At 42.1% G+C, this 72,089-nt stretch overlaps 2 protein-coding genes across 6 annotated transcripts; one reads left to right on the top strand and one right to left on the bottom strand.

The window, feature by feature from the left end:
- The first annotated feature begins 12,050 nt into the window (after window positions 1-12,050).
- Window positions 12,051-30,172, top strand: LOC139917466 (atlastin-2-like). Of its 4 annotated transcripts, none has more exons than XR_011784918.2 (15): window positions 12,051-12,187; window positions 17,814-17,998; window positions 18,900-19,112; window positions 21,691-21,822; window positions 21,964-22,068; window positions 22,180-22,230; window positions 22,327-22,383; window positions 22,957-23,049; window positions 23,440-23,578; window positions 23,920-24,047; window positions 24,347-24,403; window positions 24,568-24,639; window positions 25,029-25,460; window positions 26,881-27,284; window positions 27,703-27,833. XR_011784918.2 is itself a non-coding variant. In XM_071906588.2 (14 exons), the coding sequence occupies exons 1-14, from the start codon at window positions 12,115-12,117 to the stop codon at window positions 27,820-27,822; spliced, it is 1,857 nt and encodes a 618-aa protein (XP_071762689.2). In that variant the 5' UTR covers window positions 12,051-12,114; the 3' UTR covers window positions 27,823-30,172. The 4 variants fall into 4 exon arrangements, 2 of the variants coding, with proteins under 2 accessions (XP_071762689.2, XP_071762687.2); XR_011784917.2 differs by having other exon boundaries at window positions 26,881-27,463; window positions 27,703-27,748; XM_071906588.2 differs by lacking the exon at window positions 26,881-27,284 and having other exon boundaries at window positions 27,703-30,172.
- A 1,051-nt stretch (window positions 30,173-31,223) lies between these two features.
- LOC139917465 (equilibrative nucleoside transporter 1-like) lies at window positions 31,224-58,421 on the bottom strand. 2 transcript variants are annotated; one of them, XM_071906585.2, is made up of 13 exons: window positions 58,379-58,421; window positions 44,522-44,607; window positions 44,053-44,134; window positions 43,235-43,416; window positions 41,056-41,195; window positions 39,640-39,774; window positions 39,444-39,541; window positions 38,798-38,879; window positions 38,165-38,250; window positions 37,031-37,139; window positions 36,400-36,485; window positions 33,729-33,928; window positions 31,224-33,460 (listed from the first exon to the last, which is right to left on the bottom strand). In XM_071906585.2, the coding sequence occupies exons 2-13, from the start codon at window positions 44,548-44,550 to the stop codon at window positions 33,349-33,351; spliced, it is 1,341 nt and encodes a 446-aa protein (XP_071762686.1). In that variant the 5' UTR covers window positions 44,551-44,607; window positions 58,379-58,421; the 3' UTR covers window positions 31,224-33,348. The 2 variants fall into 2 exon arrangements, with proteins under 2 accessions (XP_071762686.1, XP_078144930.1); XM_078288804.1 differs by lacking the exon at window positions 58,379-58,421 and adding an exon at window positions 45,241-45,359.
- Window positions 58,422-72,089: the final 13,668 nt, after the last annotated feature.

Raw genomic sequence — 72,089 nt, forward strand, 5'->3', positions numbered from 1 at the left:
AAAATAAATAAACTAAAAAAAATGCATGGTCATCAAGTTAAAAACAAGTTTTGCAGATACAAGGTTTTCACCCAGCAACAGGACTTTGTATGTATATATAAGCGTATAATGTCTGTGTATGCGTGTGTGTTCGCACAAATACACATTATTATATATTTATACGCATAAATTATAATGTAACACATATATGATTGTGTGTGTGTGTGTGTGTGTGTGTGTGTGTGCACTTTTATAAGGGAGGATGTAATCTTAAATATTCTACAGTATTTCTTACATTACCACAACCAGAACCTCAGTGTCTCCGCGGAGAGAACCGAGCGGCAGACGCCTTTTCCCCCATTCCCTCTCTCTCTCTCTCACACTCTCTCTCTCTCTCTCTCTCTCTCTCTCGCTCTCACACACGCACACACACTCTCTCTCTCTCTCTCTCTCTCTCTCTCTCTCTCTCTCTCTTCCTCACTCACTCTCCCGGCTCTTTGAATAATTAGTGATGTGTGTCAATATTGCGGCCCATAGTAACCATATGGTGGGTGCAGGCAGACAGGCCATTGTTGGGAGCTGTGAAATATTGTGTATCCCTGCGAGGGCTGGAGCCAGCAGAGGCAGGAAGTGTTGTCGGGACTGACAGGGACATTGTGTGCCTGAATGGGCAAGTCCTCGGTGGCAGGGAGCACCGCGGACCCAGACAGAAAGTCTTGACCCTGGCGAGAAAGGCTGATTAGGCATGGTGCTGCAGGCCTCTCCTTCATCCACCCCCCTTCCCCCCCAACACCCCCCCCCCCCCCCCCCAACACCCCCCCTGACACCCCCTGGAAGACATTAGGGCCCGAGCAGAATACAACAAGGCCACTTAACTCAGCGAAGCCTTTTCACTGCACACATAAAAACACTCATATATTCATGTCAGCGATGGAGAGGAGAGGGACAGCGGCTTTCTTCTTCTGGGCTCAAGAGCCGAAGGTTGCAGAGCCAGTGTGTGTGAACTCAGGAGCTAAGAGTGTGTCCGATTTGTGGGAATGACAGTATACTTAGGAGCTGTGAAACCTGTGCTACTTAATTAGAATAGAATAGAATAGAATAGAATAGAATAGAATAGAATAGAATAGAATGATTTTTTCAGATGTTAGACGACTTTGCCCAAGATGCCTGATTTATGGAAATGACAGTATAATTAGGGGCTGTGAACCTGTGCTCCTTAATTAGAATAGAATAGAATAGAATAGAAGAATAGAATGGTATTTCAGATGTTATACCAATTTCATCAGTGGTCCCAACTCACCTATTACACTTGTTAAAATGCGTCAAATCTAAATTACAAAATTAGTAGCTTGTTTGTGTTGTGCAGCGGACAGATTGGAAATGAAGCTAAGCTTTTGTTTTACAGTCCTCATACTGCCACAGTATAATCAGACAAACACATTAGTTCAGATGTAATAGAAGGAGGCCAACATTATCCTGTCACATTAACAAGCTGTGGGATACAGGAAAGCTGAGCAGCTACTGTATCCCGACAGTACACGATGCTTTAAAATACAATATAATTCCCCGACAAATATCTGACTCTTAGCTCTGCAAACATTTAAATTCAGGAAATCCTTCAAAATGTTGGAGAGAGACATTTAAATGTAATACTCCTTTGACAAATATCTGAGCCTACATCTGGCGACCATTTCATTTCAACAATTCCTTCACAAATATTGAATATTTGAACTTTTTACACAGAAAAAAAAAATCCCCCATCACCCAGGACGACTGAATAAATCAAGGCAGTAATAAAAAACAATAGGAGGATTCCATTTTTACAGATGTGTGATACCTACTCTTTCAAAATTATGACAGGCATTAAAGTCAAATAAACTGTTCAATATCATTTCAGATATTTTGTTGTATTTTAAGACCTTTGCCTTTAAAATAGTAACATTATAGGGGATGCAACCATTTATATTTGTTTGGAATAAAAGAAAAACTCCTCTCATGTTCAGTTAATTGTTAAGTTAATTCTGCCCTGCAGCACAAGCTGGGTAACTTCAACCAGAGGAGCGAGTTGGTCTGGTTCAGTTTGGCGTCACCTGCCTCTGAGTCTACTGTTCCTCTCTGCTCCGTAACTACCTGATCAAACACACTTCCATCCGCGTCTCCTCTCCTTCTTGTCTCTCCATTCTCTGCTCTTTCATCCCGTCCTCCTTTCCCCTCTCTGCCAATTATCTCTCCCTCAGTCTGTCACTCTTTGTAGTCTAATAAAGGCGTTCTAAATTGATGCCCATCCCGCCTTTATCCCCCTGATAAAGCACAACAATTAAGGCCCATGTCTCTTTGCTTAGGCCTTTGATGGCTCACAAAGCTGCACCACTCAGAGCCAGAGAGAGGGAGCGGTGGAGCCAGACACAAGCTACCAGGCAGCTCTCTCTCTTTCTCTCTCTCTCACACACACACACACACACACACAAACATACATACATAAACAAACATATGCAAGGATAACGTAAGTCTGCACACATACCCACAGAGAAATGTTTGCACCGCGACACATGTATACCCCTAAACATACAGTACCAACACACACACACACACACACACACACACACATCCACACAGACATGCACACACACATGCTGTACAGTAAGCTGGCACGCATACACAGATGTAGGCTCAATTAAATGCAGGATACATACACATAGACATACGGTACATGTCATACAAACACACACATGGACAGCACATATCTACAGTAGACATACATACATAAGCACATACACACTCGAGTATAAACACACAGACACAGACACACACACACACACACACACACACACTGAGAGGCGCAGTCAAGCCCTTGTTTCAGCTCCATCAGGGCGTCCAAAGTCAGTGTTTGAACCATCACAATGATTTATAAGTCTACTGACCTGCCATCCCCACCAGTCATCATATACACACACACACACACACACACACACACACACACACACACCACATACAACACATACCAATGAATACATACGTACACACAAATATGTACACACCCACACGCATACAGATACACACACGGCTCTCCTCTCTTGTTCTCTCTCTATGCAGCTTCTCAGTGTGTACACACACCATTCGGTCAACAGGTTCTCAGTGCGTGATGCGTTCAAACACCCAACACACACCATGAAAAAAGGACATCGCTCCAGCTGATCCAAGTATTTGACTCATAACTCTGCAAACATTTAAATCCAGCACATCCTTCAACATGTCAGAAGTTTAAATGTAATAGAAGTGTAAATATTTGTCCCTTCACCCCGCAAATATGTTTAAGATAACAGGACATTCCACCTAAAGCTACAGTACACACATACATACACACTCATAGGCACATACACACTCTGCTGGCCTCACTAATGTCCTCCCTTCGGGTAACTGTCAAGTGACATGTCGAACAGGAGAAAAAACTAATTACGTCACGGCAATAATGATGTGAGCCCATATACAGTAACTATATAGTAATCCTAGGATTGCCTTGAGCAGAGCTGTGAATGTGAATAAATGAACAACTTTAAAGTTGTACTTTCTCCTAATGGGAAAGCAAAAGTTTCTGTTTTTGAAGAAAAGAGAAAATTGTTTGGAAATGTTTGATAACAATCTTGCAACAGCCAAACGTGGTAAACAATCATATTTGCTTGGTGTATTGCAAATTTGCTCGATGAGAATTAAGGCATAGATAATTACCAGGTAAAAACTAAAACATTCAGCTCAAAAAAAACAACATTTAAAAAACACAGCGTGATACCTGCAGGAATGTTCAACATGTTCCCTCTTTGTTTATTGAATTGTGTTTCCTATATGCCATGACACCAGGGGGTAAGCTTCTCTCAAATGTAAATTTGAATAGTCACTGGAAGTAAATGGAAAGGTGTGAAGGAAGGCAGAAGACAGAAAGTCATTAAAATCCATATTTGGTCTCTGAGGGATTGAACTACACAAGAGTAGCTGTGTTGTTATGGTAGACAAATGAAATCGAATCTGCACCCTGTTATTATGCAGCATCTTTTCACCAGAATGGGAGATGAGAAGAACTGAACAGAAACTTTTCTACTCACACTGCCACAAAATGATGCTAGAAAAAATGATATTTCTCAAAATTATTCAAATTTAGGACAAAAATAAGAACAACTGGAATTTTTTTTTTTAACTTATTCTAACCTATTCTGATGCTGCCACCACCTTCGCCTAAACAGGTCATTCTCCTATTTCATTATGGCCGCATTAAGGACTGAGATCTCCACATTAAAGCTGCAACTTAACCATTAATACAAATGTATTTTGTCCCAGTAATTGACTGAATCTTTAACAAAGATTTTTGACACCGTTTTCATTAGATATTTACCCATAATGTCTCTGTAATTTTTAATTTGCATTTCTAGAATACACCCTATTCACCAAAACTTCTTAGCTTGGAAACTACTGTGTATTATTGCAAAAGGCTCAAGGCAGTGCTTTTTGGGGTTGTTTTTTTTGTTTGTTTTTTTCAATTTTCATGATGCAAATGAGCTGTATTTACAGTAACACTGCATGGAATATCACTGACGGGATAATTCATGGGACTCATGAACTCTCAATAACTCTTCAAACAAGTGAATTTGTGCCAAACTTGCAGTTCCAGGTTTGGGAAATGTATGAGATAGATCTCATACTGAGACATAATAAATTAGCTTTGTTTTGTTCTGGTGAATTGTACCTTTAAACTGTCACTTCTAGTTGGCTAACATAAAGGGAAAAGATAAAGGGATGAGGATAAGAGCAAGGTAGCCTTATTGTTCTGGTGTGAACAAAGACTATAGTCAACAGGCCCTCTCTCTCTCTCTCTCTCTCTCTCTCTCTCTCTCGCTCTCTCTCTCTCTCTCTCTCTCTCTCTCTCTCTCTCTCTCTCCCTCTCTCTCTCTGTCGCTCTCTCTGAACACCAACTCAGCAGTATAGTTACCTAGGGAGGCAGGGCCTTGTAAGTGAGTAATGTTGCTGGAACAAAAGCCCTGACAGCAGAAGTGTGGAGAGAGTGATGAGCCCCCCTGCCGGCCTGCGAGCTAGCCTGGCCTCGGAGTCTCCTCTCTGGCTTTCCCTTTCAGCCTCTCGCCCCTGAGGGCTCGGAGCCCCGGAGGCTCCAGAGTCCCAGAGAGGCCTGGGTCCTTATTTTTTACAACGGTAATCTCTTGCACAAATATTGTACTTGTGACGAAATCCAAGGCAAAGTCATTCATGAAAAATTTATCTTGATGTCCAAATGATCAGTCTCTTGTAATTTTCTTGCTTTTCATTTAAAGTCAGACAAAAATCTCTGCCTATCAAAGTAAGGATATTAAGAATATTATTTTCATTATTTCATTAAATTTGGTCAAATCATCTTAGGATGTAATCATGAATAAATAAAAAAATTATACTTTTCCATAAAGTAGAACCCTGAAAAATCAGCCACGAAGATCTGAAGGACTTCCACACAAACAAACTAAACTGAAACCAATGAAGCTGCGTACAGTAGTAACATTTTCACACTGCTGAACCAAACTGAAGTGAATAAAACCATGCTGGACAAAAAAACAGAAACTGAACTAAACTAAACTGAGAGTGTGTGAGAAGAGTATTAAAATGCCCCTGCTGAGGCATTTCAGTGTGCTAATATGAAGAGCATGCCCTACTGGGATAAAAAGGGGTTATTACGAGTAAACAGGTACCTGACCTGCCCAGGTAAATGAAGATTAAGTAAAAATCACATGACAGCATGGTTCAGAGAGATAAATATGCGCTTCAACACATTGTTGTACAAACACTGAATGATGTGTCATTCATGTGTATTCATGTGTCATGTGTATGGTTGTGTTTGCAGTCAGTAGAGCACAGTGCGCCCAGTAGTCTCTGCAAGTACATTTTCATGGAAAAAAAACTTGCCCGGTGAGCAGTTCTGCTGTACGCACCCACAGCACTGAGAAAACAGTTTTTCAGAGTCATAAAGAACTTTTATATCACACTTATCTACTACCTACAAATTAAAGTAGCTTGGTGAAAATGTCTCATCTTCCCTGCGTAGTTCCCATCACTTGGGCCCTTCTGGCAAAATGTTTTTACCACCAGCAGCCTCAATATTACCCTGGATTGGAGGAGTTCAACTTTGGCCTGGTTAGTGTTTGGTGGTTTCACTTGGGAGACCTGGGTTTAAATCCTGTTTCTGTTAGCTGGTTGGCTGTACGAGGACTAGGATGTGAGGTGACACAACACGACCAACTTCTCCTGACTCCCCCCTCCTCTGGTTGCCAGGGTAAATGTCATGGCGACCATGGGATCGGTTGCAGGCTCAGAGGGACGTCTGGCTGTGATGGGGCGCGTGACATGATACACAACAATCAGACACCATGACAACGCAGCAACAATGCTGTTGATGCAGCCCCTCAACCAAACTGTATGGAGAGTTGGAGAGAGGGGGACAATAAACCTATTGGTGAGTGGAGGAAACACATGAATAGCGAGGTATTGGGATCAAAGGCTTTCTGTGTCCTGTTCTGGACGAAGCTGTATTTTAATATCTGCAGAAGAAGAACAAGAGTGTAATGGGCAAAGTTTATTAGCCCAAAGGATTCTTGCTCTTTCTCTCTGTCTCATTGTCTGTTTTTGTCTCTGTCTCTCAATCTCTATCTCTTTCTCTCTCATGCATACACATTAGGTAGATAGACTTTTAAAAACAGAAATTAAATAAAGCATATTTAAGTTTCTAAATGTGTATTCATGTCAGATTCATCATGTCATATAACAGATTCTAATTATTTTGAGAAATGAATAGTTGTAATCTCTCTGCAGGGCCTACAGCAATCCTTCAAACACAAGAGTATGACATAAAAACACAACATATAGCATTTCATTCCTCATTAGTCTGGATTTATCAACACGATCTGACGTGCTGCCTGTTGTACAATTAGTCATACAGTTGATTACAATGTCCTGTTATTTTTTCATCTAGTCAAACTCTCAAAACAAAGCAAAAGAAAATATCTCAACAAGATAAATTAGGCCTGATGAAGACAAAACACAAAAAGAGACAGAACACAGAAATATCAATGTAAATATGCCACTTTTGTCAAATGGTTAGATACTGAAAAATTTACGGAACTGAAATATCTTCGCCCATCAAGTAGCTTTGAGCAACTCTGCTCTGCCTCTCATTTCAGATTGACTGGCTGTACAAAACTCAACCTGGCCTTTGCTGCCACCATGTGGTTTGCATTGGAAAGTCAGTACAAGCCCTCAATAATCCAATTCGTTTATCATCTATGAAAGGGTTTTCTGTCTCTTCCCATAATGTGCAGTGGCTTGAACATACCCTACTTTATTGATACACATTACCAATTTGGCCTCATGTGTAGAAGTTTTGACTGAATCCTATAGCAGAAGATGAATATTTACTTACAGTAGCCTATATATAGGCTATATTAAAAAAAATCTTTCTGTTTTCTTCAGATTTTCTCTAATATTTCGATTTTCCCTGTGAAATAACCTGAATAGTTTGCGTTGAAGACATGTCCACAGACACCTCTAACAATAACAGCCTGATTAATGTATTCACAACTTTAAAAAAACAAACATACATATATTTACAGTATATAGACTTATATATTGATGAGTTCAGGAAATCAGATGGAGGCTGTAAATGAGGGCGTTTTGGCGTTATCTTCTTAACTGATATACACACAACTGTATTGTCTTGCTGGTGGCTTTGCTCTGCACCTATCTGGTGAGATGGTCTGCGCTGGAGGCTTATCTGCTTTTGCAATCAAAGGGGTCAAGTAGCATTCTATCACTTAGCTTTTGAGTATTGTTACATGTTTAGTAGCCTATGATTAATATGTTTTAGTTTAACTGCTGTAACTTGGTTTGACCATAAGAATCAATTTACATGATTAGATTTCCTGGTCTACCATCGTCAGAATATTTGGACACATTTCAATAAATTTAGGCCTCCATCCAGACGTCCTCAATTATTCTCTCAACAAACTTAAAGAGCCGGGCCGCCTTTTGTGCGCCTTCCCGTTACTTTTAATGAAAAAAGGCGCTCCCAGTTGGGTAAAAAACGCTATGTGTGAACGCAGCCTAACCGTCTTTTTTTTTTTTTTTTTTTTTTTTTAGAGGGGGGTGGCGGCGCTCAGCCACTTCTATATATAGCCTACCACAACACTGTTTAGCTACATTCCGTCATAATCAGGAATGGAATCAAGGATTTAAAAAAAAAAAAGGCTGCTGATTTTGATGTTTGATGTTTGTTTGTTAAATAAAGCTTTCATTGCAACAGTATTTTTTTTTCTGATGTCGCTATATGTCACTTTGCATTTGTTTGCAGAAAAGCAATCGTGTATTTAGGCCTACTTACAGACGAAAACTTGCCTCTATGCACGATGCAGACAATAAATGTAGTTTTACATTGATGGCACTAGAGGGAGCCCTCTACCCAAATCTGCACCAGTGTCAAATATTGAAACTCACTTGTGGTTGTGACATTAGGGCAAAAAGTGGCACAGGCATTCAAGTAATAACGTGAGTGATGATGGCAAGGAAAAATAAGGCATTAAATAGACGCAAGGCAAGGAAATAGTTTCTCAGAAAAAAAACTCAACAAGGTGTCCACTTCTTCCACAGTTGGATTAACTTCAGTGCTGTTCCTCTCAGGAGGTTATGGTGATGCAGACATGCACTGCACATCCAAACACACACACACACACACACACACACACTGAAGTGTAGACCCCCTGGATTGGGGGTTCTGTCACTGTTGTGACCCTCTCTAAATTTATCGGGGCCTGTCGCTGTGCCCACGTGTCTCTCATATTTCTGCTGGCCGCTGAGACAGGCTAAGAATAGAACAGCACTGACACAGATTAACACAGAGATACTGTACCAGATCTCTCTCTCTCTCTCTCACAATCTTTAAAAAACAATTATCTCTTCTGTCACTCTTACAACCCCTTCCTTCTCAATGTCTCTGTTCCCCTTTTCCTATAGTGTATTGGGGGGGGGGGGGGGGGGGGGGGGTAGAGCTCATGTACAGTATGTTCCTGGATCCTGGAGAGCAAACACAGTGGAGGAGTTTGGGATCTGATCTTTTATGATCCTACTCACCGGGCCATTTGTTAAACTTTAACGGGGCTGGTGGGCAGGTAAATTGCTGTTAGCTCACATTTCTATATCAGGTTTTCCATGCAGTACCTCTTCATCCCCCTTCAAACTGGACTTCTGGGCCCTGATCCTATTGCCTCATATTCCCAGCATGCCCTTTGCTGGTAAGTCATGATGTATCTGAAAGGCTTTCAAACAATGTTAAATTGCCTGCAAATTACCCTATGCAAAAATAACAGAAGTCTGTCTCTAGCATAAAGTCCAACCAATGTTGTTAAATGGAGGACTTCATCTGATTGGTACTGTACCGATATTCAGCTTTACCTGGAAAACAAAACATGTCCCATGCTAAAAAAAGAAAGACAAGGAAACCTGTACTCTGGAGTACCTAACTGGACAGTCCACAGTCCAAACTTTCACTTGGTAGAAGCAGGATATCTTGACACGAAGCATTATGAGTATATGGCGAGTGGCATGAAAAAGACAGGAGAGTCCTTCAGAGAGTCCTAAATGTCACATCTAATCCCAGGATGGAGCAGGATCCCCTGGACATGTGGGGATGTCCCGCAGTGTGTGTGAGTGAGAGGGTGTTGATCCAGCGACTCCCAGACACCCAATCATGGTTCATCAACTCGGTGCAGTAAATCTGATTGGCCTATGTGAGGGGTCATTTAGGGCCGGCTCTGAATCCCTCCTCTATCTGCCGGGCCTCTCTCTCTGTTTGTGTTCCCTTACAGAATCTCTCTCTCTCTCTCTCTCTCTCTCTCTCTCTCTCTCTCTTTGTGTGTGTGCTTGTGTTTGTGTGTCCAGGTCAAGTCAGATGATTTTCCCCAAACGACAGCTCTTTTAGGCAGCCCACCTTGAATGAACATTAGGATTAGGTAACTGCTAATGCAAACACATTTCACTGCTACAGCAAAGGCAAACAGGCCCGACTGAGGCGACCAACTAAAGCATATTTGTTGAAAACAAATAATAAAAACAGGTTAAGTCCTGCTGATACTTTAAGCTGTGAGTTGGGTCAAAAATGTGGCACAGGCTTGTTTCTGGTGAGTCTCCATATGACAAGAGTAGCAACACTGTAAAATAAGCCACATAAATATGCTATATTAAACCTGTAAGCAGGGCAGAACTCTAAACCTCCAGAGTATAAAAATGTTTAAAACCTCTTGGCCTAAAAGTGATACCAAGAGAGGTGGTTCACTTTCTGCTTGCTCTCGCTCTGTTGCATTTGCCTCTCATCATTTAATTGGAAATCAGATTACACAAGCATATCTTTACACTAAAACAGAGGAACAACACCAGGACATATTTAGCTCTAAGTAGTCTATTGATGTGTATTGCACCACGGTTTTAAGCCCACTTCTCCCCGGCCAAGGGGAATATAACACAGGATTACAAGGATTCAAGAAAAGCTGCCCTCCTATTTGTGTATTTCTGTCAGCAGATAGTCTTTCCACAACGGCGGTACTGGATGCTGGATGAGAGCAGCTGGGTAAACAGCAGAAGTGAGCGGACCCTCAGAGGTGAAGAGCTTTATGACTTTTTGTTTAGCAGGCATCATCATGCTGTTAGGTCCAATGAGAGCAGATAAAAAACCATAAAATTAGTAGGTGAAGAACAACATATCTCTGTGTTACAGATACCTGGCTACAGATAGGAGACACGTGCTATCTTTACAGCAGAGTGGGCCGTCCCTCATTAAAGCAAAAGTTGCTCTCATCAAAAAAAAAACTTCAGGTATCTCAGAAAGACACAGCTACTTAGAAGAAGCCAATAAAGCTTTTTATTATTAGTTTTATTATTAAGTATTTCTGTAGTTTTTAAAGAGGTTCATACACACAGCTGATTAATATGGTTAATCATAGAAGACCTAATTCTGACTTTTCATTGTGATCCCCCCATTTAAGAGACTAGAAAAAGCAACTATGCAAATCTTAAAGCTAGATTTTAAATGTTGCTTATGTCAGCTAAATTCCTTTCTAGGTGGATGAATAGAATATATATCAATAGAATAGAATAGAATTGAACAGAACTCCAATACCCAGAATAGACAAAATACAGCAAAGTGAGTGTACAGACAGTCCAGACATATTGAGGAAATGAATCCAATTTCCTCCGACATTCTCATATCACATTCTTGGGAGGATAGCTTATGCTGTCTGAGATGATACAGATGATGACGATAATGATGATGATGATGATGATGATGATGATGATGATTTTAGTGGATGGGGTGATGATGACTTTAAAGATAAATATAATGAATGACATGTGATAATGATAGAAACAGTGGCAGTAATAATGACAGGGAAAGATGGTTATGCTTAAGTCACACAATGAAAGTCGCAGCTTTCTGTGTAGGCTACAAATGTATGTGACACCATATTATTAGACTGTCAATCATCCTCTTCTCCGGTGATGTAGTGGTAAATAGGAAGGTGGGTAAACTATGACATCCAGGTGATCATCTAAAGGCGCCATAACCACCAGTCTAAAAAAAAAACCCCATTATATTTTCATAAAAGCATTATTATTATCATTAGGCTGTATATCTTAAATGAGTTTAATTATACTATGATAAATACCTTGAATTTACGCCATAAATATTTATCTCTACTAAAAAAGGTGGATAAACTCCGCAATAAAGGGGTAGGTTAACTGAGGTTAGGTAGGTTTATCACCTGCTTATCACACATGTTAAAGACTGTGAGTCCACTGTCCAGCATACAAACTAAGTCCCCAAACAGATATAAGAGTTGTACATTTATCCCTATGCTCAAAAGTCTAAATGCTCTAGTTGTTTTTGCCAAGGGAAAAGCTTCTCTGAGTTGATTCTATAATATAAAAAAAATATTTTGCATTCCGGTGCAGTGTACTTGACCCAGCAGCAGGCTCGACTCGCTCGGGCAGTGTGAACTTGACGGGAAGGCAAGAGGAGAAAAAAGGTTCTTTGACGTCAGCCACGTTCGATTTTAGTAGACCAAGATGGCGGAGGTGAGCGGGTTGAGGAACAGAAATCACTTCGAACCAAACTGCAAAAGCCGCGTCGCTGACGAAGGTAACTCTGTTGTTTGTGACAAATGTATTACAGTGAGACGAATACGAGTTCAGGGCAGCGGTAAAAACGAATTTACGGTGTTTTGTTGTCACCTTTCTTTTGTCAGTGACAAAGTCGCTTTTCCGTTAGCCAGGAACCAATGTTTTTAGTTGGGGACCCTGCGGCACGGCTGTTGGTTGAGTGAAGGCTGTGTTTTATGGCTACGCTCGTTAGCGGTCAAAAGCTAACCAGCTAATCAGTCCCAGCCCGGCCGTCACTTTCACCTGGCCCGCAGAGTAACACCGGACCGCCCGTTGTGTCCCGTCTGCCCTGCCTTGCGGGGTAGCACAACGAGCCGTATGGGATTCAAGCGCCTCGCTTCTGAACTTTGGAACACTCAGCTCAACCACTTTCCTCTAACGGGTTTTCTTGAAATTATGAACCTCTCATTAGTCTTAACTCAACACGTAGCTAAACCCTCTCAACCCACTAATGACTCGGTTATTTTTAAATACACTATTATTAGTCCGTTCCGTTTGCCAGGATACTTAACCACTTGAAGCTAATTTCGAGGCTAATTTTGTCCTCGGGATACAACTAAAGCAGTCCGTATGAACCTTTGTGTATTTCATTGGCAGAAAATGAGACAAGTGAGTTAACGCCATGTCATGGCAAGACAAAATGGAAAGACGTGGACTGTTTGTTTTGTACACAAGTAAACCCAAACCATAGCTCACGAAGGCACACATTTGTGTCTCCTTGACTGATGCTGCAAAGACCACATGGCCACCTGATGCTTATTTTTCTTGCAGTCAGGTGCACGTTGGCTGAGCTACATTGCAGTCTTACAATAAAATAAATTTAGACGGATAGCACATTGCCAGATGTCATTATTTGGTCCAACCTGTGCTCCCAGTTCACTCACTTTGCAGTTTTAGTGTTTTGTTTTGGCTATAACGTTAATGTTGGACGTTTCATAGATAGATTAACGAATATGGTTAATGGTTATGGCTGAATTGTGTTAGTTAGCTTTTCAGAGTAACAGCAAGCAATATGGCCTTAGCCAGGGGTCTCAAGATTGTGTTTTTTTTAATAACAGGGCTAAGGTTTTCATACTAGAGACCACCAAATAGATGCATTTTGGTTCAGGGACCCCTCCTGACAAAATGTTATCCAAGGATGCAGTATGTTGTGCTAACTGGGGTGGCAAGTGGGGAAAATGAAGGCTGTGATATCCTATATCTCAATAGAATATTTTTATTATGCTAAAAGAGCAAATGAAATATTATGTAGCCTATTACTTTGAAAACTGCTGGGCTATTTTGTAACTTTTGGCAGTGGTAAGGAAATTGTAAATACTCAATATCAGGTGCCTATAATTCACGGGCCTCATCACAGATCTAATCAAGATTCCCTTATCATGATAACCTTATGTCTACTTTCATACAGACCAGCTGCCTCTGTGGCAATAGCTACAGTAAGATACACTCAGTTCGGCTGTCCTTAATCTGCACTTTGTCCTTGGAACGCAGACTTGGATCTCTGCTTGCTGCAACTGAACGTTTGCCCTGCTTGACTTGGGTCCAGAGAGGCCGAGTCAAGTTGTCCGTTGGTGTGCATGCAAGTCAGTGTGCCTGCATCTCAATAGGCTACAGCGGATTCCTCATTCTCTTTCAGAAACTGTGTCTCTGTCTGCAGTCTTGTCTGACATAGCATGGGTAGAAGTAGCCTAGTCACATATCCCTACCATTTGCTCTTAATTAGACATCCAAATGATTTTTTCCCAGTCATTTAAAATGCATAGCCTGCATGCCAGGAGGCTGGGAGAGGGTGTTGAAACCCTGCTTGGCACTGATCATCGGCATTGCAACAGTGGAGGGGAGGTTTTGATGAGAGAGAGGATTTTGCATGAATTGTCAGGGTTTTCCCTGCTTAGTAAAATCTAAGCAGGGTTCCCACGGGCCTTGAAAAGCCTTGAAAATAAATGGATGGCCTTGAAAGTACTTGATTATTGATTAAAGTATAGCACCCAACTCTTGGCATCCTGAGGAAAACCCATGATGGAGATTTGTGTTGATATAGCAGCAGGTTTAAAATGATTTCACCATGATTTTTTGACTTGACAAGATCATGAGCAAAAAAAATTAGGCCTCTATGATGTCTGATGTTGACCAAAGTCATATCTTAAAACATGCCAATTTCCAGCCCTTGATTTTCACTAAACACTAAGCAACCTTGGCAGTCATTGAAAAATCCTTTGATGGTCAAGTTAGTGTGGGAACCCTGTCTAAGGCCGCCATTGTTTTATTTGACACAATTGAAAATGTGAAATATCACAACCCACAAGATGAAAAATATAACATACCTTACTTGCAGAATATTTGTAATGAAGTTCATGTAGTATCTAGCCTATTCCTTGCATAACACTTCTAAATGGATTCAAGTAGCCTCATCTTTACTCCTAAAGGTTACCGTTTGCTCCATTCCCACACAAACCCAACCCTGTGATGTTGCCAACTAAGCCTTTTGAAAAGCCAGGAAAAATGCCCCTTCAAACTATGCAACCTCCCATATTTAGACAGCTGGTTAAGTAAGTGGACCAGGCCCTTATCAAGGTCTACCTCAGATATAGTGCATGAGTCTGGGGAGGGGAGAGCTGTTTTGGGAGTGGAAGCAGTGCTGAGATGTAGGTTAGCTAGCTTAGACACTCTCTATTCTTGCCATGCATAGTTAAAGATAGTCATAACTGGAGGGATGCAAGACTCGGTACACTGTACAGATAGGAGTACAGTGTGTGTATGATGTGCTGTATAAACTTGTATCATCCCCTGGTGACCCCGTTGTAGTGTGTGTGTGTGTGTGTGTTGGGGTGCACATGCGTGCATCGGGGGGGACAACATGTAGGCCAGTTAACATCTGCTCGGTGCTTCCATAAGATAAGAAATAACTTAGCTAATTTTAGTTCTGTCCCCATTTTCTGCAAGCTGAGGACTGGGATAGTGCATTTGCCTCTTTATAATCAAGCAGCATCTAGCATACTAGCCTCCTTGCATGCTTATTGTATCTCACACATGCACACCCACACACACACTGCTGCAATACGGCCTCCTTGCTGTCCCAGCAGAATAGTTTCTTTGTGTGGATCCCCACTGTGGCTGCAGTGCCACTTCATCATGCTGAGAGCTGCTCTGGACATGATAGGAACCTGCACTGCCACAGACTGAGGAGATGTGCAGGACTAATTTGTGTGCAGAGCAGACTAGTGTAACTAGCCCATGCATGCAGTGGTCTCCCCAAAAACTAGCACAGCGTTGCTGCTCCACCTTGGCAATTTGCAGCACTACCAGTTTATTGCACTATTCCATTTATTGTTGTCCATTTAAACAAGAGTATCTTATGATATCATCAAAGGAGCCCCCACGCCATATTGAAATAAAGTCTTGGAGAAACCTCTGGTATGCTTTTGGAAGAGCTTTGATCTCTTCCTGTCTTGTTTGCCAGCTCAGTGTGAGAAACCTAATTTGTGTGCTGAGCAGGCTAGTAGAACTAGTATATAGCGCTACCTGGGGCCATGCATGGAGGGTTAGTTTGTAATAAACAAGTTTATAGGCTATGTCTGTCTTCCTAGCTCCATAATGAGAATTTGTCCCGCTATAGACTGAGAAATGAAGGTATATCTTCACAATTTCGGGGGCATCAGCATCCAATGGTTAAGGCACAGCTCTGTGGGAGTTTGTTTTGACGGCTTCTGTGTTCCCTTTCACCTTCTGTTCGCCCCCTCTCATTTAAACACACACAGAGTTGGAGACGGTGGGTTCAGATGTCTAAACTAGTAGATACACAGCCAGGATATTGCTGCGTTTAAACAAAAAAAAAAACACATAACCTGCATTGCCTAGCTTCATTTTCAAGTGATGAACAACATTTGTGTGGCTACTGGAGGGTAAATAATCGTTTTGTAGCCCCATCCAACCTAGCTGTGTCCCATGCTGAGCTATTGCTGGAAGCATGTTCATGACAGTTGGTGTTTGTTGTATTCCCTCCTGATATGTGTTCAGGATTTATTTCCTCAAAAGCTGTTGGAACTGGCACAGAGGAAGATGGCATTACAGCAAAATTTAGCGGACCCTGTTTTGGCTTTCTTGCTGTTGGATATCTTCACAAAGGTCCGTCTGTGGACCAAAGAATTGACCATGCACAACAGGGGCTCATTAAAATCTTGATAACAGCACTGATTTAAAAAAAAAAAATTTGATAGTCAGGTGCTCTTTTGGCCCCAACCTCTTCCTCTTTCTTCAGATGGGTAATGGCTAAACTTTTGGTCTTTCTGTTCACCTTCCAGTTTTATTCTTTAGTGAATTAGAGCCACACAATGTGAGATGAAGAGGCAGCCCCACCTTGAAAATGGCAGACATGTACATTGTCTCTCTTTGTCATATGGCAGCTTAATGGGAAGGGATGGGTGCTGTTCATTTGGTGAAAGTGTGGTTTGATCTTGGTTGGTGACACCCGCTGTGGCACCACAACCTTATATGGTCGAGTGGCTAATCACTTCAAGAGACTGGATGAGCAATGCTTAATACTTCTTGTCCTACCTGTTCAGTGGACTCTGTGTCAAGTATATGGCTGAGGGATTGTTGTTTTTATTATGAGTATAGTACATCAGGGAGTGGCATCTTTATCCCTGCATCAGTGGTTCCCATACCTGGAAAGGAGGTGTGAAAATGATTCCCCCCTGACTGGAAAGGAATGAACTAGGGTTGTCACGATACACATGAGTTTTAACCCATGATACCATTCTAGGCAAAGCAGCCTTTTTCCGTAGCTCAATAAGTCGATAAAACACCATAGAGGACTGAAAACTACTTCGTGGAAAGTTGGAGCAGTCCTGGATATAGAAACAAATGGCACAACTATAAAAAGTTATTTTACAGGTTTGTTTTTGTCATTATATTCTTGAAAATTTGGATATTTTTGCTTCATATATTGCTACCAACATAAGCTACTGACCTGTATGGACTATAATTTTTGGAACAACACCTTTTGATTTTAGACTACTTTCATTTGTACCACAAATTTGGCACCGTGATACTTTTTAAGCGTTGATCATGCAGCTTTAGAGAGGGAACACGCTCTTTAGACTCAAGGGGAAGACTTTCGCAGAAATATCAACACGGCTGAGAAGAAAGATGTGAAACGCTATCCTCTTAACTTCCTTTCCTCCTGTCCTTTTCTCTAACCCTTTGTGATTTCAGTGCAGGGCTATTTCCGAGCCTGACCTAGATGGGTAGACCGGAGTGGGCAACAACATGTAGCCTAGCACAGAATGTTGGAATCATTCCCATCTACAATTTGACCCATATAGGGCATCCTACATTCACATTGCTGCACGGTAGCTCATTTTCGGTACAGTGGGACATTTACTCAAGTAAACTCAAGTAAACACATTCACTATAAGGAAAATTAACCTTTAGAAAAGTGACAGTGGTTTTGTCTTTCCACATAGCTCTTTGCTTTTGAACCGGCTCTCCCTCTGTCTTCCTTCCTTCGCTCTTTATGTCCATTGTCAGCACTATACCATGCAGTATATTCTTACCTAACCGGTGTAATCTTATCTCTCTCACTTTCTATACTTTCTCATCTAAAGGCTTGAGTGGGGTGGAAGATGTCCCCATTTTCCGGCATAAGCAGAGGCCTCCCTTAGCCAGGTCCGAAGACCTGGAGGACGAAGAGGGGGCCAGCCAGACACCCCTTCCCAGGACCCAGTCCTCGAATTCGGGCACAGATGCCAGCCTCACCCCCTCACCAGATGAAGAGCTCCAGGAGGAAGAGGTAACGTGTTATTGTGTTTCTTGCTGTGTTCACGTCTATTCACAGGCATGTATCCTGTATGTAACTGAGATCTGATGTGTCCGAAACTGAGAGTCACCGTTTCCCTCTCTGCTTTCACCACTCTCTATCTAAAGGAAGTTAAGGCCTCAAGGTTGGCTTAGGACCAAGACCATATAGAAGAATACATAAGGAGGATAGGTTTTTTTTACTATTAGTTTTTATTGATTTATTTATGGATTTTGATTACATACTGCCCTTTTCTGAAAAAATCCCTTCTAGTCGTTTAGGGATCATTAAGGGAGCACGGGAAAAGCTAGGGCTCGGATAGTCTAGATGAAATAGATTTTCTCTATTTACTAGCAGTTAAATGTTTGTACTGTAATTCCCCTAAGCGCTGTGCATGGCAAAAAGTGTTACACACGAACAAACGAAAGAACACACACACACAGAGGCAGGCTCTTCTAGAGGTGCTCCTCCTGAGCACCTGAGCACCTAATAAAGTACACTTGTGGGGGCAGAGAAAAGAGCAGGCATTTATATCTTTTTTTCAGATTAAAACTCTTAAAAGGGCTCTGGCCCTCTTAACCTTCCCCTGCCTATTCTCTGTCCTGTGTATTGACAGGGCATTTATATTCTCAGGGAAAATTTCAAATATTCAGTGATTTTGTACATCTTCCTTGTGTAAGCCTTATGATTGAGTTCCAGCTGTCTCTCTTTACCTCAGGCTCCCAAATGTGGTCCACTTGCCTTATTTTCCCCCTTAAATTTGTTGTGTAATCTTAATCTTTCATTCTTCAATTCCCTGTCTCCTGCATGAAACCCACCTCATTAGCAGTGTTATCACTTCAGCCTCTCTCAAAGCCAGGGAAAGCCCTGATTGATTAAAAACTCTTGTCTTCAGGCGGCGGTCAAAGAAGACAAGGCCAAGCCCGTCCAAATTGTCCTGGCCCACGAGGACGAGCACAGCTTTGAGCTGGACGCAGCAGCGCTGGAGAAGATCCTGCTACAGGATCATGTCAAGGACCTGAATGTGGTGGTGGTGTCTGTGGCCGGGGCCTTCCGCAAGGGCAAGTCCTTCCTGTTGGACTTCATGCTCCGCTATATGCACAGCCAGGTGAGATGGTTAGTCACGGCAGCCAACCAAGGTGCGATTTACATACTAGGTCTAAACACACTCATGGGCTCATCTTCCTATGAGGATTAATTTTGCTTTACATACAACAAGATGGTTGGGGGGAAAAAAGGGTACTCTCTCAAAATTCAGTTCACATCCAGAAGAATCAAGACAAAACAATATCCAGTCAATGCTGAAAACAAGGAGTGCACTGATACTGGTGTTGGTATAGGTATTGGTGTAGTGTCTGATACCAGGCTAAAATGTAAGTACTCAGCACCGGTGAAGTGAGTCAGTGCCTATAGATCTGATACTGTTGCACATGCTCCTCCGCCGTCTGGAGCCTGGGGCATTAACGTTTCAACTGTTTTAAAATACCAACATGTCAGTGGTTAATAAATCCATCAAAATCTTTTTAAAAAGGTGGCTTGTGCAGTGATCCGGTTATTGGATATTGTCTAGTTGAAGAAGTTGCATGGTTGGTATATATAATGAATAGTTCTCGTATTGGTGCTTGGTATCGGCGAGTACTCAAAATAAATGACTCGTACTCGTACTTGGTCTGAAAAAAATGGTATCAGTGCACTTGGTGTGTTATGTTTACTAGTACTAAGTAAACATACAGCAGTACATCCTTCATGCGGGGCTTAATATTGTGTAACATGCACAACCAGTTGAGATTGCGTGAACCCAACAAATAGGCTAGATGTAGGTGAGTAGTAGGTGAGATGACAACCAGTAATGGTATGTGTACTTTTACTTAACATGCAAAGGCAAGTGTGTCCTGTTAGATCTCATACTGGTATACTTGCACCAACAGGTGACTAAACGGTTAACAAAAATTAGCTGATCTTGAAACGGTGTTGATTTTGATTAGTTTTAGATCATAATGAATGGGTGAACTTTGCAAATACAGGACTAGACAGGACTACAGACTTTGGGTCTAATACTGGTCTAATAATTTGACTGTGTTGTTATCAGTCTTTGAAATGAAATCTTGAATTATGGGTTAGGCATACATACATACCCACACAGTTTTTAAACACACACATACACACACACACATCCGTCCTTGTGCACATCCATCCAGCAGCTGTGTGACTTGTGCCTCACCCAGACAAGTAAAAGTATACAACTAGTCCTTCAGACCTTCTAGCAGCAGCTGGACACACAGAAGCAGACAGGATCACCTTACGGTCATACACTCACTCTCTTTCTCTCTCATACACACACACACACACACACACAAACACTGAGCAGATAGCCTGAGGAGTGTTTATGACTCGTGTCTCACAACTGTTTGCGAGCATGAACGGGGGCATTCATTCAAGTCTGACAAGACCTGTGCATGTGTCCACATTTCTCCCAAACACTAACACCAATGCTATTGTTTTCCTGTGCCTCTTTCTTTAGCTTGTATTTTATGCAACAGTTAATGTTACATTTTAATAGAAGGGTTGTACAGCTTTCACAAGTATGTCTCTCTTTTTTCTTGGTGTTTAGTGGGCTATGAATATTGGTTATTAAACAAGATCAAAATTTTTGTCACCCCATCCCCAACCTCATGTCAAAATGTGACAGTGTTATCTTGATCTATCATAACTTCAAGTCAAAAATGAAGGTTGGTTGTGCAGCAGAGATGCACTGCCCTGTTTCAGTCTCCAGGAATCAGTTCTCATGCATAATTTGCCTTGCAAATCAATGATTTGCTTTTGAGGCTTGTTTAAACATTTCCAAACTGCGGTCAGTGGATGATCTCGCTCATCAGTGGAAAATACTGCCAGTGTGACAGTGTCTTGTTTTCACCTGCACCCTTTTGTGTCCTCAACTGAAGTGAAGAGATTGCTTAGGAGCGTGGGAGAAGCATAAAATGATTGCTTAAAAGAGAGCATTAATGAAGGATAGATATTAAATCTGTTTATGTTAGATCTGTTAATGTTTTTTGTGCCTAATACTCAGTGTTATGCCTGCCTTTCGGTGACAAATTGAAACCTGGGGCTGCAGTTACCACTTAGTGGTCTTGTTACTTTGGCAGCCACATTTCAGTCATTGTCATTGTCCTGGATGATCTGTCTACACCTGTTAATGTATAATGAAACAGTAACGCATTGTGATGATAGGATAGCTGGTACTGAGTGTTATGCTACAGTGCCCTACTGTGGACTAGATTGGGAAATGCATTCCAAATTCAAATATACTAAAAACAAATAAATTGTTTCACCACAAATCCCCGACAACGCTGTTGGTGAAATGTGAAAATGGGTCAAATGCTCAAGCCATAACTTTATTCCAGCTGTGCTCTTTAATCACTCACTTGACCCATTCCCTGATTTCACTCTGTCCCTCCCTCTTACTCTCACCCGACCTTTTCTCCACCTCCTCTGCATAATCTCCTCCCCTTCTACCCTTTACACTCTACCTCTCCCTCTCACCCCACCCCTATCTCTCCCCCTTTCTGTCCCTACCAATCTTTTCTTCCTCTCTTCCTTTTAATTTTCATCCTCCTCCCTATCCTCTCACCTTGCCCCATCTCTACCTATCTCCCCCCTCCCTGCCTCTCTCCTTCCCGCTGTAACAGGATGAGACATGGATGGGAGGAGACGATGAGCCACTGACAGGATTCACCTGGAGAGGAGGCTGTGAGAGGGAGACCACAGGCATCCAGGTCTGGAACGAAGTCTTCGTAGTCGACAAGCCCGATGGCACCAAGGTAGGTGCCACCAGTGGACTTTAATCAGTTGTGTAATAATCATGGTCATATGCAAACATTTACAAATATCAAGCAAACACACATACAACTGACCAGTTGAATTTCTTTGCATTTTGTGTTAATTGAATCTTTTCCCACCAGGTTGCAGTACTGCTAGTTGACACCCAGGGGGCGTTTGACAGCCAATCCACCATAAAGGACTGTGCCACTGTGTTCGCCCTCAGCACAATGACCAGCTCTGTACAGGTGCGACTAAAAGCATGTGATTTCTGGGTGGAAATTCTGCCTCTGCTTTTTATTAAAACAATATGTAAAATGTCAGTATTTCTTTGTGTCTCATGTTTTTTTGTTTTTCAGGTGTACAATCTCTCCCAGAACATACAGGAGGATGACCTCCAGCATCTGCAGGTCAGCATCACTTCCTCTCATCTGGGGAGACTCTACCGCCAAAATGTGTTTACAATATCTCTGTTTGCGTTTTCTGATTTTGTCTCCTGTGTGTAGCTCTTCACAGAATATGGTCGGCTGGCTATGGAAGAGATCTACCTGAAACCTTTCCAGGTACTGCTTCTAGTGACTGTTGGGGGGGGGGGGGGGGGCGGGGGGTCCGTTAACATGCGTGCATATATGGGCACATGTCTGTAGGACATACTCATGGTGCCCTTCCATTGGCATAAATGTATCTTAAAAATCCAAATTATTTGATATAGGGCTGTACAGTTAATCGGATGTCACATTTTTATTTTTTTATTTTACTTAGTTTTTATTTCTGTTTCAGCAACTTATACAATCGTATTCACAATTTTGTCTACTGTTTTTTCTGTTTTTTCAGCTGTGGATGTCACATTTTTTAATTTGTATAATTAATACCTGGAGAATATTGGCATACAAGTAAAATTGAAAAACACCATTTTAATTAGAATTTCCACTGTAGTTGAAACCAAGATGTTGATAATTAGAGGCAAAAAGTAAAAATGAATTATCATTGTTCCTCAGATCATAGAGATTAATATTTGTGGTTAATAATTGTGATCACTATCTGGAAAATCAGGATTATTATGTTAGCTATAATTGTACCACCCTAATCAAATATTTGTCTCATCATGTCTCCGTGCTGCTGGTTGTGTTTTCCAGTCCCTGATGTTCCTGATTCGGGACTGGAGTTATCCTTACGAACACAACTACGGCCTGGAAGGAGGCAACACCTTCCTAGACAGAAGACTGCAGGTAAGGGACATTTTGAAATAAAGTGGAAAATGCGCATTTGTTTTGTGGCGGTGCAGGCTGCTGGAAATGTTTCTCCCAGTGGAAATGTTTTTTAACTTTAATGTCCAACTAAATGTATTCCTGCGCATTGACAGGAACGTGTGTGACCTGCAGAATTATTTGCTACAAACACACCACACCTGGGTGTAGAAAAGCAGAAAAACGCACACACACAGAAAAATCATACTGTCTTTTCAGGTGTGGACAAATTTGCTCAGGCACATGACACACATGTCCATACACGTATTCACACATCAGTCATGATACTATCTTTTTCACTGAAACAGAATTTACATAAGGAGCTAGACACACATGCTTTTTAACTGTAATATTATTGCGTTCTGATACCAGGTGAAACAGAACCAACATGAGGAGCTGCAGAATGTGAGGAAGCACATCCACTCCTGCTTCTCCAACATCGGCTGCTTCCTCCTGCCTCACCCCGGGCTCAAGGTGGCCACCAACCCCTACTTTGACGGCAGGCTCAAAGGTGAGAACGCAGACAACCACGCACACACACACACATTTTGGAAAAAATAAACAACTACATATCGAGTTTGTTATTGGCAATGTTTCTTGTAAAATTTTGTAGATGTGGGGTTTTTGCTTCTAAGCTTGCTCCTGGACCAATTCCAGGATCAATACCAGTTGGTGTTGCAGTTTAAGAATGATTCTTCTTTGGATATATTGGATGGAGGGTTTGAGCAATTAAGGCAGATATTAACTTGCGTATTCACATTTTTCTAGCTACAGGGACAATTTTGTAGCTGTGCAGCACAAAAGTAAAATGATTATAAAGTAAAACTGATTATTGGTGTGTGTTTGTTGCAGACATCCACAGTGATTTCAAGCGAGAGCTGGCAGAGCTGGTGCCTCTCCTCCTGGCTCCGGAGAGACTGGTGGAGAAGGAGATTGGAGGCAACAAAGTCACCTGCAGAGATCTCCTGGAATACTTCAAGGTCCTACAGTGTTTTATCAAAGTCCACTGGTTTTCAACATTTGGGTTGGGACTCAAAGTTAGGTCGCAGGAAGATGAAAATGAATCCCAAAATTATTCTGGAGAAATTGGCATTAAAAGGTATTTGCTGTGTTATGTTGACAACATAGCCCGCAGCCCCTGGCTAGTCGGCTAGTAGAAATTTTACGGATGCCCTGTGAAATAATTTGAAAACCGTAGTCATGATTATAGATGGAATATATAACAGATGATGTTGGTTTCCAATAGGGTTCTAATCTGTATTATTCTACTGTCCCACAGGCCTACATAAAGATCTACCAAGGGGAGGAGCTGCCTCACCCAAAGTCCATGCTGCAGGTTAGTTGCTGTCTTGAAAGGAATTGTAATAAGCTTTGATCATACATACTTTGATCATAATAAGCTTTGATTAGTTTTTAGGTTTTGATTTTATCTCCTATTGCTCTGTTGGTCATAAACATAAACAGTTATCTTGCATCTCATCGTCCCTTTCTGTTTGCCAGGCGACAGCAGAAGCCAACAATCTGACAGCTGTGGCAGGAGCCAAAGACATGTACAGCAAGAACATGGAGTTGGTAAGGACATGCTTTTGCTTTTCCAACACACAATCAGTCCCCTAGCCCAGTGGTACGCAAAGTCCAGGGAGATACCAGAGATGGGATGGTTTCATTTCTGTATTATGTCATTTACTGGAAGTTAGCAGCACAATGACAGAAGGTTTAAGGATGCCTTTGTTGATCACCTGGTTCACTCTCTCCACTGTCTCTCCACCAACAGTAGGCCTACAGACAGACATGCAGATCAGCTCTAGATAATATCTAACAAAGTCTTCTCAGAATAGGGTCTAATGTAACTGTAATTGGAGGTCCTTGATATTAAAAAGTTAAGAATTCCCTTGTGTAACCTTTTGTCTTCATCTAACACACATCTAACACTCTTATCCTGATCCCCGTTTCCCTCTCAGATCTGCGGAGGGGACAAGCCATACATCGCCCCGGCCGACCTGGAGCGCTGCCACGGGGAGTTCCGCGATTGCTCGGTGCGCCACTTCCGCTCGGTGAAGAAGATGGGCGGCGAGGAGTTCTGCCAGCGCTACCAGAACCAGCTGGAGGCCCAGCTGGACGAGGCCTACGCCAATTTCTCCAAGCACAACGACGGCAAAAACATCTTCTACGCGGCACGCACGCCCGCCACGCTCTTCGCCGTCATGTTTGTCACCTACGTGGTGTCCGGGGTGACGGGCTTCTTGGGGCTGAGCACCTTCGCAGCGCTGGCTAACATGGTGATGGGCCTGGCGCTACTCTCGCTTTGTGCCTGGGCATATGTGAAGTATTCTGGAGAGTTCCGCGAAGTGGGAACACTGATAGACCTGGTGGCTGAAACCCTCTGGGAACAGGTGGGTAATCGGCTTGAGAAGGGCAGGGGTGTGTGTGTGTGTGTGTGTGTGTGTGTGTGTGTGTGTGTGTGTGAAAGAGGGAGAGAAAAAGGGGTTATTTTTAATGGTTGGGGTTATTGTAGGAGTTAGGTTAATATTGGACATTTAGGGATTAAGATTGAGTTATCGTCGCTGTCGGGTGAAAACCTGGTATCTCCAAATCACCTTTTTAGGAACTAAGAGGAACAGCCTTGTTTTTAGCTTAATGACAATGTGTTGTTGATTTTTATCCAATGGGTTTTTAAAGGGTTTCATCAGCGATCAGAGAAGGTCAGAGAATTCCCTCAGCCCATAGAGGAATGTATGTAATCCTTCAATTGAAGTGAAAACACGACAACAGCGTTATGCTTTTGAAAGTTGGAGAATGGTTGGGCTTAGGTTGAGGTCAAAGGTTAGGGTAAGGGTTAAAGTGAATGGCTAGTGACTGACATTTTTGAAATTGCAGTTTTGTTCCCCAAAAGGATACAAGAATATAGTGTTTGTTTGTGTGTGTTGTCGACTGTTGTCCTGTCATTGGTTTCTCTACTCTAGTTTTCTCTACTAGTTTGGGGTAATTTTACCCAAGTTCCTTTTCAGCCTCTCTAGATGTTTAAAAAAAGTATGTGAAACAATGAGACTCCTCCCATCTCTTTTTATAGCACTCTCTCTAGTAAATTTTGTTGTCCTTATGATGATTATCTTCTTTGCCCAGCCTTCGCATCCCATCGTCCATCACACCAAGCCTAAACAACCATTCTTTCAGTTCCTGTCATCACCTAATCAACACTCAACCTTCCAGCGTTCCTTTCACACCGCAACCCAGTCAGCACCTACCTTCTTTTGCCTTCATCCTCTTCATCCCTTCAATCAGCTGGTGACTTGTAGAGAGCTGACTATATCTCTTCTTTTTGTTTTGCTTTTGAATCTTACGAATGCTTAGGATTCACTACAAACGCACCCCGTATGTCTCCTCTGACTTCTCCCTCCATCCTGCTTCTCTTATCCCTTCTTCCCTCTACTTTGTCTCCCTTCCTCCCCCCCTCCCTCCCCCGCTTAACAGAGGACTCTCAGAAAGGTGAGAGGTGTTGGCACGCGTTTCACTGATCCCCTCCCTCCCTGCCTGCTGTACTGTCCATCCTGCCTGTTTGCATTTCCTATCCTTATCCTCCTCTCTCCTCAAGCTACCGATCTCTCCCCTCTATCCTTTTTCATTTGTATGGTTATCTCTCAGCCTCTCTTCCCATTCTCTCCTTTTCTTTCATCCCTCCTCTTTCCTTACTCATATTTCTCCCAAATCCTTCCTGTTCTTTTTTTCCCCCCATCTTTCTTTCCTCCTTTACTATGTTGTCTTTCTCCCAGTCGGTCTGTTTAACTCTCCCACTCCTCCCTGCTGTCCTCTCAGGTGTTTTCCAAGCTATTGGAGCCTGTCAGGAGTCGCCTGGCTTGGCCTGCCTCTCTCCTCCCTTCATTCCCACCAGGAGCAACTCTCGGACTCGGAGCGCTGTCCCGTCTCAACAACAACTACAAGAAGGCTAACTAGCTGCTGGCTAGCTAGCTGGCTGACTGACTGACTGGTTCACTGGCTAGCTGTTAAACTTATTTCTCATGTTGAATCTTCTGCAGTATGCTGGCTTCTTTATTATCCGTTTTCAGTCCAATGGTGCTGTTCTCAATACTTTTACCCACAAGTCCCTCTGTGTGGAGGGCGCAGATCGGCAGACACCCTCTGCACTTCACTGAATGTATATGAACCCAGGCAGGCCAGGCCCATCTCAGGATCTCCAGGACATGGAGCTTACCTGAACGGTTTTTAAACATCTTATTCTAATTGGTGTGTCATGGATGGATGCGATTTTCTGGGTCTTTTCAGTTACTGGGTTGCAAGGCATTTTAGTTGAGATTGTTTCAGTTTTTGTGTTGTGATATTTGTTTCCAGTTTTGTTTGAAAAGGTTGGAATGAACTTCTGTAGTCAGCATGTTGGAGAGTGTATCTTCTTTTTGTTTGTTTTTTTTACCTTACACTTTTTCCTCCCTAACCTACTTTCTTTCAGTTTCTTTGTCCCTTTATAGTATGTGTTTAGATCAATTAATTTGATTGGTTCTCACACAAAATCCCTTTTATTCCCTCCCACTCCTTTCACCACCTCTCCTCTACTCCTTGCCTCTCCTCCCTCCACCTCTCCCCTCCAATCACCTCCCCTCCTCCTCCTCTCCTCTCCTGCAGGTGTTGAAGCCACTAAGTGAACATTATATGGAAGACAACGTCAGACAGACGGTGGTAAACTCTCTCAAAGCCAGCTTGACAGAACAGGGCTCGCAGCACGCCAAGTTAAAGACACACTGACCCTCCTCCTCCCCATCTTCTTCCTCCTCCTCCCTCATGTCCGTCACCCACTCGCTCCATGTGTTAAGTGAACTGTGAAACTGTTCAAAACCAAAGTTGACCCTCTTTTTTTCCCAAATGCCCATCGTAGCACCGCCTCCCATCCTTTCTCTTGATTGCTGTAGTGGACCTGTAGGCTCGCTGTCTGCTCTGCTCTCCATCGCCCCCCAGTGCCTCAGAGGACAAACTGCAAGTTCTCCAGAGGACGGAGCAGAGAAGCCAGCGTTGCCTCTTACCGAAATAGGACCTGAAGGATCGCCGTCTTCTCCAGTGTGCCATGTTGTGATAGATGCATCTGCAGAGCCCAGCTGTCGTATCGTAACACGTACTGTATGCAGACACGCGCTCACACCTTCACATCAAAACTGTACACTACTCAGTGTGACAAGCTGACTGCACTCGCTTTAGGATTCAAGCAGTAATTCAGGGATAACTGACGCAGCTGTGGGCAGCTGTTTTAATATGGATGCAAACTGAAACACTTTCTGTGCATTTAAACGATTTTGTCTTGTCTAAAAATGACCTCTTACAGGCCAGACAGTTCGGAGCTGGGCTTAATTTACTTTCCTATTCAATAAGGTTTCATGTAAGCACAAGTGACTAATCGACTTAGAAAAGCTAATCTTGGGATGATTGTGTCATGTTGTTCAGTTTTTAACATGTTGAGAATCTATTTCCTGAATTTATTGAATTGAAAGTAAATGGACAGCAACCCATTTGACTGCCTGACTGACTTGTCATGGTGGGTGGATGGGTCTCCTCTCCCAGATCTGAACTGAATGGATGGGTGCAGGCAAGATGGCGAACCCAGATTTTCTTCTTCTGACATACTATGAGGAATTGACATCTATCTGCCTCCATTCATTCAGTGTTTTCAGACCAAGTGTGGAGGGAGTGTAGACCAGAGCGGACTTGTATAATCGAACTCTGGGCTTTGGATTGGTTTCAGACAAGACCTCTGTCTCTCCCTTTTCAATATTTTGTGATTGTAAAACCTGAGAAGGGCCGTAGGAAGCCTTGAGCCTCTCAGCTGATTTTTTGTTCTGTTTTTGTTTTAGGAGAACTGACGTGTTTTATCTGGCCTTAGTGTTTAGTAGTGGACCTGCCGGTGTTTGGCCCTTTGCATGGTGTTAAGAGCTACTGTGTTGTAGCATTAAGCTAGCTAGGACCTTTTAGAGCCCAGGCTTCTGTCGTCAGGTAGCCAGGGAGGATTGTCATTCGGTACTGTTTTCTGTCCAACTGCCTTTCATTAAAGCCACTCGAGCTCTGGGTTTCTCAAAGCATCTTCAGCACTTACTACTTGCTTTTGGGAACTCCAGCTTAGAGGTTTTGTAACTCAGTGGGGGGTTTCACTAAAAACTGAGAGCATCCTGTCTGAGTCTATAGGCCTCCTAGGTTATTTTAGGGATATTAATCTCAAGTCCTACTCCTACAGCCCGTTTTGCTGACAAGACATGATTCTAGCCATGGACTGTTTCTTTCCCACAAAGGAAATCTCTGTGTGGGATGAAGCTATTATTTATGTCTAAATGAGAGCTGTAGGATCTGTAGCCTTTGAGTTAACACCTCCCCAAGTTCTCACTCCTCACCGCCTCCTCAATACACAGAACTCCTTATCCCCTAATGCATCTGTGTGAGGAAGTGAGGAAAGAGGACAAAAAGCATCTAGTGACTTTGAGAATTGAGGAATTTGAACATTGTCACTCACAGCTGGGTTTCCCAAAAGCAATTTAATAAAACATGTTAAAGCTTCACAGGTCAGTAGGAACCCCCTCCTAAGTTGTCCTGACTTGTGCTGGCTTTTTAGAGAGACTAAAGAAACGTGCCCATTTGTTTTCAGCTCAACACCACACTAACTGCAATATGAGTTGTGTCTATTAAGCTCTATTGTACCAATTCCATCCACAACTTTCTCGCCTCAAGCTCCAGTCTTGTACAGTCTCATTTTTCTATGTACGTGTATTACAAAATGGGCATGTATGTCGAATATTTAAATAAACTTTGTATACATTTTATAGTGAATCTTGATAGTGGCTGTTTTTGTTTTTCCTTTGATCAACTTAAAACTCAATCTGTGGTTTGTTAAAGAATGTTAAGTTGTTGCTTAGGATTTGCATTAGTTCTTAAATTTCATGAGGTTGAAAGTTAAAGAAACACATGGCCCAGATACTTGGACTCCATTTGGAAAAGCTTTCTTGAATGTGACGAGTGGGTTGGAGGTATTGTCTTTTTGTCTGCCTTTTAAAAATATTTCTGGTAATTTATTTTTGAATAAAATGTTTACCTTTAAGAATAAATCATCCATACAATTCATTTGGCTCCGTTTTGTCTTTCTTATGACAGGTGATTGGTAGAGAAACCCTATTGCTGCACTTAGTCTGAATAGTCTGCTATTTATTACATCTGATTGTTCCATTTGGGTTTAGTGGTAAATCTTGATTTGGGATCAATGAAATTTTAAACTTGCAGAGTTTGGGGTCTCAATTTCACAATGGTGAATCCTTTCACATTTTGGTGCATAATTTAATGGTAATAAAGTGCATTCTCTGAGCAGAGTGGAGAATTTCTCTATCAGCAGTGGCCTTGTTTAGTGAAGGTCACAGAGATGATGCCAAGTAAGGGGGAAGGTTGCATTTTTCTGTCTCACGTGTCCTTTGGGACAGTTAATTTCATTCAGTCACATGCAGGGGCAGCGCAGGGGAAACATCAGCTGTTATCAGCCTAGGAACTCTGCCAGTTAATACAATTCAACTGAATAAAGTAGCATAGAGGAGCTGAGTTTGAGTGTTACTCCTTGTGACTTGGCAGGGCAACTGTGCACCTGAAAGCGCTGGAAAGTTTATCAAGGCATTTCATAGCAAATAAATATTAACAACAGTACTCTAGATCAGTGGTTCTCAACATGGGGTCCAGATACCACCAGGCGTCCTTGAGGGGGTTCCAGGGGGTCCCCAGCAAATTGATGAATTGTTAAACACCACCAATATTTAATTTACAAGAAGCTAACACAATTAGAGAACGTAGAAGAATGACTGTTTTGATCACAGTTTCACTGTTATCTCTCTACCTACAACACATAGTGATGAAATTATGGACAATCATTTCTAACAAAAACATTCTCAGATTTGGGTCCGAGAGACAACATTTCTGGGGGGTCTGTGGCCCTAATGTGGACTAAATTAGGGGTCCTTGATATGAAAAAGGGTGAGAATCACTGCTCTAGATCTGACTAGTTACATGAGCTTTCAAAACGCTTAATTTCCAGACTTGATGTGAATAATTTCCAACCTTTCAGTGAGGATTACCAGCCTCTAAAATGTTGAGCACTGCGTTGCCACAAATTACCAACAGGGGGAGACAGATTCTTACAAATACACTGAGTTTATTTTCATATCACAGGACTGTTTCAGGTTGCAATATAAGTAACATCTTGATGGTCCGTGCGATACTTCCATACCACCCTATACACACACAGGATGGAAAAACAGACCAAAGTTGTGCTTTTAAACAAATAGGCTGTTAGGATGTATACAGCTGGTATTATGAATAATAGTGTATACAACAAAAGGAGACTTAAAAAAAGCATTCAAATGCAAAAAAATAAAAATATAACACTGACAAGCACGTGGCATTTTTTTTTCTCCATTCATAAAAAACAACCAAAACTGACTCAGGAGGAGCCAAGTGATGAATGGCAGATCTTGTACCAAACCAGATAAAAACGCATTAAAAACTACTTCTGATACAAAACATTTTTTTTCCAAAAGAACATGTTCAATGAGAAATGGCACAGATTCAAGAGAGCATATAAGAGAGGGAGATCTGAACGTCTCTAAATCCTCTCCTCGACTCACAGTTCAATCACTGGCACACTTCACGTCATTAATAGCTGCATATATTTTTTCGTTTTGCCGCGTTTAAAATACATACTGATACTAACAAAATCGCTTGTGGGTCTGTCAGGAAGACACTATAACAGGGAGAAACCTCACATGTGGACTGCAATAAGAAAATGTGACCTTTTTTTTTCCTTGAAAAACTTTTGATTGAATTACCTCAGACATTCAATGAACCAAGTCAAAAGGAAAGTAACACAGGAAGGACACTTCCAGATAAACCAAGCGCACCCTGGCATCACCCAGGCTGCTAGAACTTCATCTAAAAACTACTGGAACAACAAACCGAACAACAACACTAACTAAGACAATGAGTAGACCTCATCTTCAGGATTTAGGCCCGATCCAACTGATCTAGCCTTCGTTACATTCTTTGAGAAATCGCTGATCTGATCGGAGGAAGCTTGGGAGCAGTAGAGACCCGAGTCAAGGTAAGACGGAAAGTAGCAAGGAGGGATGCATTCTATGACTAGAGCAACAGACATATTTAATGGGTCACAGCCTCCCTTCAAAGTTCATTTTTCCATTTTTTTTTTAATGTATTTGGCTTGATCGCATTTAAGAATTGCAGCAGGTCAGTACTGTTGATGTTTCACTTTTGATGTACAAACATGAAGCCTTGTTCGCAGTTTTTCCCCCGCCATAAAAAAAAAGCATCACAGAAGTAGAGTTTACTACTAGTTTACCAGTTAATGTGGACCAGCAAGCATTACGCCAAGTCTGTATCCAAGGGCCTCATTTACAAAAAATGTTCTTTGACTTTATCCTACACACCACCATATTGATCATTTCAAAGAAAGTGATTACAAAAAAAGACATTCATAACATTCATAACTTGGATAATGATAGAACTCAGTTTTAACTTTTGATAAATTTAAGTACTGGAAATTAAAAAAAAAAAATCTATGCAACCCAAGATATTTTTTATAATTTTGTGCAAAAGAACATTCTATAAATGAGGCTCCAGGAAACGCCTGGTGCAGAAGATGCAGCAGGTTTGAGATGGTTGAAAAGGTTTCATGGCATCTGGGAAAGTTCAAACACACAAGTACCTCCAAGTATTTCCACCATCTTCTACATAGCAAGTGCTCTAAATCCACTGCAACTAATATTTCATGTTACATCTGTACTGCATTTTGAGGCCTACTTTGGTTTTGATTCACTTGTTTGAGTGCTGCCCGTCATCAATTTCTCTCTGAAGAACGACCTGTTTGAACATACAACAATCTGGCATCGAAAAAACACAATTCTGCAGCTCTCCTTAAATGGGAGAGGCAAGCACAAGTTCATGTACTGTGCTGCCTTTTGAGGGAAAAAAAAAATTATCAACATATTTCAGCTTATATTGGTGCCATGTTTCTACTGTACGTTTCTGGAAGACTGAGTTTGGGTTCTCTGGTCTGGATTCGGAGCGTTGCAATGAAGCCGCGGGTCAGTTTCACTCATGTTCTCCACTTTGTGTTTGCTGGGGAAAGGAGCTCTGCTAGTCCAAGTTGTTCAAGGGTTCTCCCTCACGGGCCATTTAAAAAGGTAGAGTATTGGTGGGCGGGGTCTCTAGGTTCTAGTCTAGATTGTAGTTCTACTGGGGGTTTTAGATCATGGCCCGGAAGGCGAATGAGAGCGCCGCGCCCAGCGCCAGGCCGAGGGACAGGAAGAAGGCCATGATGGCCCCCGCCGTCTCCGCCTCGTGCTGCGCCACCTTCCTGTACGGGGACACCAGAGGGACAAAACTCATCAGGACAGTTTACCATGCAACACAATGTTTGTGACAAAGCATAGCATCGTTAAAAAATACATCACAAAAAGGTCACTGGCTGCAAAACGATAACTCATTCATTGTACTGTTTCACATTCATAAATTCATGCTTCCACAGTTCATCTGCAAAATTCTAACACTTACTGACTAGCATAAAGACTAACTTAGCATGTACATTTTCCTATGAGAGTGAGATCTTTATGTTTAGTCCTTACTTGGGGCCGAAGCACATGCAGAGGCTGGCCAGGTATCCGTTGGAGAAGGAGAAGAGGATCATGAAGATGATGTACCAAGCGTCGTGGGCGAACAGCACGGGGAGGTAGTGACGAGGCTGGACGTTACACAGGATGAACAGAGGGATGAAGACGACCCGCAGACCCACCAGGACGGGCAGCCACACACTGTCCTTACCCGGCTGGACAGAGAGAGAGAACAGAGTTTGTTCCATTTACCAAAATAGGAGTGATTTCTAAACGGTGATTTGGGGGGGAAAAAAGCACATGAACTTACAGTTAGTTAAGTTTGCAAAAAAATCACCACCACTGGAAGCAGTTATTCAATTGTCCTTCCTAGTCATTTTCATTCATTTGTGTTAAAAAAAAAAAAAAAAAATCTTAACTGAGATGCTTTCTTGTGCAAGTACAATGTTTGGATTTCTTTTCTTCACATTTACCCATTTCTTTACTTTGGAAAAAACATGCAGATTAACAAATGCAGCTCAACTATGTAGAGAGAATTCAGTGTTTAAAATCTTCTAAACAGTAGCTTTAAGCTGTAGGAAACCCAGTGCTGCAGGAAGACCGCCTGACTGACCTAAGGACCTGGACTCATGTTCACAGAGCATCTCAGTGGAACAGTAAAGGTCTTGATCAGCCTGATGATGCTAAATAAGCTCACATGGACAAGGAGCAGCTGACCACTGACCCTATATCACCATCACTGAGATGCTCTGTAGAAGCAGGTCCGACGTTCTCAACTCCAAACTCTCCAAACTCAATTACCCCCATAATCCTCTCCAGCTTCTCACATTCCGGCGCGGGGCAGGCGAGGTTAATAAACTGTACCAGCTTTGTACAGGGGGAAGCTAAACATTTCCACTCAGCCAGTCTTTCCCAGCTGAATGGCCTCGAATCCATAGAATTCAATCACTCGATCCAATTTGATTATTTCCCCTGGATTGAATGTCAATGAGGAAATGAGAAAGGATCTGGGGTTTATGAAACATTCCCTGAACCTACAGAATGGTTATTTTCTCGACAGAGTTTTGAGTGGGCTGAATTTATGCCGTATCGGTATATTCAACAAAGAATATAACGTTTGACAGAAGAAACGAGATGGAGGACCAATGGTATGATGATTAGCAGAAAAAATTAGTAGAAAAGACAGAAAAAAGCTGCCTGCTGCACTCAGTTCCTTGAATTTAAAAATGATGCCAAGGAGCAGCAGTCACAGCAGTTTGGTAAAGTAAGTGGGAGTGAAGTGGGGCTATGAGAGTTCTTTAAATGCAAGTCTATTACCGAGACCTCTGACTGAGACTAAGTCCATCTTAGCAACTATATAGAACTGTGCATTTTGTAGATCAGAAATGCAAAGTCGTCCTATCTCTAGTCTAGACGGACATCTTAATCTGGGAAGCTTTGTGAGTGCTGGCCCTGATGTGGAGTCACACCGAGGCCAACCGGGACCTGAGTCACCCGTCTGAAGCTAAAATAACATATTAAGGCTTGTTGCCGAATGGAAATTGGCCAGAAACGCAATCATGAGAATTGGCTTGGTGCTACAAGGTACAATGGAGCTTAGAGTAATGGTGAATAATCCATATTTTAAGAAACTTGGAAGGTCTTCAGTTTTACCAAGTTGCCATTGTTCCATCTTTATGTGCATGTTGGAGAAGGAGTGGGAGCTTCAAAGTCACCACAGTCAACTGCTTTCTCACCCCTCCAACACCACTTCCTTCTCCAGTCACTCAGTCACACGGCCTTCACACACACACACACACACTAGCCTTCCTCCAAAACAAACCTCAGACCTGAACATCAAAGTTCTTTTCCTTATTTTCCCCACCAAGTCTGAGCCACTGACGTCTTTCCACTATTCCACTCAAGACTCCCTAGTGACACATCCATCTAAACATCAAATGCAGCCAACTGCTTTCATGAAACTGTCAGGAGAGTGTAGGCCGTCCATAGCTCCATACATCAAGCGGACATCAACAGCGGATTCACACTAAATATTTTGATATGGTGCTTTAAAATGGATTCTAAAAGACAGTGCCGTTTTTAAACAAAAGTGCTGTTATTGGGCTGAATTGTTGATACGGCTGGGCGAGGACGCAATGTTCAAGTCTTGGTCAGTGTACTTGTGTACATCAAGTACATAGTTGTACATGATTTAGCCAAGCTACTCCAACTGAAAAGTGAATTCGAAAAGGATGGCCTGCATGTGTCTGGTAGTGCTAAAAGTTTCTACTATCTGCCATCTCCATTAATCAAATTTATTAGGCATTACTATTTTGATATACGCTCCAGTGGTATTTTGCAGGAGGAGAAAACATTTGAAGGTTGCAGATATTATTGTAGGATCCTCGCCAGCCAAGGAAACACTCCCCTAATATAACTGAGACATCTAGACAGTTAAGACAGGATTTGTGGTTTAGTTTCACGAAAGCACAACTCTTAAACCAGAGAACTTAATGCTCTTCAGCCAACAACAAAACCACAAGCAGAAGTGTCCGATGATTTGGGATCAAACTTGTTAAACCCATTCATCTGGTTCAGAGCACAAAGAGGGAGCAAACTCCTTTTGTCTCAAACCTGAATCGAACCACTGCACACCTGTTCGTACAACATGTGATTTGTATTCCAGTGTTATCGTGTTGCTACTGACCCACATACAGACGGCCGTCAGACTCCTGCCAGCCCAGTCCATCAGGTTGAAGAGGAGGAAACACGACACGGGGATGAAGTAGGTGTCTGTGGTGGAAGGTAAACAAACAAGCCGTTGTCAACAACAGCAAGCACCCCTGTGCTCAAGGACATCATTTCATTAAAAGGTAAATAAACACTAACAGACTGGTTTCATGGTAATGAATTAAGTCTCGTCCTCGGCGGGGGAAATTCCAACTATGTAGATCTCCGTTGAAAGCAACAATTAAAGTCCAACTCAATACAACTATGTTATGTCTATGGAAACAGAACAGAAAAGGAAAGCAATCCAATTTTTTCTCTTTTTCCTCAGGTCCTCAAGACTCTTTTCCCCACAGAGCATCCAACCCAACTATCTCTAACATTAGAATCTAAGAAGCTTTCCAGCCTCCTATCCATTAAAAAAGAACAAAAATTGTTCCTTCCAAAACAAGATGTTAGCCATTTAAAGGGAGGAAGGAAAAAAAGGCACATACTCTTCCAAAATGACGCTGACATGTCAGTAAAGCTCATCACGCAAGATTACTGAAGTTACCGGCTAACTAGCTCGCCCGGCTGTGCAGCACTGTACAGCTGTGAGAACGGAGACTCACCCCAGGCTCCTCCGTCTGCGACCGTCGACTTGACCTCGACCGTTACGGCCGGGAACGTTCCAATGGTGACGGTGAAGATGAAGCACACCGACAGGGCCATCACCCAGATCTGATCAGAGAGCACAGGACCAACATAATTAATGTTATTTTACTAGATCAATCTCTGTCATCAACTGTCAAATGTGGCATATGGGGAGGTAATGTGAATGGAGCTGGTCATCTTTGACTTGGAGAAAGACCCTTGAAATACTGAATAGTGGGACAAGAGGAGATTGGAGTATTGGTGGGATGCTTGGGCAATTTAGAAACTGGATGTCATACATTACGACAGCTATTTCTGGTGCACTCTGGTACTGAGGGCGGTGTTTTCATTCACAAGGAAATGGCATATTTATGGTGTATTGCTTTCATAATCTGGATCAGGATGTTGGGATGGGACATAAAGCAGGGAGGGACTGTTCAAAAGTGGGCAGGTTGGACCATAACAAACATGGAAAGAGAAACGCAATGAAGCCCATTGCATACTCTGATGAAGCAATCCACTGTGAAATATGTTGTGCATAATCTTGAGCTGTCACACAGCTCACAAATGCCAGAAAATAAACCATTTCTACACTTCTACCTATACTTTTTTAGGCATTTATTATTAAATAGGTGCATGTTACGATACGCAGAATTAGCTAACAATGCGAAAAAGCCATTTGATTAAATGACATAATGTAATGTAAACAAATTTCAAATTCTCCAAAATGAATAAATTCCAGCCACCTGGATGCAGCCATAGCGTCTTAGGAAAAGGAAACAGGATTTCTGGGGGTGAACACCCATAAACACAACCACACAACCACAAACAGTACCATGCTGCCACTCATGTCACTTTGAAATATGTGAAGCTGAGGGTTTTATTGACGGTTTGCCGACGGTATTATTGGTTGGAATTTTTATATACTGTACATCGGCATGAAGCAACCACTAAAAATATGCCAAATTGTCCAGGAAGTATAACTAATGGGAAGTTGATGTAAAAATGCGAGAAAATAAACCATTTCTAATTTTTTTGGGCTTTTATTATTAAATAGGTGCACGTTATGATATGCAGAATTAGCTAACAATGCGAAAAAGCCACTTGTTTACCTGTTTAAAGATGTTTAACACCGACACGGCGGGCTTGGCCTCGTCTTCTGTGAGACTCACCACCGGCCGTTTCTCTGCTGGGCTTTCTGGAAAACACAGACACCTTGATATCATTATGTAGGCTAAATGACACATGGAGTTAAGACCATCTATCCCACATCTGTGTGGGCGTGTGCACAGACTCCAGCTCTTACGTAACACAGAATTCCCATTACACACTCACACCGCTAATTATGTCCATGCACTCGTGCTGCCCACAGTCGAATCATCGTCATTCAAAACACGCTCACACAAACACTTCGCAGACATTTCTCAGCGGTTTTGACTTTCATGGGTACTGTGTACTTAAGTGACCGCTCCATTGGCAGTAAGGGAGACGCAAAGACTACACAGCTACCAAAAATAACCCAGATGGCTTACTACGCTCTGCTACTACGCAACTTTGTTTTGATCTCATAATATCATAATGATGATAAGAATATGCAATATTTCTATTTTAAACTACTGCATGTGTCCTAAAAGAAACAAAATGAAATGCTTCAACACTGCTGAAGTCAATTATTAATAATGGAAACTGGAACCTCGATATACAATTATAACCGAATAATTGTTCAGCCCTGCCTGCATGTGTACCTTTTTTGAGTAAGTCCATCTTGTTTTCCTCGTCACTGGAGGGTCTGGATCCATTACTCTCCATGTAGTATTGGAAAAACTCCTGTTGACAACAACAGCAACAACAACAACCATGAGCAAATTCCAATTAGCCAGCAGGGAAGTAAAGTCCCGGGGAAGATGAGATATTTTCCCCAAGATGCTATAAATTCCCTTTATAAAAAGCAATAAAATCAATAATAGCAAAATATATAAAAAGGAGATGAGGCACATGTGTGCTACAAAAAACACAAGATTAACAAAGTTACATAAAAGCAAGTCTATAAAACTGTTTTAAGGAGTGAATTAAAGAGTTTGCTGAATTAGCTAGGCCGTTTTCCCTCAGTACTTCCAAACTTAGACAATTCTACAACCCTTGGGTTTATGAAACTTTTTAAAAACAAAATCAGACAAACTCAAAAACGCATGGTGGTCAAGCTAAAAACAAGGAACAATTAGTTCCTGAAAAGTTGGAGACATTTTGGAGATACAACATTGATATGTAGGTTTAGGATGAGGCTGTGAGGGAAAAGGAATAGGGCTTATACACGGGCATGATGCAGTCAGTGGACTTTGGGATGTAATGGGTGAAGGACAGGATGGGGTTTAAAACTGCATGAAGCCTTACCATCTTGGGCAGAGTGAGGTAGGACATAATGGCCAGCAGAATAACAACACAAGCTGTGATGAAGTAACCAAAGGCACTGTCCTGCAGGGCTGATCCAGCTGCAGACAGAGAGGAGAAAGAATATATACTGTATATCCAGCCATGTTAAGGATGGAAGAGGTGTGTGTGTGTGTGTGCTTTGTGTGTGGAGACCTACTGGCCAGAGCGCAGATCATGGAGAAAGCGGCGAAGGTGCCAGCCAGCCCCTGTCCGCTCATGATGGGAGTGGTGTAGGAGGCGGGCAGCATCCCTGCCAGCCCAAACAGACTGCCTTGAAGAACTGCACCGAACGCTGAAAAAAGACAAGGATATGTAGGCGTTAGTACATTTCAAATTAAATTAAAGACACTGTACATTGTAATACAGAAATAGAGGCATCCCATGTCAAATTAGAAACACATTGTCCCACAACAACAGAAAAACAGCGGTCTAGTCACAGAGGCAAATAAAAAATTAACTGCAGTCACAAACAAGGAGGGAGGACAGCAAGTCTTTCCCCAAACATCTGGGAGCAAGCAGACAGTGTTTTATATAACCATTATATAACCACTACTTTCTTCAACAAACACTTTCCTTAAAGAGTGATGCCCACTACACGATTTTGACTAATTTTAGCGCCAATTAGGCCTTTCCATGCAAACTAGGGTTAACGGTAGCAACTTTGGAACTTTAAATTTAGCTTGACAAATCTTGTGATACATATCCATTCAAACACCCTACGGAAGAATGTGCCGATATCAATATCAAAGCTTCGGGGTCACGACGTCCTCCCCTCTAAAACAAACAAAATGGGCTGTTCCTCATCAGGATCTGGGGGGTCAGGACTGGCCCAACGGGGGTAAGGAGGGGGGTGAGCTTATCCCTGCTGCTTTGCAAGTCACTATAAATAAACAAATGCAGTTAGATTGCAGTCTGTGATCTAAAGCTCAGTATGGTACAAGGGAATCATGTGTGTGTGTGTGTTTGTGTGTGTTTTATGTGTGTGTACCCATATGCAAGGGAATTTCCCATCATAGTGGATGCAGACAATTTTGATCAAAAAGGGACAAGACGTGTAGATATGCATGTGCATGAGTACATACACACACACGTGTTCATTAGGCAGAGGTTCCCTTCCTTCAATAATTGATGGAACCGAGCACAAATTGAAGATCGTGAGGGAAAACAAAGATAGAAATCAGCATCTGTGTGTATGTGCCTGCATTTGGTAGCAGTGGGGCCTATTTGTTCGTTCTTCAATGGGACGACTCGGGTTCCAGCCACATGTCAGCAAGAATCTGCCCTACTGAAGTGTCCTTGAGCAAGACACTGAGTCCCTACCAGCTCCAGTGGATCTGCTCTTTTAGAGGGAGGATGGAGAAAGAGGAGGAAAAAATAGCTACAGCGAAAAGTGAGGGAGAGAGAGGCGTAGATTGAAGAGGAGAGGAAGAGAGGAACAGAGGGAGGAAAAGCGCACAGAGACTCTGCCGCTGACCCTGGAAAGCGGACTTCAGAGAGACTTTCCGCTACAGGGATTAATAATGGATCACTTTGTTATTATTCATGTATTAGAAACGCAGGCATCTCCACTCACAGTTGATGCAGACGATTTTGATCATAGTGAGAGTGAAGAAGGGCAGCGGGGCCATGTCCACCTTCACCAGCACCGCCGTCAGCAGGAAAACCACCAGGATGACGGTCAGGCTGCCCGAGATCCGCAGCTTCTGAGGAATCCTGAGAGACACAGACAGAAAGAAAACAAGACGGAGAGAATTTGAATTTAAATATCCAGAAAACGCATTATGCAGCCTATCTCCTATGAACAGAAACAACAACAAGGCAGAGAAACAGACAGAGAGAGACTGTGATACTTTGGAGGCAGGGCTCTTCGTCATTCACGCCATTTTCCAGAGTCTCATCTTTGGCTGCTGCACTTCAATGAATCCGTCATACAACTCAAATCAGTTTCTACCCAACCGACTGCACCACCCAAACCACCAATCAAAACTATTAGCCATAATTATATTAAATAGGGACCTCTGACCATTGTTAACTGAATTTAATACGCAACTATTGTGCATGATCCATTCTTTAAAACAAAACAAAAACAAGCGCAAATTCGTAATAGCTGTGACCACGTACGCGCATGCATACACGCGTGGGGAAATTTTTGAGGACCAACCAACCAACCGACCGACCGACCGAGCGAGCTATAGAGCTGCTGGTCGCAGCTAAACAAAAAAAACGAAAATCCAGATGTCAAAAGTCAAGTATTCAACTACTCATGACCATCCCTGCTACATATGACAGAGAAGTACTAGTTAAAGAAATAAAAGCTGGGGAGAAAAAAGAAGGAAAAGTTTTTAAAGCAGACAGGAGCATTGTCAGCTCAAGTAGAGCGGAGGGGATATGGGAGAGGGGGGGGGGGGGGGGGGGGGTGATTCACAGTTGAGCTGGGAAGGGAAGCATTTCTTGGAACAGAGGAGTTTTCAGGTTCGGACAGACGATGAAGAGCGACTCTGCTCTCTCTACCATTGGTGAAGCAGGCTTAAGTCAATTCACGTCATTAGTTCTTCCTGCAAATCAGCTGAATGAATCAACCATCTGTCGTACAGGAAATGCGTTTTTCCTACATGGCCCTTTCCTCCCAAATGCCCAAGAAGAGCCATATGACCGCAAGGAGAGAAAGAAAGGAAGTATCTTTTGGAGGGGAGGACTGGGAAAGAGGAGAAAATGAGGAGAAAGAAAACAGTGAAAAGTAGAGTGCAGCAAAAAGAGGCGACAGCGAGAAGTGAGGGAGAGGAGTAGATGGAGGAGAGGAAGAGACAGACAGGGAGACAAAGATTGGAGAAGAGACGCAGGGAGAGGTAAAGAGATATTGGGGGGGGGGGGGGGCAGAGAAGATGAATAGCATTCCTGGGTGTGTTTGTGCAGGAGAAGGGTCAACCGCAGCCGAGTCCACCCCAGATCTCTCTCTATCCAACTCTAATTAAAGCAAACATACCGGAGGCATACAGATATACATACACATAACAGAGGAATGATATGGGGTGACTGAGGGGTTCTGGTGGAGGGAGGGGGGGCAGAGAGGGCGAGCAGGAGGTGAGGGGGGGCAAGGGCTGAAGAATTACCCCTGAGCAAAGTAATGGGTTATTTTATTTATTCTAGAAATTTTGAGCCACTGTCTACAAATCTACTCCAAAGAAGACTACTGCAAGGTAGACATTTTGGTCATATACTCTGAGGCATAATCAGAAACCGGCTTTTATTGTTATTATTTAATTGATTATTTTTTCTCTTTCTGCATACTGAAGCTACACTAGGCAACTTCGCCCATTAGCGGCTCCAAATTGCAGCATGAGGTAACTGCTTGAAAATTTCGAACTTCAATACCCAGAAATCATTCATTCATCACCATTAGTTCCCCATATCTTCGTCTTCTCTTGTTTTGTTTTATTTAATATTTACTTTGTGAAGAGTTGAGTTAAAGTAATCAACTTGCAATCTTAAAATAGTCCACTAGAGGACAGGCGCGGTACAAAAAATCTGCATTAAAATGATCAACACATCAGTGCCTTGGTCATAAATTGGCTATTGTCAGCTGCACACCAGCTGTCCAACAATTACAAACATGACGCAATAGCGACGGCAGTGAATGTAGCAGCAACACTGATTAGTTACTCTGAAGTCATTAAAGTAATATTATTACCTAACTCTGTTACATGACTAAGCTATCCCCAACACTTTCTGAGGATGTATGAATGTTTGTGTACCTCTGGTGTATGAAGGAGTTGAGGCAGGTGAAAATGAGCAGAGGCACCATGGCGCACAGCGTCATCACGTTGTTGAACTTTGACTCCAGAACGTTCCGAGTATCCCCGCCTGCCGAAGTCCCGTTAGCCGTCTGGTTGGAGGAGACCTCAATGGGCAGGTCCTTCAGCCTACTGGTGAAGTACTGGGGAGAGAGGTTGGAGGCACATTTATCATGACCGTTATCAGCTTTTGTATTTTTTTGTGTTTAACTGTTGCGGTGAAACATCACGTAATGATGAATTTGAATCACACATCCATATGTGGTGCTAAACTATTTTGCAGAGGCATAAGAGCCAGATACTGTTTTGCAAGGGGGGGGGGGGGGGGGGGGGGGGGGGGGGGCAGAAAGCTACCTGAACTTCAACAATAAAAGTTTCCCTAATGGCCCCCTAAGGGCCATTCTATGTTGATTCACCTTGGATAATGAAACTGAAATTCTACATTTTAAGAAGTTAACCCCTCAGTGTCCAAAGGAACGACAAGGGATTAGAGAGGCTTTGCCGCTGCCAAGGCAATCCACCTGGCTGGAGCCAGGTCGGCCATCCTGAGTAAAACCAGGTGGCTTTTGGAGGAAATGTAAACAAACAATCCTCCCTCTCTCTAAATGAAGTGACCTCCCACCAAGCTGAGCCCAACCTTTTAACGTTACAGAATCACTAACCACAAGGCCTCCGTTTCAGTTACATTTTTCTGCTGCTTCAGGGACTAACAGCATTTGTCTGCAGACATTATCACTGTAAAATGATTACAAACAGCTTACAATGTGGCTTGAACTTACCATCGTTGCCGTCATGAAGAAATTCCATGGCAAGAGAGTTCCCAAGCCCAGGATGAAGAAAATTATCCACACTGCATTGTATCTGAGAAAAGAGACACAAGGAAGTTCACATGAAAATACATCAGTGAAGTCATTCAACTTAATGTCAACAAACAAAACTAGGACCCTACTTACTGTGTCTCATCCCAATCTAATTTTACAAATATGAAAACTAACAGAGACTAACAACAATAACAAATGGACACTAAAACCTCCACACTAGACTTGAAGACTGCAAAAAGCCATAAATAACAGAATAATATCACTGTGTTAGTGCTGAATGATGACAAAAGTTCAAGAGAATCACAAGTTCACTGTCCCAGTAATGAAAAGAGGCATAAACACTGAAGTCATGCCTCTCTCATCACAGTATTACAGTTGTGAGTGATGTGAATCACATTCGCCTTGATTTTAAAAGAGTTTATCTTACTTGTCCCGAGGTGCGTTGATGGCCGTCATGGTTCCTGCTGTCAGAGGCACGTGTTCAGTCAGGGTTTAATTAGGGCGGCACCAGGTCTGAAATCAGAAACAAGGAATACATGTTTCCAGTGTTTAGCCTACAACATTTACTGCCAGGAATGTTATCAACATCAGCCATCTCCTTTCTAGATATTGTCTTAGGTCAAACTGTAAACACACTGTAAACAAGTTACAGGTTGCGTAACATAATTTAAATAAAAAAGCAAAACAACTAATCAATTCAGTTTTAAACTAAGTTCCAAATTCAGAGGCGGCTTGCCAGCATCACCAATATAAAATCTTAAGCCTTAGGATGCAGCCTCAACAATCTCAACTCAACTTCCTAATATCTGTGTGGTGAATATACTGTATCTTACTCAGTCATCAAAACTGAAACAAAACCAGCACCAAGGAAAATCCATGTGGTTAAAAATTGCAGCACACAAACCTCAAAAAAAAAATCTTGCCATTTTGATGGTAAAGTTGCACAACAGTTATAAAAAGTCACAAGGCAACCTTCAAAAACCCTAGCATGCAAAAACACATTGCCTCACACCACAACATTCCCCTTAATACAAGCAGACTGAAAACCTAAATGCATCAAACACACACAAAATTAAATCATTCTCTATCATCATGACTTCTAAACAAAAGGATTCTTTTTAGACTTCCATTTTTTTGCAAACTTACTCAGAGCAGAGTTCAGCTAGGGCCAACAGATTCCTATTTCCTCTGGTGAGGTGGAATACTAACAGGAGCTCAAATGGTTCATTTTATACCTTACAGAGGTTTAGTGGGTTGCCACCCAACTGTCCACTGGACCGGCCCCTCTTTGCATCTCAGTGACTATCCCTCCCTTTCTGCCTGCCTCTCCACCCATTCTTTCTTCTCCACCCGAACCTCGCTCCACATTTTTTACGTTTACATTCCAGGCATTTATGTGACGCTCTTACTCGGCTTATGAGTGCAATAGTTGAATACGCTCTAATTCATAGATAGCTATCATTTCAAGCAAGGGTCACAGCCACAGTGTCCCGACAACATTTCTGTGGACGATCGAGGAAAAGAAGTAGAGCCAAGGAAAAGATCACTCTCCATCCTTTTTTCTCCTCCACACTCTCCTATCACCATTTGCCTTTCCGCCTTTCCTATGTTCCCAACACTCTGCCCAACTTCCCCATTTCCCCCCCTATCTTTTCCTCTCCATACTAAATATATCCCCAAAATAACTTTAACTAAATTATGGATTCACCCCGATCGCCACCGCGTCCGCCGCAGATCCTCCATATGAACGCGATAACTTGAGCAGTTTTTATAAGAATCTTTTCAAATTTGGTATGGACATTGATGACCCCTAGAGGAAGAACTCTATTGATTTTGATGCGTTTATGATTATTATAACTATTATTAATTAACTGATTAAATTCATGTCCATGCTATTTGAACCCATATCTCACCAATGGTGCATTATATTGTATTGAAATTTGTCAAGAGAATTGTTCAGGCAATTATGGAGATTTGTATGAAGTTTGCACTTTCTGTGATTACTATTAATAAAATAGTTAATTAGTTAAATTTATTATTGAGTGTTTTATTACATTTGACTTAATGGGGCCTTCGAGGATTGGGAAAATTTGGGGATATATATCATAGTTTCTCACCCCATTTCATCCCTCCTTCCTCCTCTGTACTACCCTGTATAGCCACTCTCTCTTTCTATTATTCTTCTTCTCCCTCCAATTTCCATTCCTCATTTCTCCCCTATCAAACCTCCACCTCCCTCCCATCCCTGCTTTTCCTATTTCGTAATTCACTCTCAACCCATCCAACATCCTTGACATTCTTTCTCTCCTCTTTCTTAACTCCTCCCTTCGTTCTGATGGAAGACATGCGCTCAGATGTCTGTGTGACACCTTCTCCAAACAGAGAGGCTTTTCCACAAGACACAACCTCCTTCAAAAACAAATAAAGGCATTTGCTGTCCACACACACACGGATATACACCAAGAAATTTGGCATCCAGTCAGGCCAAACAACACAAGGCAAAGTTTAGTTTGTCTCAGGACATGGACGGTAAGCAGTTCAATGAATTTCCAATGGCAATGTAAGGGTGCACCGACCGATCGGCCACTCATCACAATAGGCCTATAAACATTCTGAATGGGTCTAAATCGGTGGTCGGCCAATCACCATTTCAATTGCCTGATGAAAAGTAAATAAATAACCTAGGGATGGGACGATATATTGAAATTCAATATATATCGCAATACAAAAATGTGACAAACCAATATCTATCGTGATATTAGCTACATTTTACTCTGCTGTAGTATCACAAATGAGACGGCTTGCCCATCACAATTTCACAAGCTTTTCATCGTAATTATGTTATTTGCACTTTGTAATGACATTTTTAAATTGTTGTTTACATTCTAGAAAGTCAATGCGATCACTAGAAAGATGTCAGACTTTGTTGTCATTGAACTTTTATTTATTACATCGTATCATGGTGGTATGGAATCGTGAAACCCATATCGTGTATTGAATAGTATCGTGAGATAAGCATATCGTCCCATCCCTAAAATAAACAGGTTTCAAGTTGCCGGATCAGGAAAGCGGTCAAACGTACGCCATAAAATGCATCATTTCAATTAGCACACACTTTTAAAATAATAAAAGGATAATCGACAATTGGAATTGGCCCCAGAAAACCTGCCAGTGCATCCCTAGCAGTAAGCGAAAGATAAGATGGACACTGCAGTTTAATACAGTGTTGGCAGCACTTCCAAAGTGCAGCATCTAATTTTCTTTTTTGTCTCTGAAGTTTTTATTAATTTTCACATAGAAATAACAAAAAACAGACAAAGATAACTATGGAAACATTAGCACAAACAAAAACAGACATAAAATGAAAATAATAATAATACAAAAAGTAAATAAATAAAATAAAATTAAAAGTGTCAGTCAAACAAAGCACCTATAAGTCTACCTCAACTCACAAAAACTTGGTGTATTCCTTTAATAGAGCATGATAGAGTATGTACCCCAAGTCCCTACGTCAACCCACAAAAAACTCCACACTCTAAGATGTTACATCCTTAATATATATATGAGGAAGTGATTCCAGGCCACATTTCCAGATTTCCCTCGGAGATCATTCACTCTGGCAATCATATCCTCAAAAGAGGCAGTTTCAGTCATAAGCCTCAACCACTCCGTCCACTGCGGACGGTGTGGAGTCTTCCAGTTCTGTAAAATGAGCCTGGCAGCATCTAATTTATTTTATCTGACGGACACAGTGACTGTCATGGCCAGCTCATTGTCGACATGGCAGGTCATGAGTGTGCTGTAAGTGCAGGGAAAGACATTCACAACATTCCTTTTCTTTGCGTTTTCATTTATTGCCTATTTATTTTACAACCTAAACTTTGGAAAAAGGGGAGGTGGAACAAAGGATTTGCAGTTCATTGTATGCGCGCGTCAAAGGCCCAGCCTATATACATGGGAAACACCCCTGCTTCGAAGATTGATGTCCATATAAGGTCATGCGCATCACACAGGTGTCTCCTCTCGCTGGCGCAGATAATAGACTCAACATGTGCTTTAGGTTGGAACATAGACTAATCTGTAAAGTAATGTGGATCCAAACTACACTGGACTGAACAGGGGCCCGACTGAGAAGGTGTACCCAACTGTGAGAGACAAGGTCCGCATTGCGTGTGAGAAGGGACAAAAAATCTGATAGTCTCACAAGAGAACAGATTGTACGTGTGTCACACAATAGCAAGCCTGCATGCGCTTACATAGTTATTTACCACAGGGCCAGGGTTACACTGCACAGATAAAAACCCACATGATGGTATCTTAATAGTCCTACACAGGAAGAAATTACAGTCAATTACCACTGGTTGGACCCTCATCATGGGTTAGATGCAGAGGAACTTAAAATGAGCCCAAACCCCAAGAGTTCAAGGAAACCAGTTGCAGAGTTGTTAGATATTAGTTATTAGAACAAAGGTCAATTAAAAGCAACCTGGAAACAACTTTCCACCAGCTCTCAGTATCTGATTGGGCTTAGAGTACCTCTCATAAACTTGGGTCTCCTATAGACTTGGGCCTCCTATAGACTTGGGCCTCCTATAGACTTGGGCCTCCTATAGACTTGGGCCTCCTATAGACTTGCTGCTTTGACCATGGCTTGGCTAGACCTGGAATGGCCTTTGAGGCACACCGACACACACATCCAAGATAGGATTTTACACTCGTGTGCCTTCTACCTCTCCCCCCTCTGGCCCTCATGACACACTCAATCCCAGCAGCACAATCCAATAAAGCCAAATTTTAATCACGGCCAATGGAATTACAGATGCTGCCACGTGTCACGAGGCTGATAGAAGCTGATTGGTTCAGCCAGGTTCCAAATTCCTGTTAAGTACTCTGCTAAACGTGTCATCAGACTGCGCCAGCTGGCACAAGGTGCCTGGTTTTGAAGTGGTGCCCACCATACACACACACACACACGGGACACTTTGTAGTCTGTAGTGTGCTGTAAAACTCCAGTTTGTCCTCAGTCAATGACACTTCAATTGGTTTGCCTCTCAACAGCACCGAGCACCAAGAATCAGCACTGCAGAGGAAAAAGGTTGAGAATCAAAAGGGTGACAGTAATTGATCGTTTCCTCTCAATTTTATTCCACATGGCAACTTCTACCACTCAGTAGAAATACATCCGATAAAGCCAGGGCCAAACTACAAGACTGTTCCAGTCCAATCTCCTACCCAGAGCTCCCAGGAAGTTAGACATGCATGTATAACCCCTTTTTTCTGAATGCGGTTTCTGAATGACTTTCGTCTTTCAACTACTGACAACAAAGACGTTGAATTTGGTGTAACATTACTCTGCAAATTTCAAAAAGATTTTGTTGAAAATCTCCTCCGAGGCTCCATTTCTCTCTCTGGCTCACTTTATCCAGTGGGGGCGTAAATAAGGAAACATGCGGAAGGAAGCGGCGCTCCATCGGGCTCCACTGTCTCCCATTAGTCATTCTTTATTACAGGGCTGCTCAAACCACCTTATGGAAAAAAGATGGGTGTCGCACACATGAAGACGAGGAAACTCACACTACCCGATTTTGTCATGCAAAAACATTTTCTCAGTTGTTCAGAACTCACAGTAAATACAATTACTAAATAGGTCATTACAAAGTTAACACTGATGAAGAATTCTGTTTGTAATTGCATAAGTTAGGCCTCTAAAGTGCAACCAGTTTGGTTGCTAATAGGGCTGCACGATATATCATTTCAGCATCATCATCGCGATGTGCGCATGCGCAATAGTCACATCGCAGGACGTGCGATGTCAAGTAAGGCAAATTCAAACACGTCATGCTACAACTTTTTTGCTGCTTGATACAAAAGGAAAACTCGCATGGTTCTCATTTTCCATGACTAATCTACAAGAGAAGTCTGTCTGATATAACATACTCCGATTTCAGGGTTTGTTATAAGAGTAGCGTATGTTACCTTTCCAGCTTTCGTGGCTCCGAACCGTAGTTGGGAAGCCTCTGGTGTTGTGCTAGCCTATTTTAGCTTAGCCTGGCTCGTAGCTGGTAACAAGCTTTTTACTAAGAGTCCGGCCCAACTCTGCAGTGGAGAACTGGCACTTTATTTCGGTACAAGACAGTGTGTGTGTGTGTGTGTGTGTGTGTGTGTGTGTGTGTGCATTTGTTCCAAATGCACGGCCTCTCGGTGACATTCTAAGCTCTTTTCTGCTAACTATGGTAACTTTACTCACTTAGCATCCTGCAACTCACTCTGGCTGCAGCTAAAAACACACTCACTTCCTACTACATCACTCGCGCAGGTTACCCACAAGGCCACCTTCTTAAAGGGGCAAGGCTTGATAGAGCTATTCAAGTCATTTGGTGAAAATTCCTGTATTTTTTCATATCGCAATATATATCGCAGAAAAAAAAAACATTGCAATGTCAGTTTTTTCCAATATCGTGCAGCCCTAGTTGCTAATGTGCCCAAAATTGAAATTATGTGACCTGGAAGTTAAATTTGGCTGCACTGGTGCTCCTAGAAATGACCATTTGGTGCAACTTTATTTGAACAACTTCTTTAGAAAGAGCATGGCAACTCCTCTCCTGTTATCTGTTCTGGTGTAGCCAATCGAATGCAAACCTCATTTTATTCATCGCAACATTGTTTTTTAATTGGCTAAAATGAAAACCCCTTCCTCTCACAAAAAAACAGTGTTTTCCAAAAGCATTTTTTTCTGCCCGCTTGAGCTAAACTCCCATTAACCGTTGCCAATGTCACTCTCAGATTTCAGTCTTAGTGATGCGTCACTCTGTACGAGCCCAACCAGACCCACAGGACGAAATCAGTCATGTTTGAAAAAAATCTTGTCGGGCCAAACAAATACAGTAGTGTGAACAGTCTCCAATCTTGACACCGTTCACAGTACAGAATAATCTGCGTGACTGTTAGGCTGGAGTGCGCTCTCCCTGGTCCAACTCAACCAGGATGGTCCAGTCAGGCCTAGAACCTGTGTTAAATCATCTAGTGTGTGTGTGTGTGTGTGTATGAGGGTGTCTCGGGGTAAAGAGTCATTGTTGAAGTCAACCTTTTACGTAAAAAATGTGGCCTATACCATCTTGATCACGGGGCTAATCCTAATGGAAGAGGACATTTTTCTTGTCTCAGCAGCATACCTCTGCAACAGCGCAGCCTTCATTCCCAGGCTGACACACACACACACACACACACAGTAGTACGATGCCGGTCATATGACGAGGTGAGGGGAGAATAACCCCCGGTCCTCCAGGTCACTTCCCGGGGCCTGATAGCAGCAGGACTCTTACCAAGACATTTCCTCTGCCCTTCATTAGGCAGGAATGCCATCACAGGAAATTACCAGAGTATATGCAGTCGGCCTGTGCTGATATAAAAGTTTCATAGTAAGATTATTTTGACCAAATTTATCTCGATATACCATATTACCTCGATAATTATTAAAAAGATGAAAACTTTAAAAACTGTAGTATGCTTCAGTTACTTAAAAACTAATCATATCAATCTTGACTAGACTTTTTTCTTTAAAAAAAAACATTACAAAAATGTTGGCTTAGTTTATAGAAGGATAGTTTTAAACAAACTAAATACAAATACAAATAACAGCATCAAATGCGTGTCAAAGCGCTACTGGCCTGTATCCACTTTAACTCAGTCAGGAAGGTGAAGAAAACAAAACATCAATGATGACAGACGAGAGCCGCGGTCATCGCGTTATTGTTTTTTTAACCGCAATATATAGTACTACCGGTTATTGTCCCATCCTTAATATGTAGTAAATACAATAATTTTTCCACCATCACAGGCGAAACATTGTTCCAAAGGCAAAAAGTGGTGCATCAATACCTGTATCAGTGAAGCCTACAGGTAGCAGTTCCAGCACAATGCTATTTGATGAGATTATAAATTATTTGTATTGGTTAATTCCTCCACAAATACAGGAAGAGCATGCAATTTAGAAATGGGAACGTGGGAAGGTTTAGGAATGTAGTAGTTGACAAAACTGCTTCAAAATTAACACGCTATTGAATGTCGCATTGCCAAAATTGCCAAAGTCAATTAAAGAGTTCACATCAGTACTCTGCAAATATGGTGTTTGCACTTGGTTGTCAAAAAAAGGGTATTGAGCAGTTCTAAAAGTAAATACTGTACTTATATCTATCCTAGAGATACTGCATCTAAATGTTACCTGGTTAAATAAAGGATGGAATCAAATCTGAAATGAAGCTTGTTTTAAGGTCTAGGTAAGAGGAATACTTTATCATCCGCTCGGGGCATTTTGTCTGTTACATGCAGTAAAAACTGGATAATAGAGTATTGGACACACCCTGCACACACCCTCATTCACTCAAATAGTTGTCACAAACAAACACACCTTCAATGTGAGGACGCCACATAGACCGATGTTTCTCCCGGATAGTAGTCCTATAATTAACACAGGCAGGAAGCATTGCCACAGTGTAAACAACAACAACAGTCAAGAGAATGTTTTGTTCCACATTGTGAAAGTCAAAGCCCTGATTTACTGAGGTCATGTTCCACTCTGGGCCCACACACACACACAGAGAAATAACGCTGGGGCCAGCAGGATGTATTACATACGAACGTACTTACACACACATACACACACACTTAACAAGTACGTACGTAAACCATTGACGAGGATGTACACCACATGTAACTAAATTTGATCACTCCAACGACTAATTTTTGTCTACCCTTCCTCTACTTACACACAAATCCAACTAGTTTATCATTGAATTACATGCTAGAGTGTTTAACGACCCCATGCTTTAGATTGACATCAGTCAGGGTTTGTTTATCCACAGATGATTGGATCTTGGATACACAGGTCTTACCATAGAGCGTTCAAGTGCCAACAGAGCAGGGTAGGTTCAGAATTAGACCCTCTGATTGCCATCACACATGCGATCTTCAGAAGCACAACATGGCCGTCATTCCTTAAAGCACATAGCCTACATATCGCTTTACAAGCATGTACTGTACAGTAATCATTCATATGGCCTTCACATCTGTGTCTGGCAACCGGGTTTCCCATTTCATCTCCTTCCGAGAATAACAGACACACACAAAATACAGCCTGCTCATCAGTCCTTGGTGAAAATGTCCCACGAATACATTACTGTTGCATTGCGGTACATTGACTTTTACGATCCCGATTCCTATTTCACACTGCGTTTCCTCCTCCTCATCTTCCAAGCAATAAGGTCACTAACCGGATCCTGAGTCTACCTAGGGGGAGGATAGATCAGAATTTAAAAAACGCCCCAGGCTCCAGGAATAGATTGGCTCAAGCAATGGGGGAACCCGTGGGTGTGAACAGCCTAATCTTAAAAAGCAGATATAATCTTCTATAAAAATGTCATTATATCAACCAGCAAAGCTAGAAAATTAGAGAAATCAAGAGCATGAAAACGATAAAAAAAATATAGTCCTAGGTTCCCAAGGTTGCCCAATAAAAATCAATCATAGATCATCAACAGCTATTGTCAGTTTCATGAGCACTAAAATATATAAAGCAGTGAAGGAATGTGGCCATGGAGCTGCTGAACTGTTGTAGCTAGCCAAGTTGTAAAAGCTCCAAAAGCGGCCAGACCTGCAATCAAAGGACAGTTCATTGGTAGGGTGACAGAGCTGCTATTGGCAGGGGGTCTCAAACAAACACACACACACACACACACACACGTGGCAAATGGACCAATACCAGCTGCGTATGTGGCCTCATCCCATTAGTCTGTTGACAGAGACAAATGGAGATGCAACTAGCCTTGAACTGCACAAAAGGGAAGCTCCTACAAAACTCCTACGTTAGCTTAACATACAATCCACTCCATGTATGCATTTTCATTGTTGTTTTGATTAACTAGGGATGGGAATTGATAAGATTTTATTGATACCAATGCTATTATTGATTCTGCTTATCGGTCCGGTTCTTTATCGATTCCCTTATTGATTCCCGATCAATTTTCTGTGTGGAAAAAAAAGTAGGCCTACACAGGTTTTCAGCACTGTTGTCATCTTTCTTCGTGAAATAAAGCCACGCTTTGGACCGTTTCTTCCTCTCCGCCATGACTCCTTCTTGTTGCAAGTTTCCAGCAGCGTAGACGCAGAGTTTGACGTCATGACGCATGAGTTTTTGCAATGCGCATGCGCAACTGTCAGAAAAACATGGCATCGATAAAAGGAATTGATAACCTCGGAGGCATACGATTCCGATGGATCAGACAATTTGGAACCGGTTCTCAACTGGAACCGGTTCTCGATTCCCATCCCTATGATTAACAGCAGCAATCATGCATCTACGCCTGCAACAACAGAGTCCTGGCTTTGTTCTAAGGAGTTAAGCGCCAAAAAAGTTGAGAACCACTGATCTAGATGAATGATCCCTATTTCAGCACTCCGCGCCTGTGGTTGCCTTTAGTGAGTATGAGGACGCCTTTAATAGAAGCCGACGGTAATCACAGCCAGTCACCCTGGCAGCTAATGAAACGTTGCCTGGAAGTTTCATAACTCTCCATCACATCCACAGTCTTGGTTTTTGTGATAGCCAATCTCACAGCCAGTAACCGTCGCTTCATACAACTTGTCCACACAGGCCTTTCACTAATGGCCATATTAAAATCCTAAAAAAAAAAGTAAATCAAGCCAAAAGGTTTAAAAAAACTTGACAATACAAACCAAGGCTCCAGTCACAGAACATAGGCTGCAGTGTGGCGGTGTTGATAGACGGCCAAATACATATTCACCTCATCACTTCCACATGGATAGAGAGGCATTTGAGCATTCAGTAGCAATCCAAGCAGACCCAGCAGGCCTAGGTAACACTGTTGGGAACCTAATGCTCCGATGGACAAAGAAACGTGGAGACAGACGAGATTAACCCAAACAAACCTTTTACAGCACTGGACCTGTACTCTCTGGAAAGCTGGGGGTAGAAATCCAATCAAACAAACACACCCCAAGAGAATTCACTACTAAGAAATTACATTCCATTAACAATACTAATATGAATGTGGCAGAAATTCTCTTCTCGCTTGTCCCACTCCACCATGAAGCCAAAACACAGGGTCAGGTACAGAACAGCACTGGAGAAGGTAGAGATTCAGTGTCTTGTTCAGAGGCACTTCAGCAGGGCGGATGCTTGCCGACACGAGGGCTTGAACCGAGGTACTCTGTTTGAATGCCGGTCTCCCTCCTCACTACACCACCCTGCTGCCCCCTTAATGACATCTTCACTGCCATGACAGTCCCGTTATCACACAAAGGAAGCAACTTCTTGCCAACATAATTGTTCTTGTTCTAGTTAATGATAATATTTGCGCAGCACTTTGGAAGACAGTTCGTTTCCTGGCTGCAGAGAAACAGCGACCATGCAGCAGGTGTAGGCTGTCCAGCTATGCTTTTGTGGAAACAACCCCAACCAAACCAGATCCAGCTGTGCTGTTGTTACCTTGTGGGAATAAACTACAACCGTAGGATTATTTTTGAGAGCTAGATTTGCCCACTGAATATAAAAAGAACTGCTATCTCTTCTTATATTGCACACTGTGAATAGGGAGCAGTGTGGTGCTAACCCTATTGCACATGTCTCATCCTTTAGTCACAGGCAGCCTGGAGGACTGAATGGAAGCAGGGTGCAGTTTCATTCCCAAACTATGCCATCTTCCCTCCTCTGCTCCCTTGATAACTGAACTTTTACACATCTGACTATACCTGGTGAAATCTGTCCCTACTTGCTTCCCCTTGTTACTCAGCCCCCATATGTTGCTCGTCCCTATATCACTTAAGAAACTTCAGGCAGATGCAGGTCTGTGCAGGGAAGAGCCCAGGAGAAAACGGTGAGCAGACAGGAACAGTGTGCGGCCGTGCTTCGCAAAACCGGGATGTGATCAGGGCAATACAAAATAAAGGCAGGAAAGAATGGGACAGAAACAGGAAAATAGGACTCTACTACAAACAAATGAGAGCTGTATAACCTAAATCCTTGGGGAAAACCTGGGGTGAAAAAAAGAAAATGATTTAAAATAAATAAATATATCACATTCTTGCCGAAAGAAGGTGGGGGCATACAAGGTCGCCAAATCCATTGTCTCCAGCCTGACCCTCCCCTGTACACGCCGAACCATTTCCCGCCACTCAGAGAGCAGGAACAAAGCCCATCTCCAGCTGCCCGCCTGTAGTTGGTTCAAGTGGTTTGGATACATTGCTGACTAATGACCTGGCAGTTGCGACCCTGCTTCTCACCATGACTACTCTACTTACTCACAGCACTGATGGGTTCAAATTAAAAGACTTTAACAAACAAGAAAAAGGATGCTAATAAACCGATTTCTCTGGTTAAACTCTGACTGTAATCATTTGGCTGACATTAGCTCCATGCGCTCGACTCAAGCAACAGGTGGGAAACTTAAGGCCTTCCCTCTCGTATAAAACAGATGCTCATTTGCACCCACTGGTCGCTGCAGTCCATCAGCTGTTCAGCGGAAAACAAAGCCACCATTCTGGTGCGCTCCTCTCCTTGGTGGAGGGTCAGCAGAGACACAAATAGCTCAGACAGACACGTGTGAAATGATGGAGCAAGCCAGGAAACACACCACCCACCCGAGAGTTAGAAAGATCCCTCATGATGAAGAACTATAATCCTATAAGACATTTTATTAGGATGCTCATAGAAATATCCCATTAAAACCTCAAAATATTAAGCTGCTACTATAGGCCAGAAAATATACTACAGAAAATCCTTAAGTAGTGCCATAAAAGAAAAAAATACTATTCAGTACAATAAACTCACTATTGAGTACCACAGGCACAAGTTCCTACACTCCTACACAAAAAGGATGTGTCATTTTTAACATATCTGTGTGGCTTCCTTGGGACAACATACATTTGTGTTACTTTTCAACACAAGCCATTTTAATAACATTTTGTGTTAAAATATATAGTCATTATTGTGTTGGTAAATAACACAAATGTGTTGTCCAAAAGAAGCCACAAAGGCGTGTTAAAAAATCTCATCTTTTTAAGTGTATATGAATATTGCAGTGATTTTCCACTATGGTTTGACCTAACAGTGACATAAATAAACTCAGGTTTAACTGGTCACCCTACTATGATTCTTGATTCTAATCCACATTGTTGTCCAAAAAACACAAGACAGCAGGAATGCGAGTCGGTGATAAAACTGCGCGTCCTTTTTGAGTCATCGCTGGCATGCTTGTGCATTCAATGGACTCTCGGGTAACAAGCCAACCTTATTACTCAAAGGCTTGCATCTATCTCATGATGTCCGCCCACATGCTACCGCTCAAAATTTCATTAACTAGCGAGCCAGTTAACACGGACACTCACACGCGCTCTCAGACAACAGTCATGCGACCCATCATTTATCAGCTGCCATATGGGATACGAGCTGTAATCTGGGTGTCTGCAGGTTTTATCAAGTTCAATTTAAGACCTTGTTAATGCCACTTGGTCTGAAATATATGGACGAAAATCTGTGTGACTGGGCTGATTTCCAATTGAAAAAAAAACAGAAAAACCACAACTTTTAAGGCTTCTGAAACTGAATTAAAGACTTAAAATGCTATATTTAACTGCATTTGAGACCTTTTAACGGGCATAATATAATTTAAATAATTCCCCAGGACATGTGGGCACCCTATGTGACACTGATAGTTAAGACTAAAGTTTGATGTAGTTTTGGCAGACAACGTGAAAATGAATCAAGGAATCCAAAGAAACTGAAGAGATGAGATCTCGATCTCATCTCATTTTTGCAACATTTCATTTTACAACAGTAGCCTACTTTTTGCCATTTTCTCAGCATGCCCTATGAGTGTAACGTTAATCCCCGGCTACATGCTCCACAGCCCGGACAGACCATGCGTGAAGTTGGCGCTAAATTTAATTCCGCGACATGCCCGTCAACAAAGGAGACATGCGGGCGTCCAGCAACACAACACCGGCATGTGTTTTAATGTCAGTAACGATGTTAGGTCATCAAGATAAGCCACGGAATCGTAAATTTAACAAAGCTGCTTCATACATCCGAAGTCAAAAGAAGATATATCTTCAAAGACAATCTTACAACCGTCTATATCAGAAAGTTCGCCGAACCGTCTTGCTTTAAATGTAATAAAACCACGAACAGCCGTCAGTCCTTAAAGGTGCCAGTCATGATCGGACGACAATAACACTTCAAACACTCTTTATCCATAATAACGTTTCCTACCTTACAGTCTGTGAGTAGAGGGCTGTTGTGTCTGATCCCGTCTGTCTCGAGAGCTCGTGCGAACCGCTCAAGCTACTACTAGAGTCACATGCTGCCTTCAAGTGTTCCTTGTAATTCCGAGCTCCAAAGTCGTACGTGCGTCTCGTCGTGCATTCGCTTGGGCAACATTTGTCATCCAAAAAAAATAAATGTGCTGGAAGTAATTGATTGAATTTCACAGTGAATCAGTCACTTTTCTGATACTGTAATACATCTTCTTAAAGGAAGAAAATGGTTCAAACATTCTGTATGAGACAAATCACAACTGGAAACACTGTTAATTGATATTAAATTGATCTACTTTTAATTAACTTACTAGTGTATAAATAATTGGGCAAATACACCGCTTATTCCACACATCATAGATTGGCAATTTTGGTGTCTTGTTTTATTTTATAAATCAAGTGGCGCTTAGTGGTTTTGTGCTTCAGCTGCTGAATGAAGAGGAGAAAATAAGCATCAGGCACCTAGTTGATGTTTTAATTAACTTACTAATCAACAGCTGTTGTACACATCACACACCGTCTAGACGCCTCCTAAATGTCACAGCTGGGTGACTGGGCATCATAGAAAATTCCAACTTTCCGAGTCATATTTACTTCTGAGATCATTTGAGTGCACTCTACTCGTAATATCAAAATTTCCGACAGCACCTGAAGGCAGCAACCACATGTTAATTTCCTCTCCTGATGATAGTATGTGAGATGGCATGGCATTAAAGAGAGAAAAAATGACTGTCTGGTGCAGCCCACAAAATCTTTGAAGTTTTGTGAATCATCTGTATCTGTGTGTGTGTGTGAATAATCCCCCTGTTTACTGGCATGTCAGTCACTCACTACAGAAGTACCCAGTGATGTAGTGGAAAGTAAAAAAAAAAAAAGGTGAGCAAATTCAGCTACCATCAATTACATTTTCAGAAAATATTAATTTATGCTTTTCCCCCCTAAAAGACCCTATCCTCATACAACTTCATCAACATCAGTTTGGTGGTAGGCTACTTGATTGACTGAAGGAAGGTATAGAGGATCAATTATTGACCTGAACTGCACCATATAAGTATGACGTGCACATATGTGAACATATACATCTAAAATAACAAAAAAATCTACCCAGAAATATCTTTAATCCTGTGATTTAGTTTCCTGGCACAGGGCCACTTTTGTCTTTATGCTGGAGTAGTAGTAGCCTAGTAGTGGTAGTTGTAAGAAGTCACCAGATAGGAGCCAGAAATTAGTTCCCATAAGCTGTAAGTGTGTATGTGTGTGTGTATGTGCGTGCATGTGTGTGTCAGAAGATCTCTCTAATTAAGCATTCACCCTCTGTACCATAACTCAGCAAGAGAGTCACAAGTCTGCCTTGTGATGTACACTGCAGCCTGTAGAGGTCAAAATCAAGTTAGTGTGATCAAATCCTGAACCCAGAGCCTGTAGGCTACACAAGAGATAAGAGAAGAGTGAGTCTGCTCTTTAGACCAGGATGCTTAGAGGCAGACACACACACTTGACCTGAATGTGTGAATACGTTTTTCATTTGGACACATGTGAAGCAAGCCAAACTGTGCCATGCCCTGATTGGCTAACTGCAAACTAACGTCTATTATCTCACTATATTTCACTGAAATATAATTTAGATCAATCTGATCTTGTTAGCCAAACCCGATAAACTATATTTTACGTTGCATATAAACTAAAAGGCTGGACTGTAGCATGGAATCTACACACAACTATGTTTGATTTCCCGTTGGTTATCTATCAAGAGGCAAACTCAGTAACACAACAAAAGCCCAGAACAGGTTCAGAAGAGAATGAAATATTGTTCAGTCCATCTCCGAAAATGTTTGTGACCCAGATCAGCCATGCACACACATGATATCTGTAGGAATTTGATGTATATTTGATGTATCAGTGTAGCTACTGTCAATGTATAATGGTGGTGTACTGTTTTACTGTTTATAGCCCATCTGGAAAATATTCAGGGGTAAGTATGGAGCAGATTCATTTCCCTATATTGTTATATGCTCTCCCAACTTAACACCATCCAGTGATAATGGGATTAAGGCCAGTGAAGGCAATGAAGACAATCAGCGAGGCTCTAAGTTGGAAGAGGAAGGGTCTGCTATAGCTTTGTTTGCCTCACTTTGTCTGTGGGAGCTTGTAGTGGAAAAGGAGAATGCTGGAATTAATTTGCTGTTGCTGAGTTGAATTTCACAGTAAATCCGTCACTTCCCTGATACTGCACTCTGTCTTCTTGGCAGAGGAAAGTGGTTCAAACATGAGACAAATCACAAGTGGAAACACTCTTTTAGTAGTAATAATTGACATCAAATATATAAAATGGATGAGCTCACCTCTAATTTTACACATTATAGATTTGCATAATTGTATGTGCCATAGATCACAGAGAAATGTCACCTATTTTAAACATTCACATATGTTATCCCCGTGGCCCAGGACAGTTCAGTTGGGAACATGCACCGCTCTCTCCTAAAACTAGAAACTGGAGAACTGACCCTTGAATTTAAAAAATGTAAAATCTGGCGCCGCTCCATACACAATGAATGGGGCACTGACTTTGCTGACCCATAAGATTTTTGTGTGAGTTCTTGCACACAAATGAGGTTTAAATTCTGGTTCATACCTGTTAGCAATGTTAGAATGACAACTCCAGTTTAGCATCTTATGGCTCCACAAAGTCAGTACCCCATTCATTGTCTATGGAGCAGCCCCTGATTTTACATCCTAGTGACATCATAAGTTCAAGGGTCGATTTCTCGCTTTAGGAAAGACTTGTGCAAGTTCACAAACAATTCTTAAAACAGGTGTGGCATTCCCCTTTAGCATCTTTAAATCGTGTAATTCATTTATGTTCATATCAAGTTATTGATTGTACACCCAAAAGCTCAGTCTCATCCTCACATGACGTGCCTCAAAGTTGCTACAGTGGTAAAGCAAAACTTAAAGAAGCAATTATCAGAATTTAGAGCAACTTCAGCTTTTCATGAAATACAGATGTTGAAATTTTGTATTTAGTAGTATGAAGCAATAAGGGAGTAGATGGAATTTAAACTTGCTTGGTTGTGTCAACTTATAGCAAGAATCAGAGTGAGAGCTGGCATGGAGAGAGTTATTTCCATCACTGAACTGCCTTAGGTTGAATCCAATACTAAACAACCTCATTCCGTCCCTACATTAGTCACACTTTTCCACAGTGTTGCTGAATGCAGAGACAACATGGGCTGAAGGTCAACGCTGTGTTTAACACTCTGAGGCATGTTGTCAAGGACAAAATAACACAAGGGGAGGATGAGAAAGAAGAGTGTGTGTGTGTGTGCCTGACAGGGCTCGAATGCATGCGGCTGTGTGTGTATAAAAATTCATTTAAAAATTAACCATTTGTTTGACTGCATAGCACCATCGTGACAAGAGTTTTACCCGCACAAAGAGCTATTATGAATGTTCAGTTTCCTCTTTCAAACGAGATGAAATGACTTACGAGTGACTCATGTACAATGTCCTGCTGCCTCACTGTAACTATAAATTCCGGACAGTGAAAAGGGAGAACATATAGTACACACTCTCTTCTGCTGGTTTTAGCTTGCAGCACGTTTTCTTGAAGTGACACCAGTGTTTAATTCCATCGCAAGACGTGGGCTTGTCTGCAGCAGCTGCGTCTCCAATGAGCACATTGTGAACAGAGTCTGACAGAGCGGAGGTGTTGTTTACGGTTGGTTTTCTGCTGCATGTGAGTCTGGATATACTGAGTGTTGGTTTCTGCTGTTTGCTCATATAGCCGCGGTAGGTACACAGTCATCCACACCCTGTCTCCCCCTGTCTATAATAAGAACGCTGTGGTTTTGGAGTGCTAGCCTGGCTGCTTCCTCGCTAAAACCAAAACCCAAACCCAACGAGGAGCAGCTGGGTCACAGCACACTGAGGGACCACTGTCTCTCTGCTGGTGTGAAGACACAAAACTACACTTCATTTACACCGCTGCCCATTCAGATTTGTTTAACTTGTTGAATATATCTCTCTCTCCAGTACTCTCTCTCTCTCTCTCTCTCTCTCTCTCTCTGTCTTCTTCTCTCTGAGCCTCAGGCTTGTTTATTGGCTTGTGCAGCCAAAGGGGAAACCCAGTCAGCGGCTCCACACAGCAAAGGGGCACAGCCCTGACCGGGTTTTTCCATGGAAGAAGAAGAGAGAGACAGAGAGAAAGAGGGAAGGAGGGAGAGAGGGGGGGGGGAAGAGACAAGAGGGACCTGTGGTTTCCTATAGGACGGTGTAACCTCAACATCCTGTCTTTACATCACCATCTCCTCCAAAAGACTAACACTGAACATTTGTTTAGAAATATAATATTTTTGTGTAAATGTAAGAAAGTAAAGGGGATGTTAGGAATACAGATAAAGGGCAATGCAGAAGTGAATTTCCTACAGTGAAAGGGATTCAATTCTAGACCAGCAGGTGCGCGTCTGTTTGAGGTCTTGGCCACAAAACGATTTCTGGGAGGCAGCTGTGTGTGATAATGTATCTGTCTGGTGAAATGTAACCAACAGAATAGCTACAAACCTGCAAAAGACGAACATGTAGCCAAAGCAGACTGATGATAAAGCCATATTTTCCCACAGAAGCCTGTAACACCCATGCCTCTATGACATTATGGAGGATGCTGAGCTCTGAGTATCTTACAGATCTTACATGTTACAGCACAAATACCATACATGGAATCATTCTGAACAGCCTCTTTTCTTATTTGTTGCATGGATGCAGGCATTTCTATTGTCATGAACTCCTACACTTCCTGCTAACCCCCAACAGCTCCCTCTTATGCAACTTTAAGAACACAAGTTTACGAGCTACACAAACATCACACACGTCTAATTCAAGAATATCCTGTTAAGTTTGTGGCATAACAGGCGAACTCGGGGAGAGGAGGAGGGCATAACATGAAAGGGGTGGAAGTGGCTTTCTGACCACATACTGAGACTTAACAAGACAGCGGTAGAAAAAGGAATTCCAATGGATGGCCTCTTTAACCCCTAAATGAGCCAGGGGAGAGAGAAAGAGAGGGAGAGAGAGAGGTGAATCCCATTTGGGATTAGGAATCTTGTGGGGAGACCAAGAGATCTGGCTCTGTTTTGTGGATTAACCCCTGGAATGAACTGACCAAGACAGGTAAACAAAGAGAGAAGTCACCAGGGAGGTCTGTGAGAGTCAAATCCCTCATCATCTTAACCGCAGTAGCACCTCCAAATCCCCAACAGGTTGCAAGACTGCACAGGTCTGCAAATGTCACCTTATACGAGCATCAAACCCCCGTCACGCTGGATGATCCAAGAATCTGCTAGTGCACAGACAAGGAATTCCTCTTAATCTAATGGGGCATTTGGGAACAAAAACTGACAGATACTAACAACGCAAAATATACTCCAATGAAGACTCCTGCACCTCAACAGGCCAACAACTCCAGAATCAGTATTCCTCCCCAAATTCTGCACTTCACTTACTTACTGTACTGAGAGTTTGAGCGTGCTGCTGTTCACCCATGATCCTCAAAGGACGCTGCAGACTTTTAAGTGCTGTGTTCACAGCTGTGCACAACACCCCTTCAATCTTTGTGAGCCTCATTTATCAATATTTTGGTATGTGCAAAATGTTGACAGTGGCTTAAATTTTGGGTCCAATCTTATCCAAAAAATGAAGCATGCTTGCCAAATGGTTTTTACGACTCAGTACCCTATCATTTTTTAGCTGAAATGTTTTTCGTTGCATGTATTACAAATGTTCCCCTTACTATTTTTTTTTTAGGATCTTGCTTGGTAAATGAAGCACAACAAAGCACACTGTGTTTCCCAGCAATCACTAACCACATTATTCATTTCAGCAAGCAAAGAGAAATATGGTGGACTGTGTGACATAAATCAGATCACAGTGAAACAGGCCAGGAATATGAAACAGATTTGGACTTGAAATGAATCATTTTGGCCAACAGTGATTTCGTCACAGTTTAATCTTCGTTCCCTGAATATAGCTGCTGAAAACATCTGTATAGAAATCCCTCTGGACGTTATATAATGCTAACGTTGCACATTCTGGTTTGCTTATGAGTAGGAAGATTGTGTGCTGTACTGTGTATGTGTCCAAGTGTAAAAGAGTTGAACAAGCATGGTAGAAATACTATCCTCCAGCATTTGAGTTGGCTTAACTATCACACTCTCAGGCATGAGAGTTGTGGATTTGAAGCTGGAGAGAGAGACAAACTGAGAGAATGAATGACTCCTGTAACAGCAGTGTCCCAGATCACAGGGTTGAACCCAGCTCTCCAGTTCGGGTTGCTGTTGTGAAGTAAGGAGTGGTTTTTAATGTGTAGATGCATTACTTATACAATAGAAAATGCTTCTACCCCAGTTCTGCTAGAGCTCCGTTACATCCTGCCCAGGGGCGTAGTTGTTGTAGGGCAGTAGCACCCTGAATCAAAGGAAAACATAGGCTTTTGTTGGGGCAGCTGAAAATAATACACAAACAACTAAACAAACAGAAATAAATACATTTTCAGAAATTAAGGGCATTCAAAATGTTTAAGTAAATTTGGGTCAACCCCACCGAGACAAAGTGGCATCAGCCATCACTGGTGAATGTTATGGTATGGATGAAGTCAAGTACAGTAGACGCACTAGACGCACTCCTCAGGTGGATAAACAGTCCTTCATCTAATTCAAGAGTGCACTTTTGAATTAGCTTAATTGGTGTGCCATTTTTGATCATGGTACAGTCTGTGCTAGCATGAATGACACCTGTAACACATGTAAGCATGTGTGTGGTGTATGTGTGCATGTCTTTTGCGCATGTGTTTTATGTGTGTCAGCTGATTCCTGTCCAATGCCACACACTGGTATCAGAAAGTGTGTTTACAGTATGTGTGTGTGTGTGTGTGTGCGCACATTTCCACATATATTTGCAAATGTGTTTATTTGCATATGTGTGCGTGTGACAGATATGCTTTGCTTGTGCATGTGTGTGTCTCCTTCAATCACCTGTTAAATCAATTCAGGCAATCTGACGTCCCTGTTGACAGTCTCAGCTGTTTAGATGCTTCTGGTCTTATGTGGATTTTAATAGATTTTGCTGTCAATCCATCATTATCTATCTAGGGGAGGAGGCTCAATTTAACTCTCCCCTCTTCTGAATCATTTGGTCTCTAGGTCACTCCTATTAAAGGATCATCATTTTCATTCCTCATGCTGGCCCACCAAGGGCTTTACACACATCCTGTTGGCTTATCCAGAGGCTGACGGCCAGAAGTCAAACTGAGGTAACCGAGGACAAGCCCTGTTTTTCTTCTTCAAGATTTTGGAGTGCAGCCACTGCCATGTTTTCTATGGCTTGCTCACGTCCATCAAACATCCTGCTGGCCAATCCAAAGCCATTACTCGATTGTTCTCCCTCTGTCACTGCGTGAGACGGCACCAGAGAAAACAGCTTGTATTTGCCAAGATTAGTGATACCAGCCCATTAAGCTCTGTTGGTTTGGGATCTGTCTCCAATTGTTTGCTTGATTCTGTGGTTCCTGGAAGTCACCTGTTGAAGCCATCAGAGGCACCTAAACACACACACACGCACACACACACACACACACACCAATGATACAGGAATGGTAGCAACAAGGCCTGCCAACATGTCTGCACGTCTCTGAGTTGCATGCATGGCCATGCATAAGAAGTTGAAACACACACGCTAATATGCACGCAGGTACACACACACACACACACACGAACATACTGTATATACACCTAAGCACCTGTACCAATGCACACACTCTCTCTCTCCCTCTCTCTCTCTCTCTCTCTCTCACACACACACACACACACGCCCACAGGGTAACACTACTGTACACTGGAGTTGGTACTGATATAGCGTAACCTGTCAGCACTCAGAATCCCTCAGGATCCACGTAACATCGATCTGTACAACTCAGCTAACTAATATCTGGGGAACCAAATCTAACAGATCATCTGTCCCTCTCGGGTTCTGATTAAGTTGCGAAAGTCAGTTTGGCTCTTTGCCTGAAGAGTTTCACTCTGTTATGAAAACTGGCCCAAAACAATCGTAAAAAAATGTCAAATCTTATCTAGACCAGATTTGGCTTCCTTTCAACAACAACCCCCCCAAAAAGCGAAATCTGTTACTACCCAAGAGGGTTTCAAGAGAGTGAGTAAAATACAATACTAATGTAATGGTCACTGAACCACAAAACTGTATTGCATGTAGTGGTGAATAGTGCATTTATCCATCAAGTAGGTGTTTAATGTGTGTATCAGTAAGCTTTTGGCCTGCCTACCTTCCACATGATTTCAGGACCACAAAGAAAACAAGTCATTACATTTTATTGTGTTATCCATGCATGCGGGCATATTGTGTTGTAATTCAACAAAATCAACCAGTTAATCAACCGACCAATCAATCAACGTTACATATTTGCTTCAGTGATTTACTCAAAGCCCAGATGATGAATCAGAGAAGCAGCCCAGAGCCATTACCTAAATATTACCATGTTGCAAATAGTTGTATAAAGAACGCTAACGTGAGATTTACTTCCTCACTGAATTCAGTAGGAATACTGGTCTACTAAATCAGCACTGATGAATGGCTCACTATCTTTAATTTCAGCACACACAGGTGGTGGTGAAACACAGCAGAGTTGCATCTCAAGAAACTCGTTTATCTCTCACACAACTGCCAGAAACCCCATGTGACTCGCCCGTGGTGTGAACAACTGCTGTTCGGAAAAACAGAGACATAGACAAAACAAGGCCCAATACAGCAGATATCGCTATTGAGTTCTCACTCTAAAAGCAGAAACACCACAACTCTTCCTCAGTAAATCTGACGCCTGAATTCACAAATCAACCTTGACCAAGACTTCTTACCGAGTCTTTTCACAACATAAAACTGCTTTTCCCTGTATAAATTAGACCATTAGGTAAGTACATATTGATCAATTTCTGTACCATTTATTGAAATCATATCCTTTTTCTATTCCTAATGTTCTATCTTTTGTAAGATAAAGTAATTTCAGAGACTGTCACAAGACCCCTCAACTGCATGTGGACCGCATGGCAGTGAGACACCCATATGATTTACTGAGATGCATCTGTCATGTGCATGTCGCTATAACTGTCTGAGTGTGAAACCAGTCAAAGCAAAGGGCCTCACTGTTGTGAAATAAAGATCAGGTCAGGGTTGGGTTCAATTCCGCACTTCTATTAAGTAAATACCAGAAATGGATCAAAAATCTAATTTCAATGTTACTACGAAAATGCTCTTTTGGATTTCCCATACAAAAATACTGATTTGAATTCAAATGAAACAGACAGCACAACACAAGTGAAGCTTTAGTGTTTTTACAGTGCTGTTCGTAGTTGTTCACTGCGGTGAGCAGCGTGGCTCTGAGGTCAGGATGAAAGGCACGATGGAAGGTGAAACCTCAGTTTACAGATTTAAGCTGTCAGTGGCATTGCTGGCTGGCATTTACAGATAACAATAAATTCTGGCAGGTTTTCAACATCTAATAGAGTAGCAATCTAGGTATACATCAGGCTACACAATTTCTTTTAAATGCATTTTTATACATTAATGGATAATTATTGGTTAGTTCATGTGATATTCAGATGATCCCTTTCCTTGAGTGAAAGTGTATGAACCGCATTAAACTGGAATGAATGGTTTGGCTCTCTGATGAAAAAAAAAAAAAAATACCACGATTGAATAGAAGTTACAGGGGCAACATGTTCCAAATTTGGGTCAAAAGATATTTGTTGTTGTTTCCAAGATAATTAGATACATTAAACATGGAGTTACCCCGTCATGCTGTCATTTCGTGCGAAACAAAGACAGACTAATTTAGGCTGAGCATGGAAACAGCAGGGACTGAAGCCAGGTCCCGGGGCCATGTGGTTTCAGAGGTGCAGTTCTTAACCTCCAAAGCCACCAGTTATAGTCTGGGACTCATGTTAGATAACCGTAGCCTGTCACAGCACAGGTGTGGGTACGGGGTTTGGCTGGCCAAGAGAGTTAGCCGTCTAAACTATGTTGAAGTTGAGCTGTGTGGTTGTCTGGTGAGTTACAGTCGTCTAGCCAGGTTGAGTAATGTTGTCAGAAAGATCCATAGGAAACTCAACAACACTGAGCCACAAGGCTAAAACTAACAAAGTGTGTGTGACAAAATGCACCAACCACTAAAACATACTCTATTGAAGACTCAGGGGTCATTTCCTCCCAAGGATCTGGCTCAGCCACAGAGCTCTGCATCACTAACTGGGTCAGACAGGGGTATGGGGCACAAAAATACCGTTACTCAGGAATCTGACTAGAAGTAGAGCAATATTGTTCCTCCACCTTGAATATCTTGGCTGTGTAGACATGAATCGGTAAGGCTATAGAGAGCCTAAACATACCTCAACAACAGCAGAAATCCCATCAATGACCGGGAAATGGGATCCTTCTAAAAGCCTTACTAAATCCATGGGACCTCTGTTAGATGGACAAGTTTGACAACTTTACTGTGTCTTCACATCTGTGACTCATCCAGGGATGGAAATTTTACATTTCCATTCATCTGTGGCTAGTCATTTTCAGCCTAGGTTAGTGAAATTTTGTTTCACTGACAAGAATTTTAACAGTGGTGAATAGAGATAGTATGGACATGGCAGCCTAAGAAGGACTGGTGCCATAATCCTTAACTTTCATCCCTTAATTCATGCTGTGTGTGTGGTCCGGCCATATTTTTGGGCTCTTTTTCAGACAGGACTATGTTTCCCAAAGGTATCTTAGTACCAAGATCATCACTGCTTTTTGGAAATCCATTCCAGTAGAGGCGTAGTCTGCAGGATATAGTCTGAGCTGACCATAGCAAAGTATCAGGACATGAGGCTAAAGTCCACACCGTTCTTGCTGAATCTGAGGCTCCACCATCAGTTTCCTTTCCAGCACTTTTGGAACAGACTTAGGGAGGCTGAGCAGTGTAATCCACCAATAGTTGGAACATTTCTCCCGGTCTGGCAGTGCTTCAAATTTAGTCCCTTTGCTGTTAATTGTTTTAAACTGAAATGTATTAGTGTATTATAGAGCTTGATTAGCAATTCTTTATACAAGAAGTGGCTGTGGGTGTTGCAGTCTGCAGGATTTCCTGATTGCTGTGTCAGTACTGAACTTCTATTACAAACAATATTTATGCAGGGAAAAGCTATGGAGGGTTGTGGAAAATCATGGGCAACAGTTCAAGTAGATCATTTTACTAAAACTGGACAAACACATAAGAATTATTGTTTAAAAAGCTCTATACTTCATTATGAGAAGGCAATTCACTTTGTTTAAAGTGGACAGCAACACATGAACAGCGATAGACATAAAACTGTTAAGTCCCAAATTTCTTATTCAAAGGTTTATAATTGCAACCATATGTTTCTGATCATCCGTAGGAGTTTCCTCAAACCCAGTTGGGGAAGTTATGTAATCTCATTCATGATGCAAAGGTCTTTTCTTAGAATTCTACTCCCAATGTTGAAACAAATGTGACCGCACCAAATATTTTTACTTTATAGATTCCAGCAATGCGAAGAAAACACATCTGTGTGGATTTGCTGACAAAAGCCAAACTGACCCCAGTTTACCTCCTCTAAACCAGTGGTTCTCAACCTTGGGGTCGGGATCCCCCAGGAGGTCGTGAGATAATTTGGGGGGTCATGAGATGATTTATGGGATAGGGAAAACACAGATTTCTACTATACAAATTTATTATGTCTATTTTTTTTTCCTCTAATTTATTTATTTTTTTTCTGAAATACTGAATAGTTTTCAGCCTCTCAGCCTCCTCTGATAATGAATCAAACGAAACGACTTGAATAGGGAAAATCGTTCTTTGGTTGAACTCTGCAGCTTGTGACGGGGGGTCGCTAGGAGGCATTGTTTCGTTTTAAGGGGTCATGAGCCAAAAAGGTTGAGAACCACTGCTCTAAACTCAACAAACTTGTGTGTGTGTGTGTGTGTGTGCATGCAAGACACTTCATTCAAGATGTGAAAACAAACCTGAGCTTATTTACTTATGGAAAGTTAATGACCGCACATTCCAGCGTCTTTAAATTAAATATAAACTAAGGATCCAGATGTATTTTTTGAACAAACGTCCCGAGGAGCAGACTATTTTACCATAGCCCTTCATTTGTTTATTTTTTGATCAATATTTTCTCGTAACTAACCTCCCTCAATTCCATCATCCCATTCTCCTTCCTTCCATCCATCCTTCATGCTTCAGGTAGGTTTTTTCTCAGATCTGCTGTTTGTGTGAGAAAACTCTATATTGCAAACAAACTAGCTCATACTTTGAGCAGACAAACACACACTGATTACCAGACAGGAACATGTTTACCTTTTGTTTACTTTCCTGCTTTTACGTTTGCTTTTTCGGTGAGTCTGTCGGACTATTGCTCAGTAACCAACACCTTGCACCCCAGAAGGCGTCTGGGTGTTATGACTACAATGACGATTTTGATGATCCAATCTTGGTCCCTAGCTGCCACTGCATCATATTACCCTGCTACTTCTGTCCTGTCTGTTGCCCCCTCGCCTGGTTTTCAGCTCAAACTTTCTAATTATAGCTGTCTATCTAGCTCAGGACGCGGGGTTCTGGTGGAGGACCAGGTGCTCAAGACAGACGAAAAAAGAGAGAGGAAAACTGGGCGAGGGGCGGACAGCGCTCAAGGCACAAAAGTACGAGAAGACAAGAAGCGGCGTAACAGTACTTCTACTTGAGTAGGACTTTCGAGTACCCTTTCCACCACTGGACACATGGCTGTAGCAAGTATTGAACTTGTGGTCTGGGACCCCAGTTAAGGGACGTCTCTCTAACCACTGGGCTGCCCCGCCACTTCAGAAGGAGTGAGGAAGAGGACTGTCACACCTAGCTGCACTTTTCACTTGTATGGAGACATTATGCGGGCATGAGGGCGCTTCATTAATGAGAGACCTCTAAAAATCCATAACCTTCCCCTTAAGTGTGCAATACTGTTGACTACAGGTGAAAATTGACCCATATAGAGCAGAAACATGGCTTATCACTGTGAGAATGGCAGCTTTCTAAAAGCCCCAGGCCCACTGATAAGCATGCAGCTTAAAAAATTATCAAACACACACACACTACCAACATTATGTCAAGTACAGTAAGGAGATTTTAAAATGGTGTGTGTGTGTGAGAGAGAGAGTGTGTGTACACGCTGAGTACACAGTAGGAAGTGTTTACATGATACAGTAGTGCTTCAGCTCAGTGGGGTCTATTCTCGGCCCTCTTTCATGCCGCCCCCTGCGGTGAAGTGTGTGAGTGAGGAGGATCTATTCTCACACTGCTGCCTGCTGGGATACCTTCACTCAGATTGTGTACAAGTCTTAACCTCTGGCCAACAGCAAAGTTTCCCTCCACAGCTAGGTCAGCTTTCAGCTTCCTCTACAGCTATCATAACATCTATGCTGGGTTAATGCAGAGAGAGAGAGAGAGAATGAGGGGGGAACGTAAATATTGAGAATGATTTTGTAAATTTTGTCTTGTAAAAAATGCACACACACACACACACACACACCCCCCCCATCCCTCCCAATGTCCTATATTGTTATACACTGACTTCAAT

The sequence above is a fragment of the Centroberyx gerrardi genome, chromosome 15 (assembly GCF_048128805.1).
Source record: "Centroberyx gerrardi isolate f3 chromosome 15, fCenGer3.hap1.cur.20231027, whole genome shotgun sequence".
NCBI classification, from domain to species: Eukaryota; Metazoa; Chordata; class Actinopteri; order Beryciformes; family Berycidae; genus Centroberyx; species Centroberyx gerrardi.

What these genes read in the sequence shown, in the direction of transcription:
- LOC139917465 (XM_071906585.2), bottom strand. Translation starts at nt 44,550, where the DNA reads ATGACGGCCATCAACGCACCTCGGGACAA. An exon ending in ATCAACGCACCTCGGGACAA is followed by an intron (nt 44,135 to 44,521) that starts GTAAGATAAACT and finishes CTCTTTTCTCAG; the next exon opens with ATACAATGCAGTGTGGATAA. An exon ending in TCTTCATGACGGCAACGATG is followed by an intron (nt 43,417 to 44,052) that starts GTAAGTTCAAGC and finishes CTCTCTCCCCAG; the next exon opens with TACTTCACCAGTAGGCTGAA.
- LOC139917466 (XM_071906586.2), top strand. Translation starts at nt 12,115, where the DNA reads ATGGCGGAGGTGAGCGGGTTGAGGAACAGAAATCACTTCGAACCAAAC. An exon ending in CTTTGACGGCAGGCTCAAAG is followed by an intron (nt 23,579 to 23,919) that starts GTGAGAACGCAG and finishes TGTTTGTTGCAG; the next exon opens with ACATCCACAGTGATTTCAAG. An exon ending in CTGAAACCCTCTGGGAACAG is followed by an intron (nt 25,461 to 26,880) that starts GTGGGTAATCGG and finishes CTGTCCTCTCAG; the next exon opens with GTGTTTTCCAAGCTATTGGA.